General features: G+C 39.1%; 2 pseudogenes; one reads left to right on the top strand and one right to left on the bottom strand.

The window, feature by feature from the left end:
* Window positions 1–44,250: 44,250 nt before the first annotated feature.
* Window positions 44,251–46,822, bottom strand: LOC124974335 (vacuolar protein sorting-associated protein 54-like; annotated as a pseudogene).
* Window positions 46,823–51,829: 5,007 nt separating this feature from the next.
* LOC124974321 (type II inositol 1,4,5-trisphosphate 5-phosphatase-like) lies at window positions 51,830–54,621 on the top strand (annotated as a pseudogene).
* Window positions 54,622–72,089: the final 17,468 nt, after the last annotated feature.

Below are 72,089 nucleotides of genomic sequence, written 5' to 3'. Positions count from 1 at the left end.
CACTGACCATCCAGCAGGAGCTGAGAGTTGAGGACTAGCTGGACCACACACAGGTCCCTGTGCCATTAAGGGAGAGGACTGGAGCAGAATGCAAACTCTCTCCATCTCCAGGAATCTTCTCCCAGAAGTAGCCTGTGGGAGCCTCCCTTGGCATGGCCATTCCCAGAGGCCTGCTCTTGGCAGCTGACTGGAGGCTTGATCAAAGCTCACCTGAACTCCCTAGAGTTCTGTCCCTCCCATGCATGCTCAGCTCCCCATCCCAAGACCTGAGCCACCAGCATTGTCTCCTGCTCCTCAAGTGAGGCTCAATGAGACTCCAAGGCATTGAATCCCTGCAGGAATTTTTGTCCCTGCCTGGCCCCAGCCCACTGTGCTTATGCTATCTTCAGGCTGTTCACAGTGCCTCCTGATGTGTCTGTTACTCTCCATTTCACATTTGGGAGAAACCAAGGCACACAGAACTTCTGATGGTACCCAGTCCCACTGCACACATGAGGCCCCATCTGTCTGACTCCAAAGCTTCTCTGTTTCCCCATGGCCTCTATGAGACCAACATAGTGCCAGGAAACTAGCTGCTGCCCCTGAGCATCCAATTTCTCCTGCCTGGAGGGTCAGGGGACAGAGCTACCAACCCATTGTGCAACTGGCATGGCTTCATGTTTGTTTCTTCATCTGTAGAATGGGTTAATAATAGCAGGGATTCTGTGAGCTGGATTACCTACTGTTGGATGAGTTCTTTGAGATTCCCTGCATGAAAGGTGAGAGGGAATGCCAAGGTCATTAACATACAGGCATCTGCAGGGCCTAATTTAGGATTCCCCTCGTTTCCCACTTGGTGGCCTCAGCAGAGACTGCTGCCTCAGGAAATGGTTACAAGGGCAGGCAACAGAGGGATGGATGAAGAGGAATGCATTCTAGGGGTGGAGTCATGGTGCCTCCTACAAATGGCTCTTTTTTCCTGAGTTTCTTATGATCAGAGGAGGGGAATTATCCCAAATTTGGTTTCTTCCTTACAACTATTTTGTGGCTTTGAGCCAGCCACCTCACCTCCTGGTTTCCTTGCACATAAAGGTATAATACCGATGCCTTCTTGGGAGCTGGTGGGGCAGTGGGTATTGAGAAAATTAATTGCATGGTGGTTAGCAGCCCTGAGATCTCCAGATGAAAGGGGCCACCAGGTGAGCTGCTATTACCCTCTCTACCTGGGGCTTCCTGCACTGCTTCTGCCTTCCTCAAGGCTGCCTCCTTTCAGCCCCACTGGGGTTCCTGGTGCCCCAGAAGTGAGTTTTGCTTGGAGAGGGTGCCTGCCTTTCCTTGCATGGGCTCTTCCCTGGGTCATTTTGCAGTGGGATTTCAGGTGAGAGGGATCACTCCTAGAACCTGGCTGAGCTGCCTCATTTCCTTCCAGGAGGGCTGATTTCGCCAAAGGTCAGTGAGGTCTGCAGTATCCAGCTACCCAGAACCCAACTCCTTCCTCCCATCCTGAAATGACAAAACAAGGAATTCTTCCAGATTGGCTATTTTGGGAGTCTCACCTCTCAGCAAGACCTGGGTTTAGAATTAAAGACCAAGTATCTACCACCTTGTGACAAAAGAGACCCTGGATTCATTCACATCCATGACCAGGCCATAGCCTCCCCCATTTCCTGGAGGTGGCACCCTGGATCAAAGACTGGTGCATATATTCTTCCCTTCATGCATTTCTTTATTTCTTATTTCTTTCTTCCTTTGGTACTGGGGATTGAACCCAGAGATGCTTAACCACTGAGCCACATCCTTAGCCCTTTTCATTTTTTATTTTGAAACAGGGTCTTGCTGAGTGGCTTAGGGTCTCATTAAGTTGCTGTGCTTGGCCTCCAACTTGCAGTCCTGCTTCAGCCTCTTGAGTCACTGGGATTACAGGTATGCACCACTATGCATGGCTAGTTTGTGCATTTCTGAATAAGAAAAAGGATCACCAGCTTTGAAGCTAGAAGATGGCTTGGGTTGATGAGAGTGTGCCCGTGGACAAACGCTCAATCTCTGGGATGTTTGGAGCTGTTGGCAGAATTGCATGGGATGGCAAGTGCTCCAGGGCCCAGAAGCTCTGCTCCCTGCCCTCTGCTGTTCCCTTTCTCTCCTTCCAAGACTGCTCCTGGCATCTCTTGCACCTACAATGAGTCTTGCTTGGTTTCTCATTGTCACATCCCAGCAGACAAATTCCTGGGTCTGGAGACAGGGGTGAAAGTCTGACCTCATCCTTGCTCCCGTAGCCCATCACTGTCCCAGGGCAGACATTCCCCAGGCCCTCTCTGTTCTGCCAGTTTTCATCTTTCTCTCCAGATGGTGGCAAGGGCCTCCCCACCATTCTCACCTTACCCCCTTCAGCCAGTCCTCCCCATGGAAGGCAGAGAGCTTCAGAACATGATGGAACAACCTGGGTCCCTGCTGAGCTGCCCCAATGATGTTCCAAAGCCAGCAGGTCCTGGAAACCCTTTGCTCTCTCCCCATCTCCACTACAATTAAGAAAGGGGAGTGCTGTCTTTCCTGAGCCAGGTCAGGCCTGTGACCTTTCTTTCCTTTTCCTTGTACATACACTTTGATACTGCATTTCATAATTACATTTGTGTAAATGAAACTATCCATGCCTCCCAGGAGCTAAAGCACAGGATTCAAATCATTATCCTTATTGACTACCCCTAGGATTGTCTTTGAGCAGATCGCAACTGGCTCAACCCCAGCACTATTTTTTGAAGCCCATGGTGTATGCATCCAAGTCCTATAGACTATGAGCTGCTCAGGAGGTGCTTCTGTCACCAGCACCTGTCGGGTGGGTCCAGGCTGGGTGCAACACATAGAGTCATAGCTCATCCTAGGCTGGCCCTGGGGTTAACAACAAAAACATGTTGTGCATCAAGAAATCCTTCTCTCCATTATTTTTCTCTGTGACTCTTTGGTTTAAAATGGGGATTGTGCAACTTCAGTCACAGAATCTCAGGCTTTTTGGGAGTTCCTAAAACTCTTCCATTCTTTTCTCTGACCTGATTACTTTTTTATGAGGCATATGAGTTGATAGATTATGAATGTGAAATCCTTTAGGGTTTTGAAAGAGCTAGACATTTGTCCCCTTTGGATTTTGCATTTTGTTAACAGGAAATGTTTAATTTCTTTGTTAGTCATTAATTCCAGTGCAGAAAAAGAAGAAATCTTACTTAGGACATGCCAGTTTGGAGTTGGAGGAGCACTTATTTATGGACATGTGTATGAGCTCTCTGATAGGACTTGTGGGAAAATGCCATGTTAAATCCTCCTGTGATACAGATGTGAATTGCTTATGAGCAGTTGCAGGGAGAGAAGTACTCCATACCAAGTACCTACTATGTGAGGCTTTTCCTACATATACCAGTACTTCCAAGAGGGCAGTATTAAAAATCACCATTTCACATAGAAGAAACTACTTGTAAAAAGAATTGCTTCATTTGTTCATTCAACCCACCCATGCAAGACATTATTCTAGGCAATGGATATGCAAGAATGATAAACATTGACTTGGTAGCTGCTCTGAAGCAGAAATACTCTTCTGATTCTTCAAAAACTGGAATAGATTATATTCTGAACCAAAACCCAAGTTTACAGATTCTAAGTCAGTGCTCATTCCTCTGCATGTAATTGTGTCAAAGCTACTCATTCTGTTATGACATCTCAGGACACTAGCAGGTGCTGGAAAATTCACCCTCTGCATAGTTTGCAAGCTGTAAAGAAATGGCATCATGTTTTTCATTTTGTTTGCACTTCATTCTATAGGACAGGCTCCTAATCTTTATACTGATATTCTCAGTTAGCTATCTTTGTGTATAAAATATCACACAATGAGAGTTACAATCCTTTGATCCCTTTGAGCATGGACTCAGGTAACATCTTATGAGCTACACTTTTACCTCTGCTCTGTAGATGAGGAAAATAACCATTTTATGTGACTCTCAATTTCTTCTAGGTGTTGAGTATTATCATCTGATGACTCCAATATAAAAACTAACAATTAAAAGGCAGATGCTGACAGTTAATTCCCATGTGCTTTACAAACATTTCTTGTAACTCTCAGCCAGCAGATGATGGAGGGATGATTGAAACTGTGGTCCAGCTGATTTCAAGGTTTAACCTCTTTTCACATAATCTCTTTTTCTAGTGGCCATATTCATCTACCAGCAGGATCGAACATTCTGCCATTTCAAGTACTGGCATTTGAAATATGCTGGAGAAAATGGGTAGAGGCTATTATAACCCCTTTGTTTTCTTTCTTTTTTTTTTTTAGATAAAAGGGTACAAGGCTTATAGAGGGAAGGTCTTGTCTGGAGTCACAGAGCTTGTAAGTGTTCAGGAGAGAACCATAGTTCAGCTTCCTGATTCTGAGTCAGTGGCTCCCACTCTGTTCCATTCTTATGAACCTTCATGTCCAAAGCTTGAGAGGACAAAAAACAAATCTCAATACTAACACAAATTCTTCCTAAAGACTTTTCAAACATCTCAAGGCTTTTTTTTCTATTTCCAGAACTTCAACATCCACTATTCTAGGGATGTGTTTTCCTGAAAACAAGAAACTTAATGTGTGATATGTCCATTAGCCCCATATGATACCCCCACTTTCATTGGGCAAGCTAAAGTAATCCAGCTTTTCCACATTAATGCATGGGCTAGTTCCTGAATCCTTTGTCTCAAAAGAATAAATATAAGATAATGTCTTTATATCTGAGTAGTGCAAAATTTGGCATGTAGTGGAGCTTAATCCTTGCACATTAGATGAGCATTTGCAAAACTTTGGTGAATTACATTAAATAAAGAACACATGAGTCTCAGAGATGTATTGCTGTCCTTAACATGAAAATAACAGCACCATCAATAAAGCTGAAACAATATCCTCCTTTCTTCTACTTTAACTGAAATATAAATTTAAAAAATTGAATTCCAATTTATTTATTTTATCTTACTTTTTTGAAGCATAAAAGATACTTTGAACATTCCTTAAAAACATTTTAAATAGCTTATTTTTCAATCAATATCTGGTAAAAATGAAAGACTATACAAAGAGAGCCCAAAACCCAATGAAATCCAGTGAAGGAGAGAACCCACTCTGGGCAGTGGTACACTGGGGTCAGCTCTCCTTGGTAGATTTGCTGACACAGGGGAATGGCCTTTGGTTTCCATGGCCTTGCAGAGTATGGGGAACTTGAAACAAAGCCCAGGTGTTCTTCACTGTGGAATAGTCTGGAAGGAGTGCAGAGAGGGAGTGCAGTAGGAGGAGACTGGTGGGAGACCAGTCCCATGTTCCACAGGACCCAGAAGAGCTGCACTCTCTGTGCAAGGGTGGACTACTAGTCTGTCCTCTGCACTCTCAAGCATAGCTACCCAATGGACATTTTCCCTCTGAGATTTTGTCCACACACATGGATTTCCAGCCCAGATTTGCCTAAGACCTTCAACTGGAGTTTCATAAGGAAGTCCTTCTTAATAGTTCCTTCTAGTTACCTGATAAAAGCAAACCCAAACACCCCGTGAGCATGCCTTCAACCTGAGCCTCAGAGGTTTCCCACTGATTAATTGCTAAGAAATATGAGTTTACAGACAAAATCAAAGCCTTAAGGTAGGGAAACACGGGCGAGAGCTAGGAGAAACTATGCACAACAGAATTGCCACCTAGTGTTTATGTGTCAAGATTATTAAAGCATATAAACCAGTGTGTGTACTATGTTTAAGGGAAAATATGAGGTGATTTAAATAACATTGCATTCAGCTGTTGTGGTAAAGGCACAAAGGAAACATTGGAAAAAGCAGCCCATGTTTGCACATAAATCATGTTCTAAAAAAGCTCACAGATTAGCATCATGGGGACTCACCACTATGTGGTTAGGTTAGTGATAAGTTATAATAAGGTAATGAAAAATATGAAATGATTTTTAAATCTGTAAGTCATGAGTCAAAGGATAAATGGTAAATAGGAATGAAAATATTTAAAATACAAGATAATCTAAAATGGAGAACTGAAATATTTATTGTAGAAAAGAAAAACAGTGAAATTTAATTGCAAATTTGGTTGACTTGATAGATCTATAAAATAACAAAGCAAAATGCCAAGAAAACACAGAAAATGAACTAGTAAAGACAAGAGCAGAAGATGCAAATGTGGAGATAAAATTATAATACCAAAGGCTCATGGAATTATGAGCCTCTTGAAAACTTGATCAGAAATAAAAGGGAAGACACCAACAGACTAAATCAGACTTGTAGGAGAGGAGATAACTACAGGCACATGGGTTAAAAAGATGGGAGACTATTAGTGAATAAAAAAATTTAGAAAAAATAAAACAAAAATTCCTCATGAAGAAATAGTAAAATAATATTTTTGTTTAACCAACAATGTTATTGCATCAATAACTAAACTGTTCCCCCAAGAAAGTCCAAGATGGTTTCATTGATTTAGAAATAGATCATTCCTTGTCATACAATCTCTTGTCCTGAGCAGGAAATTTATGCAGCTATTGCTGAAGCTAGCACAGACCTATGCCATGACCAGCATGTAGAGTAGGAGAAAAGAATATCACAGGTAATTCTCACTAATACTCACTAATAATCCATTGCCTCAATATATTTTAAAAATATGTATTATGACCAAATTCAATTTATCTCAGAAATTCAACTTTTGCTTAACATTAGAAAAGTTCATAAAATAAATACTTACATTAACAGAAAGGAAAGGGAAAATACACACTCATTTCCACAAATGCAGAAAAATATTAAGTAAATTAAAATTTTACTCAATTTTTAAGGTGAAAAAAATTAAAGACTGGTGACACCCAATCATTGAACTGACATTCAAAGCTTAACTACATCTGAAATGAACCTGGGCTTTGTGGAGAATCACTGAGTTTCCTTTCCAGACTAAGAACGAGGATGCCTGCTTTTATTACTTTAATTTAGCATTATTCTGGAGATCCTTCCAAAGAAGTCAGGCAAGGAGAAATGGACAAGAGATGGAGAGGAAGGGATCAAATTAAGTTACTTACAGATGACAATATTATCTACCTAACATATACAACAGTGAGCAAAAAGACCAGTAGACTTGACAAAGCAACATTTAGGGGGCTTGCTGTACATGTTAATTTATATATATATATATACCAACAAAATTTATGACAGTATATATATATATATATATATATACATGCATATATATATATGCACATATATATATGCATTTATGTGTATAAAACACAACAAAAACATGAAAAAAATATTTTGGTATCTTAGCATTCAAGATATCAGTAAAATATATAAAGTGCATGGAAATAAATCTCTTACAAGATCTCTAAGTCCAGTTCCTTGGGAAGGAAATTACAAAATCTCAATGAATTATGTTGAATAAATTCTTTGTCTCTGGAGATATACAACATGTTCATGAACTAGAAGACTTAATATCAAAAAGAATGCATTTCTCTTTAAGTGTATCCATAGGTTTAAAATAATTTCTATCAAAATCTGAGAGAGAGAAAGAGATCAAGACAGAGAGAGGGAACACACAAACACACACTGAGAGAGAGAGAGAGAGAATCTGATAAGATGATCCAATGTTCACATGAAAGAACAAAGTTTCAGAAGCAAATTAATTGATGTACAAGACGGGACATGTAAATTTCTAGGCATCATGAATTATTATAGAATTATACTAATTAGGACTCGAGGAACTGACATGGGGTAGATATCCTAATTATAGCATGGAAAAGCAGGCCTGGAGGAAGACCCACCTGAGTGAGAGAACTTGGCTTATGCAGAACTGGCGTTGCAGATCAGTGGGGGAAGAAGAGAATTTTTAAAATGTGATGCTGAGAAATTTTTTCTGCCCACATGAACAAAAATGATGACCTTTTTGCTTTATATGAACCAAATCAATTAACTCCAGTCTGCTTAAAGACCTCAAAAAGGGTAAATTTTATGATGTCTGGATTTGAATAAGATAGGTGATCTTAATGATATCAGTTTAAGAAAAGTTTCCTTAAACAATGAAGAAAGTAAAAGAATCGAGTTTGATATGTTCCACTGCTTAGAAATTGTAGTCACCAAGAAATTAAAAGATAATGAAAATTTAAGTCACAAACTGGGAAAAGTGTACAGAATAAGTAACTTGTACAAGTCAATATAAAAAGTCAAAAGACCTGACAGAAAAGTGGGAAAAATACTTGAAATGCACTGTGTGTGGAAGAGAAAAACAGTGTCAAATAAACATCTGAAAAGATGCTGAGCCACATCCATAGTGGACAATATGTAAAGTCACCAGTAATTTTGGTAAAAATTAAAACTGCCCAGTACGGTGGGGTGATGAGGTTCTGCAGTGAGGGTGTCACTCACAACCACGTGTGGAAGCATACAGTGGTCTGGTGACTTGAAGACCATGACACTGCCTTACCGAGTTGAAGGCATGCTTACCCTGGACTCCAGAAATCTCCATTCTAGGAACCTATCCTACCTACCATACAGGCACCAGGACACACAAACTAGATTGTTCTTAGAATTTCTGGTGTAAGATTCAGAAATCAACTCAAATGTCTCATTGACTGGACAGAGGAGGGGTCAATACATAAGGAAATATTGAATGGCCATGAACTTGAAGGAAGTGTGGGTCTCCAAATTTGCACGGATTATTGTGAAATGTGAATCAGGGCAGGTAGAAAACAGATTTTCAAACAATGGTAGCTCATGGAGAGAAAGCTCATGCTATGTTCCAGGGAATATTTTACATGGAGTATTTTAAATGTGTTGTATGAATTAGCTCATTCAATCTTCACAAGAGCACTATGAAACACACATATTATTATTCCCATTGTGCGGTTGAGGAGAGAAGCACAGCAGGGGGTTGGCCATCTTGCATGAGATCCTACAGCCACAACTACAGAACCAGTTGTCAGACCTGGCCATCTGGGGACAGAATGTATCCTGTAGTATAAGTGTTTTGGGTGAAATTTAAAAGCAAGCAATTAAATGTTTTTGATGATTCAAATATAAGTAGTAACTAACCCTTGAATGCAGAGTTATTTAAATAAAGTTAGTGAATGACTAACACAAAATTCAGGATACTCTTTTCTGGAATATGAGGAGCTCTGATCAGGGAAGCATCACATAACATCATTATATGAGAGATGATTTTAAAAACAGAATGGTTATTCTGATCTGAACTGTTCTATTGTTTTTGATATCTTATGCATTTTAATAACTATTCATTTATATCTAATCAATATTTAAAGCAATTGGAAAAATTAAAGAAAGAAAAAGAAGCCTGACTGAGAGAGAGATACTTCATGTTTCTTCTTCATACACTTGCATGGTGGTGGGCAAGGCCCTTAGCAGGGACCATAGACACTGAACTGGATGTAGAATTTTCATTAGTCAAAGAATTGTTGTTCAAACAAACAATAATGCCAACACTGGACTCTGACTGCAGTCTCACCAAAATCAAGCCCTGCAGTCCCCAGAACCCATCCCAACACAGGCACTAAAAATTGCCACCCAGACTTGGGCCTCTATCCTCCTGATTTTGCACCCTAACTCCTTATTTTCCCCACTAATAGAGAGAGATGAGAAATTAAATTCCACCACCCATCCCAGGCAGTCAAGAAATTATCTTTCCAATTACTTAGAATCAATTTTTCAGCACAAAAGTCAAATTATCACTCAATTTAATATTTATTTCCACATTCATTTCTGATAGAACTCTCCAGCTGCTGTAACTAAGAAAATCCATCTCCACTGTTTTCTGCATTTGCTGCTTTATAAGATCCCATCATTCCCTGTCTTCATTGCCAGGATGTCCCTTCCAATGCCACACACCATTCCCCAATTCTTGCTCCCAAACAGAACAACCATTCACTCTTGTCCCCTTAGCCTTTGGCACACATGTGGGACAGGAAGGCTTCAGAGCATCCTGCTTGCCCACTCTTTGTTGTTTATTTACTATTACTCTCATTCTGTCTAAATGTACTTCACAGCAAGGTTCAAGGCATGTGAGTCTCTAGATTGTTTCCTAAGTATCTAACAGTGAAGGGCCTTTCAGGAAAAGATAATTGTGATGATATTGGACATAGTAGACACCATCTATTCCAGGCACCCATTGCTGTCTATACAGAAGTCCAAGAGGCTTGAAACAAGGATCTCCTTATCTCTTCTGGTCCTAAGCTGAGAGGACTCCTCCTGGTTTCTTGGGTGCTCTTCCATCCAGAGGTTTACTATCAGGGGTGCTGAAGATGGCTTCTTGACACTCACATGCAGTGCATGGTGCCCTCACCTCTCTGTCTCTCCAGGGACGATTCCCAGGGCCTCTCTGCATGATTTGGCCTCCTCATAGCATGGTGGTCACAGCACAAGAACTGGGTGGAGGCTGACTTCCAGACAGGAAGCAGAGCTACCTGGACAGTTGAAGGACAGTCTCAGATCTGGCACCAGATCTCTTCTCTGTTGGTCACAACTGTTGCAGGCTCATGCAAATTAAAAGAAGGGAAGAAGTAGATTCCTCTAAATGGGGGGTGTCAAGGTCACATGGCAGAACACCACGTGGGGTGGGAAACCTTGCTGTTGCCATCTTGGGGGCACACTATTGGCTCCACCTGTGGAATGCCCACTATGTGACACTAGGGTGCTGAATACAGCATGCACATTAAGTCACTGTGCATTCGCCACAATCCTTTAACAGAGTTATTATTACTGTTTTTAATTAACAAAGAAAATGAGGGCTGAAGAGCCTAATAGATGTCTAATGTGTCACAGTGAGTGAGTGGCAGAGCTGATATTCCATCAGGTTATGCTGGAGTCTGAACTCTTAATCACTGAAGTACTTGGTGTCACTACCATGAGAACTAAGTAAATGTTTGACTTTAAAGTCTGCTTTCATGGATTAACCTCAGTAGAATTCTTTCTAAGCACTTAAAATCTCCAAAAAATTAATTCTAATAATTTTTGAAATAAAACTAATAGAGTAGAATGCAAGGCAAGATTGAATTCTGAAGCTGGAGATGCTCAGTCACGTTTCTCCCTGACCTGATCTCCTTTGATGTAAACATCATCATCTGCTCTCATAAACCATTCATACTTGTCCAAGTAGTGGTCATGCATGTACTTGAGCATCATAAAAGACTTCTTCTGGGGTGGGTAGGAGTCATCCACTCCACGTAGTGGCACTATTGGAACTGAAGAACTCCACTTTCCCAGGAATTGTCTTGGACCATGTTCTGTAGGCAGCCACCGCGCGGGTCTGCAGGTATTTCTGGGCAGTCATGACTCCCACGAAGAGAAAGTTCCTGTCACGCGGACAACCACCCAGGGCCGAGCCATGTGGCCACAGCTGCACCCCTTGCACATCGCCCGCACCCCGCCGGCCTCGGACAATGCCGCCGCAGCTGCAGCCGCCTGCCCGTGCTGGCAGCCTTCAAGGCTAGTGCGGCGCCTCGGACCAGCTCGTTTTAGCTCTGAAGCGCGGGGCAGGACAAAACGCGAGGCCAGCACGAAGCCCAGCACCAGCCCGAGCAGTACGCAGAGCCAGGAGCGATGGCCGCAAGCGGCCATGCCCGCGGCACTCTGTCCGCAGGGTTGCTGCCACTGCCGAGGCTCCCCGCGTCCTCAGACTGCTGCCCGAGCCAGCGGAGGCCAGTCCGCCCTAGCGCCCCCGAGGCCCGGCCCAGACAGCACCGCAGCCACCGCGGGCCCACCGCGCCCATCGCGGCCCTGGAGCGACCTGCAGGCCCCGCGCCAGCGCTTTGTTCCGTATGCCCGCCCCCAACGCCACGGTCTGTGCCTTTAAGAGGGACCATGCCTGGTGCTCGCAGGCGGCGGCTAGGGAGCTAGGTGGCCCACATAATCTATTTTTAATAAGCATTAGAAGTACAGCTGTGAACAAGACAGACATGGTCATTCATTCATGGAGCTTAAAGTTTTTTTTGTTTTTTTGTTTTTTTTTGTTTTCCTTTTGCAATCCTTCCTTGTAGTCTTTCTTTTATTTTTATATTTATTTTTTAAGTTTTTTATGACAATATAGTTTATTTTGAAATATTATACATGTACAGAATAAGTATAAATTGTTCCAAGTAGGATCCCATTATTGTGGTTGTACATGATATGGAGTTACATTGGTCAAATATTCATATATGTGGATAGGAAAGATGTCCAATTCAACCTGTCTTTCCTATTCCTATCCTTTTTCCCTTCCCTTCATTCTCCTTTGTCTAGTCCAATGTACTTCGAACCTTCCCCTCCCTTGTTGTGGGTTAGCATCCACATATCAGAGAGAACGTTCTGCCGTTGGTTTTTGGGGATTAACTTATTTCACTTAGCATGATATTCTCCAGTTCCTTCAATTTACCAGCAAATGCTATAATTTCATTCTTCTGTATGACTGAGTAATATTCCATCGTGTTTATATACCACATTTTCTTTATTCAGTCATTTGTTGAAGGGAACCTTAGTTGGTTCCATAGCTTGGCTATTGTGAATTGAGCTGCTATAAACAGTGATGTGACTGTGCCACTGTAATATGCTGATTTTAGGTCCTTTCAGTATAAACCATGGAGTAGGATAATGGGGTCAAATGGTGGCAACATTTTCCATGTTTTCTAAGGAGCCACCAATTTTCACTATCCAGTAGTGCAAATGTATAAGTGAACCTATTTCCTCACATCCTTGCCAACATATGAAACTTAAATTTTAACAGTGAAATACATTAAAATAACTCTAGAAGAATGTTGCAGTATATGTTGAAGATGTTTTCTAAAAACTACATAATTTGATAAAACTATGATAATAATGACTACATTAAAATCCATATCTTAACAAATATTTGCCCCAAATCTCCCCAAAAAGGCAAGAAAGTACAAAAATCTCATATTGAGCATAATTAGAAGATAGAGACACTGTACATTTCCTTTCATAAAGATTCAAAATTTTTAATAATTTTTAAATCATTTTTATTTCAATGCCTCTTGTTTGAAGTTTTAATATGACAGAACTTCGGCTGTTGTAATTGAGATATGAAATGAAGATCAGATTTGGGGGCTAACTAATAAACAGAATTATCAACAAACAATAATTGCATATCTTTACAAGGTACAATGTGATGTTTTGTTACATTTATCCATTGTGGAATGATTAAACTAGGTTAATTAACATATCTATCACCTCAAATTTTTATCACTTATTTATGGTGAGAACATTTAAAATCCTCTTTTTTAGCTATTTTGAAATATATAATATAGTATTATTTGCTATAGTCACCCATGTATACAAGAGATCACAATAACTTCTTTCTAACTGAAACTTAGTACCCTTTGACCAACATCCCCTCTCTGCCCACCAACTCCTCCCCTCCTTCTTCTGGTAACCACCATTCTACTCTAATTTTTGGGTACAACTTTTTTACATTCTATATATAAATGAGATCGTATGGTGTTTGTCTCTTTGCTTATTTCACTCAGCATAATGTCCTCTAGGTTCACCCATGATTTAGCAAGTAACAAAACATCCTTCTTTCTAAAACTGAATAGTGTTCCATTTTATATATATATATATATATATATATATATATATCACATTTAAAAATATATCTATTAAATATATATATATTTTATATATATATATCACATTTTAAAAATAAATGTGTCTCTTGATGGGTACTTTGGTTATTTCCATTTCTTGACTATTGTGGATACTGTTGTAATGAACATGGAAGTACAGACATCTCTCACATATTGATATCAAGTGCTTTGGATATACACCCAGAAATGAGATGGGTGGATCATATGGTAGTTCTAAGTGTTTACAGAAAACTTCATGTTGTTTTCCAAAGTGGGTCTACTAAATGAGAATACCATCAACAGAATACAAGGTGTTGTAGTTTAGATGTTAGGGAACCCCCAAAAGTTCACTGTGAGACAATGCAAGGGAGTTTAGAGGTGAAATGATCGGATTATGAGAAACAAACCAATCGGTGAATTAATCCCCAGATAGGGATTAACTGAGCGCTAACTGTAGGCAGGTAGGGTGTGGCTGGAGGAAGGAGGTCCCTGGGGTGTTCTTTTGGAGTACATATTTCTCCTTGTCTCGTGGAGCTCTCTTTCTGCTTCCTGGTGCCAACTTCCAAGCTGCTCTCCTCCACCACACTCTTCTCTCATGATGTTCACCTTGACCCTTGAGGAATGAAGTTGAGTTCTCTTTGGATTGAGACTTCTGAAACCATGAGCCACTAAACAAACTTTTCCTCCCTAAAATTATTCTTCTCAGGTTTTTTGTCACAGTAGTGAAAAACCTGGCTAAAACACAAGGGTTCCTTTCTCTCCATGTCTTCAACAACATTTGTTATCTTTTATCTCTTTGATAATAGCCAATCTAACAGGTATGAGGTGATAATACCATTGTGGCTCTAATTCGAAGTTTTCTTCTGATTAGAGCTTTTTAAAATGTATTTATTCACCATTTATGTGTCTCTTTTTTTGAGAAATGTCCATTCAAATCTTTTACCTGCTTTTTTTTTTAAATAGTGTATTTTGTTTCCTTGTTCTGAGTAGTTTGACTTCCTTAGATGTTTAGATGTTTTGGATATTACTTTACCTTATATGATGTACTATTTGCAAATATTTTCTCTAAATTGATTGTCTCTTCATTCTGATGATTGTTTTCCTTACTGTGCAGAAACTTATTAGTATGATGTGATCCATTTGTCTGTTTTTGCCTTCATTGCCTGTGCTTCCGGGATCTTATCCAAGAAATCACTGCCCAGGCTAATGTTGTAAAGCCTTTCACTTAAGTTTCCCTCTAGTTGTTTTACAGCTTTAAGTATTACAATTAAGCCTTAAGAATTGGAGTTGATTCTTTTTTTTTAAGAAAAAAATTTAATGGGCTTAATTCTAATATGCAGAGAAGAATATGAGCTTATCCTGCACAGTAGTATAGAGTTAATTACCATCTCATCCTAAGACAGATCTACTTGTCACAGAAACAGGAGTCATTATTTCATACAAAATAATGACTGCATAAAAAGTAATGACCACAAACTGTAGCAGTCAGTGACACAGCTTCATCTGGCCTAACTGAATGGCAATTAACAAGTGTCACCATACATATGTAAACAGGGACCAAGAGATTTATTAAATATTTACAATTAGAAAGTACAAATGACATTTAGTCTACTTTTCATGAGGCACCTGTTTTCTTCTACCTGTGTGATGACAGAAAAATTTACACACATAAAATTCTTCCATCACTGGAACAGTCACAGGCCCTGGAGAGGGGCATTTGGAGAGGGGCAGTGGCATTTTCTCTAGAAATCCTGTCCAACAACAGAAAACAGGAGCAGAGGGAGAGATTCCCAGTCACATCACTTCATCTCTCTTCTTGGGTTGTCATGGCCACTGGCCCAGAAACTAAAGCCACAGAAAGCACTGACAGTCAGAGATGCTGAATCCTTCCAAGCCCTGGTCTTTGCCACTGTAGACAGGGTGAAAGTGAATGCTGGGGTGCATGATGGGGTGACCTCATCATAGCTGGCTCCTCCAAGGCAGCAGTGATCATAAACCACCCTTCTGTTGAGAGGTAAGAGACTTGGGATACACATCTGGAGACAAACTCCAAGTCAGAAATCTCAGAGCTGCCCTACTGTGCAAGTTGTCCAGTCTGTCCATATCTTCTTAATGAACTCTGGGATGAATTTTTTGTCTGTCAGGTGGTCTAAGGAGGAACAGCAATCTAATTCCAAGATGTAACCTTCATTGTGAAGATAAGTCTTCTGAGATCTGTCAGTCTTCTTGATCAGGATGGCCCTAAAGATGTGCTCGAGGGGCATCTTCTCCTGCTTGTAAGTGGGCTGCACAAAGGTGTGCAGGGTGGCCAGGGAGAACCCCTGCTGGTACAGCTCCAGGAGGTGGGCAGGCAGGTCCCTCCAGGAGGCCAGCCTCACCGCTGAGGACCGTGGGAGCTCTGACAACGCAATAGGAGAGACCAGGTTATCAGTACTGGAGGAACTGCAGGAGGTTCAAGCAGACCTGAAGGGAAACACAATCTCCCTGGAGTTGATTCTTGTATAAGGGATGACATAAGGGTCCATTCCCTTTCTTTCGAATGGATGTCCTGTTCTCCCAGCATCATTTATTGAAGAGATTATCTTTTCTCCTTTGTATGTTCTTGGCAACTTTGTTAAGAGTCGATTGTCCAGAAATGTATAGATTTATTTGTGGGTTTTTTATTCTATCCCTTTGGTCCATGAATCTATTTAATACCAATACCATGCTATTTTGATTACAATAGTTTTGTAATATATTTTGAAATCCAGTAGTGTGATACCTCCAGCTTCAGTTTTTTCTACATTTTAAAAATTTTCCACATTCTTATTGGTGTATTATAGTTGTACATAATGTTTGGATTTGTTGTTAGATATTCATACTTGCACACAATACAATAATATAATTTGGATAATATCATTCCCTAATATTTCCCCTTTCCCTCCCCTCTTCCCTTCATCTGATCCTTTCCTCTATTCTAGTGATCTCCCTTCAATTTACTTGAGAACCCCTCAAACTTTCTTTTCCTTTTTCCTCTCAGGTTTTCACATGTAAGAGAAAATATATGACCCTTGGCCTTCTGAATTTGACTTATTTTATTTAACCGAATATTCTAAAATTCCATTCATTTTCCTGCAAATGACATGATTTCATTTTTATTTATGACTGAATTCACACACTTCATTATGTGTATATACCACATTTTCTTTATCCATTTATTTGTTGAGGGGCACCTAGGCTGGTTCCATAGCTTGGCTATTATGAATGATGCTGCTCTAAATGGGTATGCATGTGTCACTATAATATGATAACTTCAATTCTTTAGGATAAATACTGAGGAGTAGACTTTGTTCTTTTTGATCAAGTTGTTTTGGTTTTGTCTATTAGTGGTTTTTTGTGGTGCTATGTACATTTGGAATAGTTTCTTCTATTTCTATAAAAAATGCCTTTGTTAGTTGGTAGTGGTTACATCAAATATATGGATAACTTTGGGTAGCATGGACATTTTAACAATATTATTCCTTCCAATCCACGAACGCAGAAGTTACCTTTCCATTTATTTGTGTCATTTTCATTTCTTTTATCAATGTAATGTATTTTCAGTGCACATATTTTCTTTTAGATTGTAAACTGAGTTTTATTGTAAGATATCATAGTTATACATGTGTTTTCTCAGAAAGAGAAATCATATTATAGATACAGATATGTAAAATGTGAACTTTGAATTTGAGGTCCTAGTTGAAAAAATTTTCAATGCTGTCAATTTTCTTTTATCTCCTCATTTGGATTTACCTCTCAATATGTTTCATGCTATTATAGTATTTTTTCTTGCTTTTTAAAAAACATAGTTTATTGTTAATATATAGGAATGGCTAATTTTTTAATTTTTGTAAGTTGGTTTTGTATCCTGCAACTTTACTGAAATCCTTTCTAAGTTCTGAGAGTGTTTGGGTTGGGTCTTAGTGTTTTCTATATAGAAGATCATTTGTCAGCAAGCAAAGACAATTTCTCTTCTTTCTTTTCTATTTGGATAGTATTATGTCTAGTAGTATTTGGGCTTCTTTGTCTTATTTCAGATTTTAAAAGCTGTCAGCCTTTCACCACTGAATATGATGTTAGCAGTGGACTTGTCATGTATCTTTATTGTATTGGATATATTCCTTCTGTACCAAATTTGCTGACTTCCAGAAATGGAGGTTGAATTTTGTCAAATACTTTTCTGAATCTATTGAGATGGCTTTTGCTCTTCATTCATGAGTTATATTTATTGACTTTTGTACATTGAATCATACTATATCCCAAGGATGAATACCACTTGATTGTGATGAATGATTATTTTAGGGCACTGTTGAATATGGTTTATTAATACTTTGTTAATGATTTTTGCATCAGTTTTCATCAGGTATATTGGTTTACCTTTTCTTAGTATCTTTAGTTTTGGTATGAAGGTAATACTATCTTAAAAAAGAGTTTGGAAGGATTCCCTCTGCTTACATTTTTTTGAAGAGTTTGAGAAGAATTAGTATTGGTTCTCCCTTAAATGTTTGATAGAATTCAGCAGTGTAGCTTTTGGTACTGGACTTCACTTTAATAGGAAACCTATAATTACTAACTTAATCTCTTTACTCTTTACTCGTTTTCAAATTTTCTATTTCTTCATGGTTTAGTCTTGATACATTATTTGTTTCTAATAATTTATCTATTTCTTCAGTTTGTCCAATTTGTTGGCATATGGTTGTTCATAGTTGTATATTATCATGCTTTGTATTTCTGTGCTAGTAATTATAATATCCCATTTTTCATTTCTTATTTGAGTTTACTCTTGTTTTTTATTTACTTTAACTGTCTTTTCTTTTTACTTTCAAAACAACAAGACTTAATTTTTTGACCTTGTTATGTATTATCTGGACTGTATTCAAGGTAATTATTCCCTGATTTTTGATGTTTCCTCCCCTATGCTAATTTTGGGTTTAGCTGGTTCTTTTTCTAGTTTGTAAAGGTGTAATGTTAAGTTGTTTATTAGGATATCTTTTTGATATAGACATTTATTGCTTAAATCTTTCCTTTTAGAATTGCTTTCACTGCATCCCATAAGTTCCATATATTTTGTTTCCATTTTGCTTATTTCAAGACATGTTTTTGTTTCCCTTTTTATTTCCTTGTTGATGCAATAGTAATTCAAATGTTTATTTTTTAATATTTCCACATATTGGTTATTTTTCCACTATTCCTCCTATTATTGATTTCTAATTTTATACCATTGTTGTCAGAAAATACACTCGCCATGATTTAATCTTCTTAAATTTGTTAATGTGTGTGTGTGTGTGTGTGTGTTTGTGTGTGTGTGTCTTAACATATGATCTATTCCAGAGGATGTGTTGTGTGCATTTGAGAAGAATGTGTATTTTGTTGTGGGATGGGATGTCTATACAAATGGGATGTTTTTTAGGTTCATTTCATCTAAGGTCTAACAACTTCAAGTCTATTGTTTCTTTTTGTTTATTTGTTTATTCATTTCAAGATTTTTTTATTGGTTCTTTTTAGTTATACATGACAGTTGAATATATTTTGATAAAGGTATACATGCATAGATTATATCTTATTCTAATTAGGAACCAATTCTTGTGAAAGTACATGATAATGGGATTCACTTAGGTATTTTCATATATGTGCATAGGAAAATTATGTCAGATTAATTTCACTCTTGGATAAGAGATAGCCTCTTCAACAAATGGCACTGGGGAAACTGGAAATCTATGTGTAATAGAATAAAAGTTAACCCCTATCTCTCATCTTGCATAAAAATCAACTCAAAGTGGATCAAAGACCTAGGAATTCGACCAGAAACACTGCACATACTGGAAGAAAATGTAGGCCCAACACTCCAACATACTGGCTCAAGAACTGACTTCCTTAAAAAGACTCCTTAAAGCACACAAAACAAAATAAAAATTCAATAAATGGGATAGCATCAAACAAAAATCTTCTTCATAGCAAAGGAAACAATCAAGAGCATGAAGAGATGGGGGAGAAGGGAAAAAAATGGCAGAATGAATCAAACAACATTACCCCATGTAAATTTATGATTACACAAATGGTATGCCTTTACGCCATGTACAGGCAGAGAAACAACATGTATCCCATTTGTTTACAATAAAAAAAATGGGAAAAAAAAGAGCATGAAGAGAGAGCCTACGAATTAGAGAAAATCTTTGCCACCTGCACCTCAGTTAGGGCGTTAATTTCCAGTATATATAAAGAACTCAAGAAACTTAATCCCAAAAAAAGCAAAAAAAAAATTTTATTTATTGATTTTCTCTCTGGATGATTTTTCTATTGTTGAAAATAGTTACGAAAATCCACTCTACTTATTTTGTTTTAGTATATCTCTCCCGTTACATATTTTAATATTTTCTTTACATATGTAGGTGCTCCTCTACTGGGTGCATATGTTTGTAATTGTTCTATTTTTTGCCAAATTGACCCTTTTATTTCAATATTATGATCCTAGTTAAATCTTTTTACAATTTTGACCTCAAGTCTGTCTTTTATGAGATAACTAAAGATATTTCAGTTCTCTTTCAGTCTCAATGTGAATGGAATATCTTTTTCCATTCCTTTTAGCTTGTGTTTAATCCTGTCACAAATGAAATGTGTCTCATATACAACATATTGCTGAGTCTTGATTTTTTCCCATTCAGTCACTCTAAGCATTTTGATTAGACAATTTTATTCATTTATATTCAAAATAGCAATTTATAGATAAAAGTTACAAATGCCATTTTGTTGTTTTCTATTCTCTTATAGATCCTTTATTTCTTTCTACTTCTCTTGCTTTCTTCCTCTGTGTTCTCATGGTTTTCTGAAGTGATATGCTTTTAGATCTTTTCTTTTTATTGTTTGTATGTCTATTATAGGCTTTTGCTTTGTGATTACGCTGAGACATATGTAAAATATCTTATGCTTGTAACAAGCTATTTTAAGCTGATAGCTAGTTAAATTTGCATACACAAACTCTACATCTAATTCTACCATGCTTTACGTTTTTTATGTTAAAATGTATCCTTTATATGTGTGTGTGTGTGTGTGTGTGTGTGTGTGTATACATATACTGGGGATTGAACCCAGGGCAGCTCTTCCACAAAGCTAGATCCTCATTTATTTTTATTTTGAAATAGGGTCTCACTAAGTTGCCCAGATTGACCTTGAACTTGGACTCATCCTGCCTCCAGAGTTGCTGGGATTACAGACATGCTTATAAGACCTGGCTTATCTTTTTGCAACTTGCATCTGTTAAAAATCATTGCAGCTTTAGTTGTTTATAATAGTTTGACCTTTGAACCTTTATACTGAAACAATAATTGGCTTGCCCCTGTCATTATAGTGTTTGAATTGGATTTGACAATGTACTCTCTTTTACCAGTAGGTTTTAGACCTTCATTTTACTATCCTCTTTCTTCAGCTTGAATAACTTCTTTTAGAATTTCTTATAAGGCAGGTCTATTGGTAATAAACTCTCAGCTTTTGTTTGTCTGAGAAAGTCTTCACCATCATTTCATTCTTGAGAGACAGGTTTGCTGAGTACAGGGCTCTTGGTTGGCACAGTTTGTTTCAGGGTTTTGAACTTACCATCATACTCTCTTCTGGCCTACAAGGTTTCCACTGAAGAATATGTTGACACTGTCATAGACCTTCCCTTCCCTTGTAAAGAAAAATTTGCTTTTCCCTGGTTCATTTCAAGGTTCCCCTTTTGCCTTTAAGTTTTGACAATTTGATTATGGTATGTCTTATGTTGAGTCTCTCTGAATTCATCTTGTTTTGTGTTCTTCACACTTCCTGAATTTGAATTTCTATTTCCCCATGATTGAGAAGTTTTCTGCCATTATTTCTTTGAATATGTTTTCTATCCTTTCTCTTTCTCTCTCTCATTCTCTCCCTCTCTCTCTCTTTCTCCTTGTGGCACATCATTAATGCTTAATTTATTCCACTTAATGTTATCCCATAAGTTTCTTAGTTTTTTTCACATTTTTGTTAGTTTTTCTTTTGCTCCTCAAATTGATGACTTCCAGTGATCTCTCTTTATGTTCACTGAACCTTTTCTCAGCTTGAGTGAATCTTCTTTTAAACTCTTATATTAGATTTTGATTTTTTTCTGTTCAGTTATAATATTCTTCTGCTCTATGATATCCATTAGGTACTTTTTTATTCTTTTTGATAGCCATTATTTTGAATTCCCTGTTGGGTAAATCACATATCTCTTTAATTCACTTGGATTGTGTTCTGTAGATTTATCTTGTTATTTTCTTTGGAATATATTTTCTTGGTTCTCATTTTCCTTGACTCTCTCTGCTGGTTTCTGCACATTAGATAAGACAACTGCCTCTCCTAATATCACACTGGTCTTAGGTAGGAAATATCGCTCACCAATTGATCTCAAACTGACTTGTACATGTTTAAGTTACCTATCAATTTTTTGTCCAAACCACTATCTTCTGGTTTTAGTGGCATTCTGAAAATTAAGGCATACCACATCTTAGTAGTCCCTCAAGATATTAAGGTAGAAGCCAGACCTTCTAGCTATACCTGGAAAGGTTGGGTGTTGGATGCATTCCACACCTCTTTGTTTTCTCTGATCTAGGACCAATCAAGAATGCATTGACTCTCAGAGCAAGGTCATTAAGGAAACAGTCCTTTGAGAGTTACAGAAGTTGTGGCACTGGTTATTTGGACTAGCTCCTTCTAGAAAAAGTTAGTAGACCTGAATTTATCACTGCAGTGAACCAGAGAGAAGCCTTGCAAGGTGCCAACCATCAGCTCAGGCTGGCATAGGACTCCTGTTTGTCTCTCTGGCTAGCTCCCCACTTCAAGTTCCTTAGAACCAGGCCACCAAGTTGCCACTGGAGTAATGTGCAGAAAACCCTTTCCAGATTAAAAGCAAACAACAAAAAAACATGAGTTACATGTTCTAGTCTCTTCTCCAGTGCTCCCAGCAGGTATATCCCATTTTAAATCACTTTTTCATTTCTGTATTCTAGGGAGAGTCATACCTAGTACCTTCCACTCCCAGAGCTAGGAGGTTTTTAGAATGTAGTCACTCAGGTGAATGCTGTAAAAGTTGGGGCACTCAATATGAGGACAGAATTCTTCCAGAAGACAATGGACTTGAAGTTTTTAACAGGCAAGCCAGGAGAGAAGTCCTGGAAGGTATGGGTCTGCTTCTCAGTCTGCCAATGGGTTAGTATGTCTCTGTTCCTTTAATTTTATGATGCAAGTTAGTTAGAAGTGAGTCCACCATGCAGCCACTGGAAGAGTGGGTCAGAAACCGCCCCCAATGAGAGGCATGAGTCATTTCTTCAGTCCCTTCTCTGAATCGCATTCAGGGGATGGGGCACCTGGAAATAGTTGTACACATATTAAACCATTGCTTTTTTCCTGTGATCTAGAGAGACTTGAATGTGTCAAGAATCCTCCACTTCTATAATTAGTGAATTAAAAGTCAAATCAAAGGGAACTTTACAGTCAGGGTGCTGCATGTGAGCTCAAACCCTCCCTATTTCCCGTGAGGGGAAGCAGGTGTCAGGGATTATTTCCCCATTGCATGCCAAATGCCTGGGGCAGCATCTGTCCTGCAGTGGGTCTCAGCTTCTCTTACTGGTTCATTGCATATGTTTTCATGTGAATGAAATGAATGTCAAGTAATAGGAGTCTCTAAAACAATTTCTGACTTTCACGGGGAATTGATCCATAAATGCATGTGTATTTGTGCATTCATAGGTGGAGGGAGAGTCAGGAACCTCTTCTACCATTTTGCTGCTCTTAGCACCTACGAATTCAATAATTCAAAATATCCCATCACAGGTTTTTCTTATATGAAGGGAGAGCAAAGAAGTGTAGGGTAAAAAAAGACTGCATAAGAGGAGGAAGAAGGGAATGGAGAGCCAAAGGATGAGCTTAGTTCCTTAAAGAGAAAGACTACCGACATATGAAAAGGATGGGGAAGGACTATCATAAGTACTAAAGAGGCAGAATTGAAGGTTGAAATATGTCTATAACACTGTCACTCCATGGAAGAGTTCAAAAGAAATATTCTGCTTTTCTGGGCGGTAAGAGGTAAAAGGAGTAGAGAGAGCTAGGATCCTGAAAGATAAGAATCACAAAATAGGAAGACATATAACCCCTGCTATCACTGAAAAAGAATCTACAGTTTCTGACACTCATTCTTATATAAGTAGTAGCAGTTGTAAAGTTCTGAACTACAGTTTTTTTTCCAGAAAAGCAATAGACAATAGACTACTGTTATAAGCCAATCATAAAAGAAAATCATCAAAAGCAAATGAGAACTAAAACATTTTAAATTATAAAAATTTCCACCCTCAACTTTCTTTAGTCAAACCCGTGAATCAGAACAAATGATAATGTAGAACTGCAAACTGAATGAAATGATCTTCAAGCAAATACTTAGGGATATGAAAAATCCTGAATCAGAAATTCAAATTTTTCTTTTTTAAAAAGGAAGTGTACCAAAAAATAAGGAAGAAAGAAAGGAGGTAAATGACAGAAGGGGGAGAATGAAAACTGAACTCAAGGAAGAAGTGGAAAAAAAAGAACAGTTCCCTCAGAAATAAAATTAAAATTTCCAAGAACTCAAAGAAAAAATAGATCAAATGAAAATTGGTACATTGCAGAAAGCTGTGAAAATAACCAAAGAAAGAAAATAAAATTTATAAAAACAGCAAAACAGGTGATCAACAAATATATGAGAAAGTGCTCATCATTCCTAGTAATTAGAGAAATGAAAATTAAAACCACCATAAGATTTCATCTAACTCCAAGTAGAATGGCTATTATCAGGAACACAAGCAATAATAAGTGTTGGCATGGATGTGGGGAAAAAGGCACACTCAGACATTGCTGGTAGAGCTGCAAATGGTACAGCCACTCTAGAAAACAATATGGAGATTCCTCATAAAACTTGGAATAGACCCACCATTTAACCCAGCTATACCACTCCTCAGTTTATGCCCAAAGTACTTAAAATCAGCATACTACAATAATGCAGCCACGTTAATGTTTATAGTAGATCAGTTCACAATAGCTAGATTGTGAAATCAACCTAGATGCCCTTCAATAGATGAATGAATAAACAAATTGTGGTGTATATACACAATGGAATATTATTTGACCATAAAGAAGAATAAAATTATGACATTTGCAGGTAAATGAATGGACTTGGAGAATATCATGCTAAGTGAGATAAGCCAATCCCAATAAACCAAAACCAAATGCTTTTTTATGATAAGTGGATGATGATATATAACGAGGAAGGTGAAGGGGGGAAGAAGGAACTTTGGATGGTGTAGAGGAAAATGGGGTGGGAGGGAGTCAGGTACGGAAAGATAGTAGAATGAAACAGACAGTATTACCCTACGTATATGTATGATTACATGAATGGTGTGAAATCTACATTGTGTACAACCATAGAAATGAAAAGTTGTATCCTATTTATGTACAATGAATCAAAATGCAGTCTGTAAAAATTTAATATAGAAAAAGAGCAAAACAATATTTTTCAGTTGTTGAAAGGGAAGAAAGTTAAGGACTCTCTAACATGTATAATTGGAATCTCTGAAGAAACACAACAAAGGAATAGAACTTCAATCTAAAGTGAAACAAAGAAAACTTTGTGGAAGCAATAAAAAAAGAAGTCTCAAGGCTACATACTATCAGAGCCAATGAGTAATGAAAAAAATCAACTTGAAATGAGCAAGTCTGAAAATGATCCTGCCAAATTATTACAGACATTCTTGGGCTTTCTAGGCACAACTGAAAAAGCAATTTAAAGGTCAAACATTTAGATTTCCCTCAGATTCCAAGGAAAACATGCAAAGAAGACAACAATCAATACAGTAGTATTTTGAAGACATTCAGATGAAAAATGGTGAACCAAGGATTTAATATCCAGCCAAATTGTCCTACAAGTATCAAAGCTATAGGACCAAAAGAGCATTTAAAATTCAAGAACTCAGGAACTATTTGCACTCATGGGTCCTTCATGAATCCATAAGTGTATGAGCTTCACCTAATCAAGAGATGACTGTGGAAACTCCAACCAAAGGATTGATGCTTACTAGGTGGATGCTTACTAGGTTTAGAGTGGAGACTACAATAAAGATAAGGCATCAGCAGTCATTCACATCAGCCTGGATGTAGGGCTATTTGGTCACTTTTCTGGCATGGATAATATTTGTGTTTTTGTCTGTGCTTGCACGTGGTGATGGAGTGGTCTTGTTTGTGTCTTGGTCCATTATGGTCAGAGTGGGTTTGTCTGATGTTAGTGTTCCGGGAAAGATTTTATGTTCAACAGGACATGCAATGACAGCTGTGACCACGAGGCCAGCTCCTCAACACTGAGCCTGGTTTTCAGGGGCTTTTTTTCTCTTTCTCACCATGTACTCTATTTTGCAGTATAAGGTGTTGTGGAAACCTGGGGTTTATTCTAGTCCTGCATTTTAATAGGTGTTTAACTTGAGAAGACACATATGCCCTCAAAGTTTTGGTCTCCTTACATATAAGCCTTCATTTCCTTACATTTTTTTTTTGTAAATGGGAATAATAAAAACTAACTTGATGGTTTATTGAAAGGATGAAACAAAATGCACTGCACCTTTCAGATAATTAGTCTGATCTGATGAATGATAGATAATTTTTATACTGTTAAAATGTTATGTGATTAAATTTCAAATTTATAAAGGATGTTTGTCATAGCAGTTAGGGCATAAGGTGACCATGTGACACATATGGTTCTCAAGGTGATCTTAATCATAAGAGGGTATCACAGGTTCATACTGTGCACTGTGTCTCACAGGGAAGTTTGGAGTCTACTCTGTAGGAAGGGTGCCCCAAATATGCTCACCTTTCACATTTCTCTTTTTAATTCACTCTTCCCATTTCTACTACTCCAAAGATACATATCTTTGGGTTGTTATTCTTATTATCAAACTGAATGTACATTGGAATCACCTTGAGAATTTTTTAAACTGATAATCTGTATTCCCCTCCAGGGATTCCAACTTATTAATTTGCATTGAGGGTATATAGTCATTGCCATTAAAAAAATTCTCAACTAATTGTTATGGGCAGTAGATTTTGAGAACCATTTATATAGACAGCGTTTCTCCAACTTTAATTAAAGATTATGAATCATTTAGGGAAACTTGTTAAATGTAGTTTCTGATTTCAGAAGTCAAGGGCAGAATCTGGGAGTCTGCATTTCTAGTCAACTCTTAGATGATGTCATTACTGCTGGTCCAAGAACTTTACTTTGAGTAGCAAGGTCGGACACATCTCTTCTCACTTAGCCCTGTGGAATAGTCTATGAGTGTTTCAATGGTGTTTCAGGTGGGATCTTTCAATGGAAAATAAATAGAGAAGGAGAGAGGAATGTAGTCATGCAGACTTACGTTCCTACTGTCAAAAGAACACACTCAAGAGGTGGAATTTTCTGTGTGTGGTAAGGTTTGTTACTCAGGGTGACTGGACTGTATGTCTGTATCTATGAAAACCAAGTTCTTCCATTCCTGGTTGTGATGAGTTTCCTAAAACAAAGAACCTTAATCAGTTTCAATAACAGTAAATCTAGGTGGGGAAGGATCAAGATAAAATTTCAGGTTACATCGTTTCATGGTTCTGCACTATGCAATGTAACCTTGTTGTAAAGAGACAAAGCTTGACTTTCTACTCCCTGCTGATCCCATTTAAAGAGGGTTTATCTATAAAGAGTATGCACTCACTGCTTGGATGGAGAGGCAAAAGTATGTGACTTGCCTCCTAATTTCTTTGCATTGTATTTATGAAAGAAGTATTGGGCAAAGTCTTTGTAAACTTTAGGTTCTGTTTGTAAGAAAAGACTTGTTTATTTTTTTGGAGCATGGAAAGAAATATAGAACTATGGGTGACTATATCCATTTCAGTTTTTACCAGTTTCTTTTCTCACAGAAAAGCTTTATCCATTGATTATGGATAGAGTTTGCTAAGGCTGTATCTCTGAACTTTAGATGAAGATATTTGTTGTGTCCAGATCATCTTTAGTCCCCTCTGCTTGAAGAATTTATTAAATATTGCTTAAACATGCCTAGGAGAAGCATAGGCCTTGGTTTACTAGGTGAAACAGAAGAACCTAAGCACTGTAGATAACTATGGAAGGAGAGTTAAGAAAAAGAACATTAGGGTGTGATAAAAGGTGGATAAAGAAAGGTTATCACTGTAGTGGCTCATTTATGGCTGATGGCTATAGGGGAACCAGATAAATTCAGAGCTGATATGGTAAAGGGAGTTGGATTAGGGTAGTAGATTCTGGAAAGAAAATTAAGTGTCTTAGTCTCTCCTGCTGTCATTCCATTTTAACTCCTTTCCAGAGTAGTGGGACAGAGATGTTGAAGGGGAAGAAACTGTGCTAAAGAGAAGGTATGACTTTCTCAGGTTGGAGAAGGCAGAAACTATGAAAGTGAGGTTAGAACTTGACTGTTTGACCCAAGGACTCTTCTCACTAGCCTGTGCTGTAATATTTCAATAGAGTGTGAGTAATGGGCAATACATGTGACAGACTTATGTTGTACAAGGAATAACATTTGAGAATCTTAGGCTCAAGCTGGGCATGGCTTTTCCTCCTGCTAATTCCCCCTGAGATTGTGCAGATCAGTACACACACATGCACCCCCCCTGCATGGTCACTAGAAGGATATATTTTTCATTGAAAAGGCTTAGTGAATCTTAGCCTAATCTTACTGAAGAGTCAATTAGATGGATGAACTGTTCTGCTGAAGGGTGCTGAGAATGGAACCAGCATTCTCTTAGCAATAGCACAAGACTAGAGAAGGATAGAACCAAACAAATAATGAAACAGTTGAAGATGTATGATGCAAAAATGTTATCAGGTTTAACAGGGAGCATCACCCCATATATTTACAGTAAGGCTGGCCAAAAATCCATGTTTATCATTTTCCAAGATTTCAAAGTGCAGAAGCAATCTACCAGAAATTCATAATATTACATCATCTAATCAGACAGTAACTGCATTTTGTTCATGGTATACACTCACTGGTCCTATTGCACAGACTATATGGACAATTTTAATTACTATGAAAATGAGGATTGAAGCTTCAATCCTTTAAAATGGCTTAAAATATTTTTAGGACCTAAAATAAAGTAAAATTGGGTTAAAATTGAACCACAAGACCTGAATGAAATGAATATTAATCCTAATAGGTTTTATGCATTTGTGGAACATGATTTTCAAAGAAAATTTTATAAGGGAGACTAATAGTTTTAAAATGAAATGATCAAAGCAGCCTTGGTAAAGGCAGGGATGGGACCCTAACTTTTCACCTTTCCTTCTTACCTTCTTTTTTCCCTTTCCCAGTGCACCCTTTCCATTTGAATCTCATATGAACCTGTGCAAAGACTGACAAAGAACTCAGGAAATACCTGTTCTATCTCAGTCCTGTCATATAACAGTTTGAGAAACTGAGAAAAATCCTTGTTTATAATTACAGGACTAGTTAACAATTAAACCAAAACAGAGCTAAGATCTTTGATTCTCCACTCTAGGTTCATATGTCCTGCCATGGGATCTCCTTTGGGATAACAGCATTATTACCAAAGGAAATAGTTCTATTTTTACTTTTTTTATTGGTGCATTATAACTGTACATATGGTAGGATTAGTTGTTACATATTCATAGATGCACACATAAATTGGCCAAGATCATTTTCCATTATTTCCTCTTTTCTTCCTCCCCTGGCCCTTTTTCTAGTCTACTGAACTCCCTTTGATTTTCATGAAATCACCTACACCACCTTTTTTCCCCCATTTTTTTCTCTCTAGCTTCCACGTATGAGAAAACATATGACCACTGACATTTCTGAGTTTGGCTTCTTTTGCTTACTATAATGTCCTCAAGTTCCATCCATGTTCTTGCAAATGACATAATTTCATATTTCTTTTTGCCTTAATGAAACTCCATTGTGTGTGTGTGTGTGTGTGTGTGTGTGTGTATAACACATTATATTTATCCATTCATTCATTAATGCATACTTAGGCTGATTCTGTAGTTTGGCTATTATGAATTGGGCTGCTATCTATGTGGCATGCATTTATCACTATAGTATGATAACTTTAATTCTTTAGGATAAATACTGAGGAGTGGTATAGGTGGGTCATGTGGTGGTTCCTTGACTCATCTTTTGATGAACCTCCATACTGATTTCCACAGTAGTTGTACTAGTTGGCAAACCCACCATCAGTGTTACAGTGTTCCAAAGGAAAGAATTCTTAAAGACCAAATCCTCAAGTTTGCTTCATTTATAGGTCACTATTGATTTTGCCTTTTCAGATGTTCTGCCAACTCTATGACTGGTAGGGTGTGTGCCAGGCTAGCTCAGGCACAGGTAAGAGCCGACAGAGCCATAACCCAGGCCCCGGGAGTTGGGTAAAAGCAGGCTTGTGGCAAGAAATCTGCAAACTCATTTACTGCCAGCAAAACCATACATTTTATAGACTTTTAACCCAATCACAATATGCCATGGGGGATCAGACCACCAGACCCCTATACAGGTTCCCTTGGTAACACTAGGTAAATTTGGGGGCAGTTGTTTACATTCCTAGGTGGTCAGAATGGAATACTCCTCTCTATAAGTTTACACATTTGAGACATTAACTGCTGTGGGCCAAGAACTAGGATTTCTCCCAACATATGACTACTCTTTTTATTTATTTTTTTATAGTTCCATTTGTATCAAGTTCAAAAACAGGTCAATTATTTTACTGCTATAAATAGTAGATAAACTATACCTTTGGTAGGCAAGAGTAATGAGGAGTGGGGTTACAAAGAGTGTTACACCACCTGCAATTCCCCTCAGTGCTTGACAAGGATTCTGCTGAATAATAAAGGTCTTTGCAAAGTCTCATCTCATTGGGAATTCAGTTGGGGGCTTTCCTTCCTTGCTTGCTTAATACGTGTAGGTTTACTATTAATATTTTATGTATTTTCCCTGAAAACAGGGGTCTTAACAGAATAAGGGTTAAAAGATAAAAACCAGACTTCTAATGGAACAGTGATTTCAGATTTAGTCATTTGTAATGAAACTTTGAGTAACCAAGAATGTTATGAGAAAATACAAAAATAGATTTTAGCTGCTGACCCCCTGTTGACTACTCTCAGATGACCTGAAGTATGTATGCAAATAACCCCAACCCCATCAGGAATTATTAGCAGGAACAGAAGAAATAAAGAAAACAGAGTTCCTATAGTTAAAACACCTTATGGTGATGCTTATTTAATTAATGGAAAGTCTCCCAGAGGGATGCCTCTTAAGCCCCTGGATATAGACCCTCCTTTATCTCCCACAGGATATTTAGATGTAAAATCAGGACATTATAATCTGGTTTGAAGGTAAACATACAAGAGTGCAAGATATTCCATTTCTTAAAAATTAGGATTTACTAAATGCTGTAAATATTATTGGTCACCTGTCCCCCAGAGAAAAGTTCCTCAATGTTAAGTTCACACAGTATAAGATGATGTCATATTATTGTTAGCTTAAACTGTCTAGCACTTATTAACCACAGCAGTAGCCACACAACTGATATTTACTCAACCCTGCTGAACTTGCTTTAACCTTTATGATTAGTTAAGCAATATTAATATGTCTTATTGTATAGTTATAGGTTATCATGAGTAAGCAATTACTAAAAATAATTAGAATACTTCATTGCCTAGTCTAGTAATGATTATACAAGATATTTTTATTATTCTTCCTTGTGATCTTCTGGAAAAACATGTGTAACTGTCAACCTTTTAATATATAAAAAGCTGGCTGGGAAAAATAATATTTAGAACTTAGCATCCATTCCTTGAGTCTGGGTTGCTTTGTTCTCCACCGCACCAATGCCTGCTCCATCACCTGAGACCACTACAACCCCTGCTAGGGCTGGACCCTGGCAAAAAAGAGTTTGGGGGAACTAATAATTTGGTTATTGATTACAGATCTGTTCACTTTGTGAACATTCATGAAACTGAACCCTTATAATTTGTGTATATTTATAACTATATGCTCATACCTTAATAAAAATATCACTAAAAGCATATTTAATGACCTATTTATGCATGTGTAAAGAGAGAAGAACTGAGTATTTACTTAGGACATTTCACTTACCTTAACTGGGTAAAATTGTCATGTAAGAAACCAAAAAATTTTAAAAAATTAAGAATAAACAAGAAAAATTTTATAAAAAGGAAAAGAGAGACAGAAGTGGGGTGTCGATAGAAAAATGACCATGATTTCTGTTTATCTTGGGCTCCTGAAATCCAGAAGGAAATATTTAATAATCAGTTGGAAATACAGATTTGGAGATCAATAAATAGAGATCATGAGGTACACATTTCTGAATCAAACAGGTATACAGTACAGATCTACTGATCATCTTATTCATATGACTTCCTGGAAAATGTTGTGCCTTTTATCAGTATTGAATATGTCTTCATATCCTTCATATGGGTCCTGATGGAAAAAAAATGTTGGAGATCTACTGAACTGAAGGTTTTTACCATGACCCATTGGTATTTAGATGGAAAACAAAGTATCCAAAGAAACGTGGATTTGGACAGTTCATTTTCTAAGAGCTATAGAAGTAATGTGAATATATGCACACTGTAAATTGTAGTATTTTATTGACCTCACCTTTAAATCCTTTTCCATATCCAGGCAGACCTAATTTCCTATTTTAGCATTGATATTCTCACAGTCTTTTATATGCCCATTGTCAGTATCCTGGTTCTTAACACAGTATATTTCCTAACTGGTTTTTAGTGTTTAATATTTTGAATCTAATCCATCTTGAAAATTGCTGCTTATCATCATAAATCCAAATTGAATTGCAAGCATGAATAAATGAGAGAATACAATGCAAAGAATGATCTTTTATTAGAGATTCTAAATCATTATGACTTAAGTTCCTAAATAAACCATAGATTTTTATAAAGCTTTTATTTTCTCCATGAATAAATGTAACAAACTGTTATTGAAAATGTTAACCCAAGTGCTTACAAAGAATAAATGATATAGAATGAAGGATCCAATGATGATGTCTTTTTCTAACATTACAAATAATTTGTGACTATTTTGAAGTCATGTTTGATAGGTGAGGGTGTGTTCCATTATAAAGTGATTTATTCTCTTCCCAGTTGGTTCTGTAGGCTGGGTACTATACAGGGAAAGAATTGTTTCACTTCTCTGTTATGAAGTGATGAAGTGATTCAGCAGGATGTGAGCTTTGAACTTCATAAATGCAGTTTCTCTCTCTCTCTCTCTCTCTCTCTCTCTCTCTCTCTCTCTGTGTGTGTGTGTGTATGTGTGTGTGTGTGTGTGTGTAGGGTAGCCCTCAGTTTCTCTTCATTTCTCATTAAGTCACCAATCCTCATCTTTACATCTCTAGTCCCAAGCCTTCAATTCCCCTCATCTTAGTCTCAGAAGTGATGCTATTCCACAATTCTTGATGCTGGACTTTCTCTGGTGCAACAAGATGCTTGCTATTCCCTTTCTTTCCAGGGGATGTGTGAGTCTAAGAGAAGGGCACTTTTTCATATTGCCTTAGAGAAGGGGTAAGAAAAGAACAGGTGAAGAGGTCCCATAGCCTGTTAATAGTGACCCTGCCTTGACATGCCATCCACTGGGTCTAACTCATGAGGATAAATGCGCTGGGTGACTATAACTCACACTGCAAGTTTGAGACTACGGGGGGTGTGGCATGAAACTGGGTTTAGCTACAACTGTGAGCACAAGTGCCTGCAGTAAGCTGGTGGTCCTGTGTCTCTTCCAACCACACCAAGAGACTTGATGTATGATTGGATTTTAGTTGATATGAAAATATAATAATTATTAATTTGAAGAAATTCTCACTATAACCATAGAGTTATGAGTTGTTTCTCAAGAAATAGCTCTTATCTATAGAGCACATCTGTCTTTTTGATTTCTCCATCCTACCAAGTCTAAAACATATATAATAATAAAAAAGTGAATATTGATTATACTTCATTTGAGAGGTTGAAGAGGAAATTAATATCTTATTTGAATTAAAAGTGTTAATTTTAATTCACTTGAATTTCTCATAAGGAACATAAATTAAGGTGAAACTGAAACAACAGTTACTCAACCTCAGAAAAACATTTTTAATAGTAGATGTTATTTCACAAAATATACTCCCAGAAACAAATGGATATTTAAAAATTAATGGCTTGGAGGTTTTTTTTTAATATTTTAAATACTTCAATTTGAGAATCTATTAGCTACCTACCACAAAATATTTTAAAAACTCATATTATTGTTCCTCTATTTCTATTATCCTTTATCCTTTAGATTCTTGTGAATTATATTAATTTTCCAGTCAAGGTTTAGAATATTAATACTTATTCTTTAATTATAATTTCTCATTCAATTTATTTTATTTTTATTTTTCATTTTTTATTGCTATATATCAACTTCCTAGGTTGTGCTGGTAATAATACAGACCCATATGGAAATTTGTAAGGGTAGAAGTTATTCCATGTAAATCACTCATGGCAGTACCTAGCCCTGTTAGCTATTTTCATTTTCTGTGGTACAGATGACCAATATCAAATACAAGATGTAGCCACATGCTATAATGGAATCATTATCAGAAAAGTCTTATTCTTTTTTTTAATTTATTTATTTTATTATAAACAAATGGGATACATGTTGTTTCTCTATTTGTACATGGACTCAAGGCATACCATTTGTGTAATCATAAATTTACATAGGGTAATGTTGTTTGATTCATTCTGTTATTTTTCCCTTCCCCCATCCCTCCCGCCCCTCTTTTCCCTCTATACAGTCCTTCCTTCCTCCATTCTTACCACCCTCCTTATCCCTAACCCTAAACCTAACCCTAACCCTAACACTAACCCCTCCCAACCCCCATTATATGTCCTCATCCGCTTATCAGTGAGTTCATTTGTCCTTTAGTTTTTTGAGATTGGCTTATCTCACTTAGCATGATATTCTCCAATTTCATCCATTTGCCTGCAAATGCCATAATTTTATCATTCTTCATGGTGGAGTAATATTCCATTGTATATATATGCCACAGTTTCTTCATCCATTCATCAACTGAAGGGCATCTAGGTTGGTTCCACAATCTGGCTATGGTGAATTGAGCAGCAATGAACAATGATGTGGCTGCATCTCTATAGTATGCTGATTTTAAGTCCTTTGGGTATAGGCCAAGGAGTGGGATAGCTGGGTCAAATGGTGTTTCCATTCCAAGTTTTCTGAGGAATCTCCATACTGCTTTCCAGAGTGGCTGCACTAATTTGCAACACCACCAGCAATGTATGACTGTACATTTTTCCCCAGATCCTCGCCAACACCTATTGTTGCTTGTGTTCTTGATAATCGCCATTATAATTGGGGTGAGATGAAATCTTAGGGTAGTTTTTGATTTGCATTTCTCTTATTACTAGAGAGAGATGTTGAACATTTTTTCATATATCTGTTGATTGCTTGTACATCTTCTTCTGTGAAGTGTCTGTTCATTTCCTTAGCCCATTGGTTAATTGGATTATTTGTATTCTTGGTGCAGAGTTTTTTGAGTTCTTTATAGATTCTGGAAATTAGTGCTCTATCTGAAGTATGATTGGCAAAGATATTCTCCCACTCTGTAGGCTCTCTCTTCACATTACTGATAGTTTCCTTTGCTGAGAGAAAGCTTTTTAGTTTGAATCTATCCCAGTTGTTGATTCTTGCTTTTATTTCTTGTGCTATGGGAGTCCTGTTAAGGAAGTCTGATCCTAAGCAAACAAGTTGAAGATTTGGACCTACTTTTTCTTCAATAAGATGCAGGGTCTCTGGTCTGATTCCGAGGTCCTTGATACATTTTGAGTTGAGTTTTGTGTAGGGTGAGAGATAGGGGTTTAATTTCATTCTGTTGCATATGGTTTTCCAGTTTTCCCAGCACCATTTGTTGAAGAGGCTATCTATAAAATTCTTATTCTTATATTTTTTTGGACTTGAAAACTCATCTTCTCCAAGTTAGAACTTACCTTTCTCTTTCTTCACAAAGTATGTTTTACTCACAATGGTTCTTCAGAAAATTAACTAAGATTTTAGGCCACTCCTTAGTTTAATTGAGCCAGTGTTGAGGACCTCATCTGGTGAACATATGGTGGTACTCTATACGCTATCATTTGCCATCTATTTCATGTTTTATAATTCTCTTTATCATATCAAAAACCACAGCTGGGGACTTCTTTTTGATAGAGATGAGAAGTTATGATTAATTGATTCTATAAACTCTTATCAAGCATCTACAATAATTCCTTTTTTATCAGCAATTTCACTTTCTACAATCTCAGGTGCCTATGGTCAATTGCAGTCCAAAAATATTAAGTAGAAAATTCCAGAAATGAACTATTCATAACATATAAATTGTGCGTTGTTATGAGTAAATGTGAAGAAATCGTGATCTATCCTGCTCCATCCTGCATGGGTCTGGAATTATCTTGTGGTCCAGCATATCTGTATTTTATAGGCTACTGACCCATTTGTGACTTAGCTGCTTCAGTTATTGGATTAACTGCTGTTGTATATTGCAGTGCTTGTGTTCAAGTGACTCTTACGTAGTAGTCTAATGCTACACGTCAATACTGACAGCATTTTCATCATTTCATTTCATTGCATAGACATTGTATTATCTCACATCACTAAAACAATAAGAAGGGGGAGTATGGGACAATTAGATATTATGAGAGACACATACACATAGAGAGCTAGCTCACATTCACATAACTTTTATTGCAGTATATTGTTGCAATTATCCTGTTTTATTATTAGCTATTGTTCATCTCTTTGTGTCTAACTTATAAATGGAACTTCATCATAGGCATATGTGTATAGAGAAAACATAGTGTACAGGGTTTGGCTCTATTTGCAGTTTCAGAATGTATCCCCATGAATAAGGTTGTACTACTTGTACTATGTGAAAAAAAAAGCTTTTAAAACACTGCAGACTACTATAATGAAGAATAAATTCAGCAAAATGTCTGGAGAATGGGCAATAACTTACTGCCTGTTATATGGTTAAACTTAGTGAAATCTCATATATTTATCAAGTGAGCTGAGCACAATGTAGGCTAAGAATAAGGTTACTGGGTGGAGCTCCAAACAGCAAAGTCTGTGCTCCTGTAAAAGAGATGTAGCAGTACTTCTTTAAGATAATTAACACAGAGAACTGAGATTTGCTTCAGATCTCACTGTCCTGAGCCAAATGGGAACATCCCAAATGCTCCTCAATACAGGGATACTAGAAGATGATGACCTAATTGTAGAGATAAAAATAGAAGACCATTTGTTAAATTTGAAGCAGAAATTTACCTGAAATTTAATTTCAAGAATTTATAGAGGACTGTATATTAAATTTGTACAAAAGCCCTGGAATCTGGATCAGGAATAACCTGTAGCTTGGACCTGATTCAGGTAGGAGGGGAAGTCCTGCCAGAGGGTTGGGGCCTTGGAGGGTCATTATGAGTCTCTTTGCTTATTTCCAGTTCCTTGTATATGAGTTACTGTATTCAGGTTACTGTCTGGCAGGTTGGTTGTACTTTTGGAATAAGTTCTTTTGAACTTTATCTGAATTCTATTTACTCAGGTTCCAAATTGCTCTGGGCGACATCTGCTTGTCACCAGTAAAACCAAAAGGACAGCAAGGTAGATTGCCTTGCACAGGGCAGACTAGTAATTGCAGCTTGAATTTTGTTTTGTTTTTGGAAGGATCCAGGTGTCCAGCATTTTATCTCACAAAAGAACCTTAATAATTGTGGGAATGGTGGCAGACAAGATGGCCTAGTGGGCAGACTTGCTCACCAGATGTGTTATTCCTGTGCTATTGAAATAGTGCTTCCCATGGAAGCATTACACATCAGGAATTCTCTGCTGCTCCAAGAACCCCAGCAACTTCCAATAGGAGCACAACTAGAGACATAGAGACTTCTAAGCATCAAAGAGACACATTTCACCCTGGAAATTCAGATCTCAACAGGGAGTACTCAAGCCATGTGAATGTAAATCATTCCCCAGAAAAGACTTTCTTCTTGTGAAACCAAATTTTCCAGAGCTGGAATTTGTTGGCTGGTTGGTGAATCTCTGGCTTGAAAGGATTGACATTTTTAAAAACTCTGCACATGTAGAATGTAAGCTCGGTTGTGTAGAATCTGACTTTAACTGTCTCCCCTCTCAAAATCAACCTTCCTTGTTGAATATATACTCAAACCAGAGTCAGATGTGGGAAAAACAGGGCTTAAGTAAAAGTGCTAAGGTCTCCTTTACATAGAGACCATAGTTTGTGGGTAGAACTTAGTTCCTGGTGACACTAGGGACAATAAGAGGCAGGAGACAAACCAACCAAGGATTCAGGTAGGGGCTTAGAGAAAGTTCCATCTGTTAAAATTATCAAAGGAGATGGGAAGGGTTTTATCAGAAGGAATAAAGTCCAGTAACCAGAATTGATTGAAATTAGGGATCCAGAGAAAAATAAAAGCATTTTTCCCTCCTTTAGGTTCCAGGTAAATACATTTTCAGGTATAGCATACAGTAGGTACTATTTTTAATAGGCAAAAGTAGAGCATATAGCATATAGCAGGCAAGAAGGAATGACTGAATAAGACTTCTTGGACTTAGAATATTTAAGTACTTAAAGTACTTGTTTTTAACCACAGCTAGATCCAACACTGGACTCTTGCAGAACTGCCTTGATTCTTGAATTCTGACTTGGATCTATTCTCAGGGCATTGGAAACAGATTGACCGTGACCCACTGTCTTGAGATGTTGTAAGGTAATTGGTGGAGGCTCAGAGACACTTGACTTCAGTAAACTTGATTGCTTTAGAAAGCTTTCCCTCTTCCCCTGGTCTGCCACCTTCAAGAATAAGCAAGCAAAATTCCTTTATTAGGGTGGAAATAATTGGTTCTGGGACTAGTCTGGAAGAAACATCTGAACCTATCCCTGGACAAGTCAGGAAACTAGTTGAAAGTAACTACAACTGGCAAAGAAAACATTTCTAGAACATGGGCTTACCCTAGGGGTTTGTAGTGCAACCTCAGTGAGAACAAAATAATAGAAATCCAAGGATGGGGAGGACCAGTTAGGACTCATAAAGGCTCTGAAGAGACAATATTATTGGTTTGGAGCATATAGTCAGACTTTACTGATTCCAGAGAGAATTAGTACAGAATTTCAGTACTTGGGGAGTTTAAGACAAACCTGGAGACAAAGTAAGGCTAGGTGAACATGTTTCTATGCAAGCAGATATCTGAAGGTTTCCTTGATTCTAGAAATGTCTGCCCACTGAGTAACCAGCACACACAAGTACAGATGTTGAATATCTTGCCACGTGGGCACATGTGTTTATGAAATATTTATCTGCTCATATGTAGCCTTCTTTGATAATGAGGATGAGGAACAGGTATAATGATGTACACAACTGAGTTTGGAAGTGGAAACTAGATCACAACTGGGTTCTTTTGTACTCTTCTGGCAAGCTACCAGTATTCTCAGGTATTCCACTCTACTTCATTCAATTCGACTTGATTCCATTCCATTGCATTTCACTCCACCCCATTCCATATCATTTTGTTTCAATTTAGTTTGTCTCATGGCTGGAACCCTGTGGAGTAGTCCAATGATAAAGGGAAAATTGTTGGTTCACCAGAAGTTCCCATAAAAAGTGTTTCATGAAGGTCAAATCTTTTGAGTACTTAAAACAAAAGTTCCACTTGAATCTTGTGTTATCACCTGAAAATGTTCAAAACATTTGTAAGAAATTTCTTTACTTTTATTCAAACTAAGTTTCCCCAAGATACTTGACAACAAAAACATTTTAAAAATTTAGAATATACTTGTCGTGGCTTGTGTAATTATTTTAGTGGAACCTGTAGGATTGTTATATGTGGTGGCTGGTTGGGTGATCTAGAACTGGTTCCCAAATTTAAGTGTCCAGGTAGATTGGCACTTTTAGTACAAACTGGGTACCACTGGCATCTTATAAATATTGAAGACCAGGTGTAGAAATTGATCATGTAAATGGACTCAGATTCTAGTAATTACTCTAGGGATTTAGGTGAGGTATGAAAGGGAAAACTTTGAAGGGAGAAGATGCAATTTTTTTGTATTGCTTGGTTTGAAGTTTCCAGGACAACCAAAATTAGCTACTGAAAATAGTTCTCAGCTTTTTAAAAATCAGAGAACATATATCTGAAGATATTCAAATGAAAACTCATGTCTATAGCTATCTCTGAACTTTTCCAGTGATCCCATCCAGGATTCTGACTCTTACGCTCTGGACAAAATACTTAGTTCTTGAATATTTGAAGACACTAAAACACAGGCCAGGCCTCAATCTTGTGGTGTCTAGACTAGGAACATAAAAGCCAGCAATTCTACAAAGGGTTGCTGATGTACCTTACAGGAATTTGGTTATTTCAGTGCCTTGTGTGTTATCTAAGTCAGACTAAGAGACCTTTCATAAACATGGCTGGCTTCAATATTCCAGATAAACATGCAGCCATAAGAAAGGTAACACAGGGAACCAGGATAGTAGTTGACTTATGGTTGGAGCTGATGGTAGAGAGAAGCCTATGTCAGAGTGAGGACAGAGCATCTATGCTCTTTTTGCAGTTCGTATTAAGATCTAGAAGAAAGCTTGCTCTCATCAGAAAGACCTGGTGTCGGAGCATGAGAAAACAGCTGTGAAGATTGTTTCAAACTGGTTGCAAGTTCTCTGGATGGAGCTGAGACTGCATCCTCGATCCCAGAACCACAATTAAAACAGTGGCTCATTCTTGGAGAACAAGTGAAATTTAAACAATGGACCAAAGCAACTGACTGCCTCTCATCCTCAAATAGTCTATGGCCAGGATTGGGTCTGGGTGTTAGTTGAAGGGCTCAACTTTGATGTTGGTTTTGTGGTTATAGATGAAAAATTTTGAGTATAGTAGGTAGGGGCTCATCAATTTATACTGATCTAATTGCTCACTGCTTACCCTTATAATGGATTAATGTTAGAAATCAATATAAAGACATAATTAGAATTAAATAATGGTGTTTGAAAATATTCCAGATTCCATTGATATTATACCATAAATATGTCAGCATCCCCCAGAACAATTAAACAGAAACACCCACAAATATCCAACAGTATTAGATTCAAAGTGTGATATGATACTGTTTATGGCATTTTCCACATTTCTAATACACTATAGGAGTATATTCATTATTCTATTTCTATTTAATTAAAGTTTTAAAGTTTTTTAAAAATCATTTATTTCCTAGTTATGGAACAATTTTTTTAAAAACTTACTTTTTCATAAAAAAACACATTTTCATTCTTATTCTACCTTTCCTTCCTTCTTTTCTGTTTCCCTTAAATGTTTATTCTTCTGGAACGGGCTTCTCATTAAGTTTTATTTTATACTGTTTGTGGTTTCTGCATCATAGGATCCTTGTGCCTCAGTGATTTCTTTCTTTTTAATTTTTTTCTATTTTTCAACAAGGTTGTGTACGATTTTCTCTCCTTTCCTATAAGGTAAGTAGGGTGAATGGAACTTCCACTTTATAGACAAAGGATCTGAGAGAGAGAGGCAAACAAAGATTTATCAAAAGACTTCTGTGATATGTGGAAAAAATTTCCATGGAGAGTTTTCAAAATCTCAAAAATCACAGGGTTAATCCTGTACTCAGAGATTCTCTGGTGTTGATTGATATTTGGGCAACTGGGATTTTCTCTTGCATGTTTAGTTTTGAGAACCCCCTCCCCAAAATATATTCCATCTGTGTGACCTCATTTATCACAGCCAGGCAACACTGTAATCAAATTCACCTTCTTAATAGCACAGTATCTGCTTGGCCACACAGATAATGATCCAGGAAGATAGAGTTTTAAATTAACCTTGTGGGAAGCAGTTGTTAACCATCACCTGCCAAGCAAACAGGAGGAAACTGGACACTCTTTTGATATGTTTGGAGGTGACAAAAAATGACCCTTTTAGTCTATAACTCTTTTAGGGAGTGTATTTGAATATGAGCACAACTTGAGGCCATCAGATTGAGATTATGAGCACTTACTATCATTTCTTCTATAGTAGTTTAATGAATCTTGTCACATGGCATAATAAATCTACATTACCTGAAATCTAACTGTATATTTATTCCACAATTTGTAGATAAATAAGGTAGGTCAGAGCCCTGGTTAATGCCTGCGATTTCTCCCACATATAATTTTTTGTTGGTTATTTTGTTCATTATATGGGAGAAACAGTATCAAGTTTTCATCCATCACATATGAATGCTTTCCTTGGGTTGGGGGTGTCCATTTTATATCCAAGTCTCAGTACAGCAGGGAAGCAAATAGTCTCACACAGGTTATGATTATCTATTCTTTAGGTGAAAAACATGGTAGAAAACTAATCTCCTCCACACAAAAGATGATGTGATTATCTGGGAGTTTAGAGACCATGCTTTCGGGAAAAAAGAGGTAAGCCATGGGATTTTGATGTGTCCGAGCCTGGGGAGAAGAACCAATTGTTAACATGAAATACTGTAGTGGTTGAACCAGGGTTGATCCGCAGAGGTTTTGTGGCTGTCTCTAATTGGGTTTCCCAAAAGTAGACCTTGAGACAAGATCTTGGGTCCAAATATTCACTTGGGAGGTGATTCCAGGAAGAATGGTGTGGGGAGTAGAGAAGTGAGACAATTAAATTGTGTGTTTATGAGTGGGTCACAACACTGGGCAGTGGGGTCACTCCTGCTGGGCACCCTCTGTGTTTCCAAGAAGCCAGGGAATTTAATTCCAAGCTTTTATTGCACCATAAGGACAAAGAGGTACATATTGCTGTTGCATGTTTGAGAACTGTGGGGGCTTCAGGTGTCCTCTAGGGTGTGTTGAAATCTTCTGCTTTCATTAGGAAGTCCTTATAGCTTAGACTACTCTGGGATGTACTCTGACATGCCTGACAGATCTCTTAGATACTTAGCTCACTACAGAATTGAGGATGGTGAAATGCTCAACTTGTTCAAATATTTGTACACTACTGATAATCTCAACAATTAACAGATGATTTTGGCATTCGTTAATTTGTATATATTTATTTTTTTAAAAAATCTTGAACTTATTTCATCCTTTTACATTTGTTTGTGTGCTTTGGAAAGTAATGAGTATGTATGTGTGTGCATGTGTGTGTGTGTGTGTGTGTGTGTGTGTGTGTGTGCATGCACTTGTGTACTTGACAATATGCTTAAACCTTAGTCACTAAAGGAAAATTGGTTGGATATGTGCATGGGTATGTGATATAAAACACCATGCTCATTGACAGGAACTTAAGATGAAATGGCAAACATCCTCGTTAGAAAATTGCCCTTCTGCTCAATGTGATATGTATAGTATGGAGTATTTTCTTGAAATGGAGTTGAGCTTAATGTAGATGCTGGATGGGAACCATGTGCTTTTCTTGGAACTTTTATTTTCCCTTTAAGTCCTTCTTACTGAGTGGTCTGTGTGTTAAAATTAGGAACAGAAAAGTTGACTGCACCAAGCCTCCCTGTATTGGAATGCCTTTGGTAATGATCATGAACAGTGAGAGCCAGTGTGGGCAACTGTGTTAAAGACAAAGTCTTTTCCCCACATGACCTGGGGGAAGGACAGATGACCTTACACAGCAAAAGCTTGAGAAAGGAAGTGAGCATGCTGCTGAAAGTTAGTTGGGATGAGAATCTCAGAGAGCCATTTGTGTCAAGTCTGGGCCGAGTTTGTAAAAATATGAGAGAAGTGTCAGAATTAATCAGTCATAAACTCTACATTTTCAAATAAACCATAGACAAAAAATTGATTTATCATTTTTTGCTATTTATCATTATAGTATGATTTGGCAGTTTAAGAGCCTAGTGATTTTAGACTGTGCTGATATGAAGGCAATGGATTTTTTTTTTTTTTTTGCCACTTGGACATATTTTCAGTGGACTTGGAGGAGTTTCAGTCTGAAGAAATGCATAGTTCAAATAGCCAGTATGGTCTGAATATATTAAAATGTATATGGTATTGTTGTCACTTTAAGGTATTCTATTTTTCTTTTTTTTCCCCAAGCAATCAAAAGGTGTTTATTTTTTATAGAAAGATCTGTAAAAAATATTTTTTTTCAAACAGCTTTACTTTCATAGAGAAACCGTTCTATAGAGGTTGACCAAGATTTTAATATTTTAAATTGTACCATCATTAAATAAGGTGGGACACCATATGAATTTCATTGCACTGGAAGAAATGCAAAGCATTTTTTAATATAAAGTATACAGAGCATTGTAGTCAACTACAGCTGTGTTACAGCTATGTGTTCTTTTGGATTTGGTCCAAAGGAACCTGAGTCTGTTTCCAGAAAGAATGAAAAATGTTACAGACACTTGATCAGTTACTCCTCACTTAAGAATGCACGAAAAAGGCATTCCTTGTAGATCCCACTGAATCCAGTTTCCCAACACTGATACTTTCCTTTTTCCTTTCCCCCACCTCAGTTCACATTAGGTTCCAGGTTCTTGAAACACAGGCATTCAGATTTTCTTCAGAAACACACGTCCCATGGTCAGATGAACTACCCAGTTTTCCAGTAAGTTGTCACCTCTTCTGTTCCCAGATCTCTGCCATATTTAGGTCCAAATATTTAAGACCTTTTAAAGCTTGAAGATTTCCAGTGTAAAAAGCTACATCAGCTGTGTCCAACCCATTTTGAGGTCCTCCATCATTTATCATATTTAAGTGAGATAACTGCTTTTTCAAGTGAAGTTTATAACTTGTATTAATTCTTAAAAATAACATCTGTATTTGTTCTTCTGGAAGAAGATCAAATATAGCTTCATGCATTTTTGCCATTTGCTTACAAATATTCCTGAAACAGGCAGAAGGAAGGGGATCTTTCACTTCATGCTTTGATAATAGCTTGTCAAATAGGCTATCCATTATCACTACATGTTTAGCTGATATTTCAGCAATGTGGTCATGGTAATCTTTAGTGATATGATCAAAATGCCTAAACATGTTATATTGCTTAGGTGGTAGTTGAGCTTCAAAATGAGACCAGATCACAGTAATGTAGTGCACAATTAATTGCAAACATCATGTAGAAGAGCCAAATTTTTTGTAGTTATTGTTTTTAGTCCAACAACTTGCAACGCACCAGCTTCAAGAACTAACTGGCAACTTCTTGAATTGAAGTACTTCAATAAATCTGACAGATGAGTAAGCATGTCAGTAGTAACAAATGGGATGTTATCCACACACTGGCAATATTCAAGGATAACTCTTATTAATAGCAATACAGTTCCAACAACTGTATATTGTTGTCCCTCGACAATGAGAACTTCAGCTGGTTTTCTTTCTTCCCCTGATTTTTTTTCAGGTAAAGCAATCTTTCCATCTGATACAGAATCAACAATATCCTGAAATTCTGCAGGAATATCAGCTTGTTTCCAGCGCTCATTGTCTAAGACAAGGCTGAGCTTGGTTTTTCTCTCTTCATGAAATCTATTTACAAATTTATTAGCTTGGCTTTGAAGTGCTCCAAGTAATGATGTACGTTTTCTTCCACTGATATGTTCTGTCTCTAAAATGAATGTTTCCATTAATCTAGAAAGTGTAATGAATTCCATGGAATTTAATTTCTCAAGAAAACCATCCTTTGCTCTTGACATGAGAAATTTGATGGCTCGATCATGACATACATCTGAGGCACTATACAGTAACTCTTGGATATTATTTGCCAGCTTCCCCAGTTCTAAGTCAGTTAATTTCATGTCTTCACTAACTATAATATCCACACCTCCTGGAGTAGCAGATGATGATGTCCATTCTTTGCTAGATGAAGAATCAGTAGTACATTCTGGTTCAGATACCGAATCACTGCTGCAGGGCTCCCTATTTGGAGACGCATTTCTTTGTGAGGTAGCATCAACTACTATAGGTGTTAACTCGCCCTCACTGAATGCATCACTTATAAACATGACTTCATGGATTAAATAAGCCAACTCTGTGTCCAATGAATTATCTTTTGTAGCATTATTCTGCTGTGAAATCTCCTCCAATTCTTGAGTCCTTTGGTTTTTGTCAAGAACTGAGAGAACAACATTGTGAATGATATTCAATGTTGCCTTAACTCTCTGTAGGAAAAATTTAAACTTAGGAAAAATATTCTTCAACAGATCAAACCACTGAGGAAAATTCAACATTCTCATCTGATCTTCAAGCTTCATAACATCTGTGTCTATTTCTTCTATTTGTGAAACTTTATTAATCACACACTGCTTAATGATATTCTTTGCTGTAATAATCATTTCTTCACCATAGATTTCTAAAAAATTAAGTTTTCTTTGTTTTAAAGTCCCAATACAAGAGATACTAGTCTTTCCTCTTCAAAAATTTGACAGTCATCTTCCAGTGGTCTATTTAAGTCACTGTGAGAGTAAGTAGAAAATTCTGCAACCATCATTTTATCTATCAGTTTTTCTAATTCACAAAGTTGTGATCCCAAATGCCTTTTCTTGAAGGAACTTTGAGGAAGCTGCATCATGATTTCCTTTTCCACCAGCAGTATTAAAATGAGACCATGGTAAAACTGAATTAAAAGTTAAGGAATCATCCAAGGCAAAATCTGGTTTCATAAAAATCTTAGGTACTTGCTCCAGATCTGTCCTGGATTTATCATGAGTATGTAAAAGAGTCCTGCCAAAGGTATCTTTAGGAGAACTCTCCTAAATATTCTTGCATCTCTCATGCATCTTCTCTCTCTGAAAGATTTCCTGTTGATATACTGTAAAATGTCCCTTGTTGATCTGTGGGAGGTAGAATGAAGGTATGACTTCGGTGTCCACAAAGTCCAATCCCCATGTTTTTGTGAAGAAGTCAGATTCTCTTTTTGCTAATCTAGGATCATTTAGGGGTGCTAGGAGATTTACTTTGGAATTATATACAGTCCATCTATTTTGATCTGTAACTAGAGATGGGATAACACATAAACTATCTGAATCACCTGTGGGTTCCTTGGGACATACATCTGGCAGTGACTGCACAGGTAGAATGTGTTTTGTTGGATCTCTTTTATAAAGAAAACATCACTGCTGCTTCCTTGAGGCACTGGTGAAGAACTGTGGCTTGAAGCCATTGCATAAAATCACCACTCAACTGTGGTCCCAGGCAGCCGCCCCAGAGCAAGGACTAGTGCATCGCCGCCTCCGGCCCTCCACGTTGAACCGAGGCTGCTGCTCCGCCGCCGCAGCCACCCGGAGCCCAGCCGGGCCGAACCCGGCTTTCCGCCTCCGCCTCGCGCCTGCTGGCCTGTCGGCCAAGGGAATCACAGGTCCGCCCTCTCGAGCCCAGCTGCGCTCCGGAGTAAGATGCAGCAGCTACGTCTCCCTCACGTCTCTCCCGGGTGTCCTGTCAGCCAGCAGTTTCCCCCGGGTCCGCAGCACCGCCTCCGCCGCTCCTGCCCCCGCCTCTCCCACATCCCCTGCCTCCAGGGGAGCCGCCGCTGCCGTGCAGCGACCACTGCCCCTGGGGCTTCTGATTCCAGCTGCACTGCTTCTCCTCACCCCGCCGGCCCGGCCCAGCAGGGTCGGGGAGACCCCGTCGGAGGCTGCCGCGAGGCCGCCGCAGCCCCCAGCCCACAATCCATGGCGCGCCTCGGCCGGGGCGGGAGGACCGTGATCCCGACCCCACGGAGCACCTGAGCCTTGGTGAGGGGCCGGCGTGCCCTCCACGGGCGCAGCCGCGTTCCCCCTGGGCAGGAAATACCCCGCGCGGCTCCTCTGCGCCTGCTCTGCGCCTCCTCTAATAGTACTACAGGCAAAGACAAAAATCCAGAGAAAATTTAATACATGAAATATGTTAATCATATATGGAAGATTAAAATTTGTTAGAGAATTAGCAAATATTTCATGCAGCTTCTACCTTGGGCTATGGGAACAAGAGGAGGACCTAGGTTTAGGACAAGATTGGAGGAGGGACTCTGCAAAACTGGATCTAAAGGGATGTGATGAGAATAGTTTTTAGCATGTAGGGCAAGAATAAATGCATAAAACCATAGTATTAAAGGCTGGAATCCAAAATCACTGCTAGGTGAGAAAGCAATGGTAGGTAATGTGGATTGGAATAGAAAACCAACAGAAAAACTTCCTCCAACTTCCCATCATTCAGTCTTCCTCTAGCACCCCTTACTTGTCCATACTAGCAAAGATCAGGTAGCAACACTGAAATGGTCTGCAGAGCTCCAACCCCAGCATCCACACCAGCCTTTTGAAGGTGACCTTAGAGGTGAAACACTACAACCTAATAATCACTGTGCATACATAGTGGATTGAACACTTTGAAATTGCCATTGCACTTTTAAAGTATTTTAATTCTATAAAACTATTTTTTCAATCCACAATTTTTTATGAGGCAAAAATACATGTGAAATCATCTTGTATATAATCAAAATATATTCGTGTGTTCATAAAGTCTTACATCATTGAGTATCTAAATATAAACACATTATCAAACATATTTAAGGTAGAAGAAGACATTTCTACACCTAATTAAGTTAAAGGCAGCTGGTACTCTTCTCTGAGATAGAAATCTACCAGACTTCACCCTATATATAAGTAGCACTCAACCTGGGACCTGATGATACTCACCCTGACATGATTTTGCATGGTGTAATTTTCCTCTGCAAAGTGCCTTCCCATCATGGATATCTCTTTGATTTATCATCTTGCTGCCTTGACTGTGATCCGTTGAGTCTTCAAGGATCCATAGGGGGCCACGTTCCAGTAGCAAGAGGTTAGCTTAAAAACTCCTCCAGTATCTAGATTAGAAGAGGGAACCCAGGTCTTAGGAGGAATTCCTTTAAGGATGTGAAGTCCCTTACAAGGTTGCTGCCATGGGAATACCATGATGTTTTAGTGTACAGCTGGCTATCTCTTGGAGAGGCAGCTGGCTATCTGTTTTGGATACCCATATGCATTTTGGAACTGGGCTCTTCTAGTGTAAAAGAAAAGCATGTTTGCATTTTCTTTATGGAAATGATTCAGAGGCCATTGAGTAAGTCATCAGTAAAGACACACGGTGTGCTCATAACAGGCCATGTGTTCCTTGGGCATTTGTTAAGGGCTACTGTGCTGTTCCCAAAGGCCTTGGTACAAATTCCCATTTTGTTTGTTTGTTTGTTTTTTCCATTACTCGATTTAAGTAGAGTATAAGAGAAGGGAGAGTGAGGCCTGAAAATCTGGAATAGAAGGAATGAATTCAAAAGGAATCTGAATTGTAAGGTAGCAACAATGTGCAACTCATTTCAGGTAATCCCACAGCTTTCCTGTAGCAGGCTTTTCCTCTCCAGCTACCCACTCTTCTTTCCTTCAGTCTTCTTTCTCCATGACAAACCAATGCCACAATTTCAAAGTGATTCAACTGACTCCCAATTCTTCCTCTTTCACAATAGCAGGGAGTAGAGGAAACTAACAAATGGGCTATTTTTGAACCAGAAGCTGACCCAACTGTCAGACTTAATAGCAGCCAAGTGATGTTTGTAGGCTAGGCCATGCATGAAAGATGACTTTATAATTGCCTTCCAGATCCCAAGGATAAGAGCATATATTGAAATCAGCATAACCCTCTTCAGTTTTTCAGACTCCAACCTCTAGAGGTCCAGGAGATGTGTTGGCAGCACTAGCATTTGGCCTTGATGTGAGGATCATCTCCCTCTTCAGTTGAATGTGTTCTGGGCATTTTGTTTACCCCTCATTTCCTGTTTGTGCCCTCTAACATATCAAACGGCACTTATTAATACACTGTGACCTCTTTCCAGAGGGGCTCATTATTGCCTTTACTGCATATAAAATCCTTTTGTGTTTAAGCTTCTTGGCACTTTCCTTTTTTTTTTTTAATCCCATCTGTCAGCGGGCTTTTGCACCCTGTGCATCAGCATATGAACACTTCACTGTTCCTCTGAATGCAGCTCCTGTTTCTGAAGTCCTTTCACTGGGGAAGGCTGCTGGAACAATTTTTACAGGATAAGTAGGAGAAATGGAAGAAAAAACAAAAAAAAATGTCCTTGCGTTCAGCTCAGGACAGTTTGGTTTATAGCCTGGTGGGCTCCTGCTGACCTGGTGCTTTCCCTTGAACCATAGTTTCATGCTCTTATCTTGAGAGCATCCACTTTCTTTGGTCTAAAGCAAAGGTAAATTGTAGGAACCTGTTTTTTTATGGGAAGATGGAATGTCCTAAATAAGATGGTAGTGCTATCTCACACTTTCTGCTTCTGTTAGATATGTGGCTATCTGGGGGTGTTTCTAATTCTGGGGCAAAGGATACTGAAAAAAATGTCCTTAACTTTTCTTGATAAATATCAACCCATTGCACTCTTTTTCAATTAAGTTAATTGCATGTTCTCAATCAGAAAATTTCTAAAGCACAGAGCAGAATAGAGTTGGCATTGATGCCAGTCAGAAGGCAGGATGGGAGGATGTGTGTGACCTTGACCTGATGACAGGTGTGCATGTCACCAGGTAGTGCACTGTGTCATTCCTAAGTTTAGTGTTAGGAACAGTGGAACAAAGACTCAGAGGTCTTATGCCTTTCAGACTACCAGCTTAATTTTTGATCTGTTCCATGACATTGGGACTGAGATCCAGCAGTTCAGCATCAGTGGAATGTGGTAGCAGGTTATAGGAGTCTCATTATGTAATCCATGAGCCTCTGCATCAGAATTGCCCATAATGTTTCAGAGAACTGCAATATCTAAGACCCACCCTAGAAGTGTTGATTCAAAATATTAGGCCTGTGTGTTTTAATATATACTTCCATTTATTTCAATATACACCAAAGTTTGAATATTATTTTTATAGCAGGCCAAATGGTAACTGTAAGTGGGATCAAAAAATAAAGCATTTCCAAGGTTAAAACATTAACATTGATTAGAATATTGTCTTATTTATACCAGGAGGAACATCCTTCCTTACCTATGAAAGTATTTTATGTGGAAGAAAATAATAAGAATGTTTCACCTGGGGAGACTTCTCCAGCTTAGTTTGAATAGACCAATTGGCCATATTCTCAGTTTCATGTTTATTTAATTTCTTCACAGTTCTTCTCATTTAGTACTGTCAATACAACAAATAATAAAAGAAGAGTAAAAATATTCATCTCTTCTTTATCATCCTGAGGGCTGGGTGAATTGGAGATACACTGAATATCAACCATCAAATCTTTGTTTGATTACTACCATTAAGCATTTTTCTAAACGTTAATCTGGAAAGCTCCAGGGATGATCTTATGATGCCTCACGGTAACCTTTTGTAGAACAAATTCTCACTCTAGAATTCACATTGTTGCTGAAGAATATGTCCATGTGACCTTTGGAGAAGATTGATTTTTTTCTTCCCATTTAGATGAAGTACCAGCATGAAAAATGATTCAGTAAAGATTACAGAAGAACAATTGGATAAAGTAACTAGAGAGTTCAATAAATGCAGGCTTTTCTGTATATGGTTCTGAATCCAAAATCAAAGGTCAAAGTCTGGACAAAAGAGACCATAGCTTTTATACCAGGCACATTATTCTGCCACCAAGACTGTCAACCTCAGCAACTTAGAGAGACCTCACTTCAAAATCACAAAAAAATTTTAAAAAAATAAATATTTATGGATATAGTTCTTTGAAACTTGAATTCCAGGGAATTCCATTATTTAAGTTGCCCCTTTCAGAAATTTCCAGTAATTCACAATGGAATTATGTAGGCAGTAATTTGAATGGAGTAAATAGGTAATCTACAAAATTTTATTCACAGTATTTTTTTAAATCACTGTTGATTTGCTGTGCCCAGATCTGCATGGAGGTAAAATATCCAAACTATCACATTTTTATTTTAAAATTCCATGCTTATTACTCACAGAAAAATTAAGTATCAGTTTTGTTAGGGAACTTCCCCCAAATCCATCATTTCCAGGAACATGCACTACTCTGATAAACAGAAGAAACTCTCTGCTGTGGTTTAATGAAAGTTGTTTTTGACCTCAAAATTCTGAGTCTACATTTAAGAGTCAGCATAGTTCCACTGCCCAGGCTTCTAAATAAATTCTGGTCAGTTGCCTGTTTGGATTAACCTATCCTGTGACTGGGTAGAGAGGCTTCTGGCATGGGAGAAGGTAAAGAGGAAGTTGCTGGCTTGTCTCAGGCGCTTACTTGTCTTTGCTCTTCATTGAGCTTCCTACTTTTTCATACTGGTGGCAGCAATCAGGCCATTGGAGTCTATCTGTGGGAGTGGGGGCAATCACACTCCCCACTGCTCTCCCCCTCTTTCTGGATTAGGAAACACTTCTGCACACATATCAGAGAGAACTTCCCTGCTCCAAAGTGAAATCCAGAGTCATCTCTGAAAAGCTCAGATTCACAATGCTCTTCCCCAAATTTCATCAAGCTTTGATGGCCATTTTGTTCTTCAGAAGTCTTTCTTTCTATTCATCAGTCATGTTGACAAAAGATTGTGTACATTTTTAACCACCAAAAAAGTAGAAGCCATAATGACCAAAATGTAAGAGTAATATCAAGTGAATGATGTAGAATGTCAATCCAATGAAATCTGGCCTAAGGACGCCTCTCTATGAATCCATACGTAACGAACTGCACTCTAACTTGGTATGTACCCATGCTGAAACCTAATTTAGGAATTTACTTTCTAGCTGAGTGTCAGTCAGTCATAGCAGACAAGTTTCAGCATCACAGGTGACCAACTGTTGGAACCACATTCAAATAAGACAAATATGACCAACCCATTTGTACCTTATTTCCATTTTCTGTATGTCATTTCTTCTTCACTGGCTATAAATATAACATGCATATGAGATGGGATGAAGCATTAGGAACCATTTTTGGTCCAGACTACTGCAGGATTCTAGGAGAATAAAAGCCAAGAAACATATGTAAGCCAAGTAAGATGAAGAAGTGAGAAGAGATTTCAAGTCACCTACCAGAGGAAGACTTAAGAATCAGTGTGAAATTTACTATTTTCTTTCTTTCCATTAGCCATGGTCACCATCAATAATCCTTCTGAAAAGAGGCTCGTTTTTTTTTTCTTTTTTTAACACAACCTGATTCCCAACATAAGGATAGTGCTAAACTCAACTCCCAGCTGATGCATGATAGAAATGTAGCATGAGCAATAGATTAAACCTTTGATGATTTGGGCCACTGAGTTTTCTGTTTTTGTGACTGCAGCGTAACCTAGCTTGTGCCGAACTTTACAGATGGAGCCCATAATTAGCATCTTAAAGACCTTTTTTTTTTTTTTTAAAATTCAAACATGTCCCAAATAACAGGGCTTCCTAGGAGACAAGTAGAGAAGTGGGACTGGGAAGACACCTGATGAGTCAGAATCCTTGAATCAGAGGGGAAAAATCCTTTGTCCTGCCATTCTTTTCATATCTCTTGAGCACAGATGAATCATGATTCAGCGATCCACTATGTGAGTAGGGTCACAGAGAATGACTAAACCATTGCATTTCATATCAGATATCCAACAGTCTGTCTTCACAAAGGTGAGCGCACATTCCAGCCTACCTATAAATATGACACTGACTACGATGACTGGAACACCAGTGAGAAGTGTCCTGCTCCTACCTGGTGTGACTGGGTCCTCTTGAAAGGGAAGAATATCATTCAGCTGAGTTACCAGAGCCACATGGCCCTGAAAACCAGTGACCACAAGCCTGTCAGCTCCATGTTTGGGGTGAAAAAAAACTCAGGGCTTTGAGGACTTAGTGGCATTTCCTGGTAAACCACAGTCATTTATTCTAACACCATCTAGGTTCTTAGTACTGTCCATAATAAGGACTACAACTAATTTGCAGTAAAGGCAGGTGTTGGGATGAGGATCATAAATGAAGAACTGCACCAGAAGACTCTGGAGGAAATTGTTTGCTCCCTGGATAAGATGGAGAATGCCAACATTCCATCTGTGTCTCTGTCCAAGCGAGAGTTCTGTTTTCAGAATGTGAAGTCCATGCAATTGCAAATAGAATCCTTTAAGATTCATAATGGACAAGTACCCTGTCAGTTTGAATTCATCAACAAACCTGGTGAGGAATCTTTCTGTAAGCAGTGACTGAATGCCAACCCCAGCAGAGGATTCCTCCTTCAGATTCTGATATTGAGATTGAATTGGAGCTCTTTGTAAATAAGACAACAGCTACAAAACTCAACTCTGGTGAAGATAAAATTGAGGACATTCTGGTTTTGCACTTGGACAGGGGAAAAGATTACTTTTTGTCTGTGTCTGGGAACTACCTGCCCAGCTGTTTCGGGTCCCCCATTCATACACTGTGCTACATGAGGGAACCAATCTTGGACTTACCATTTGAAACTGTTAGTGAGTTGACTCTGATGCCATTGCAGACTGAAGATGATGGGAGCCAGTTAGAGAGACCCATGGAAATCCCCAAAGAGCTCTTGATGATGGTGGATTACCTGTACTGAAATTCTATCCAGCAGGAAGGTCTGTTTCAGCAGCCAGGACTGAGATCAGAATTTGAACATATCAGGGAATGTATGGATACTGTAATGATTGATAACCTCTCTGCTAGCAATCATTCCGTAGCTGAAGACTTGCTGCTTTTCCTGGAGAGTTTGCCAGAGCCTGTTGTCTGTTATAGTGCCTACCATAACTGCTTGGACTGTTCTGGCAATTACACAGCAAGCAAACAAGTCATTTCTACTCTTCCCACATTCCACAACAATGTCTTCAACTACTTGATGGCGTTTTTGCAAGAATTACTGAAAAATTCAGCAAAAAATCATTTGGATGAGAATATTCTAGCTAGCATATTTGGCAGCTTACTGCTTCAAAACCCAGCTTATCACCAAAAGCCTGAAATGGAAGAGAAGAAGAAGGTTCAAGAGTTTATTCACCAGTTCCTCTGCAACCCACTCTGAGCCTTTCGTTCTCCTTCCTTGTTTCAATCAGGGCAGCCAATTTACAGGTCCACCTGTTGCAGCTCAGGGGCTCCCTTCAATGCACATGAGGTCATCTGGAAGCAAGAATGGCAGCTCCTGAGCCTAGACCTCCCCTCACCTGTGTCATCATTGATCAGCACACTCAGTGTTGAGTTATGAAGACATGAGAGAAATCCACAATAATAAAACTGACGTTCAATGTTCAATTTAAGTTATTTAACACAGATAGATCTCTATTTTTTTTAACTTAAAAAAATTTTGTACTTGTGCTTACTCAGCTTGCCTCCAGGGCATAGTCAATTCCTTCCCTGTAGCCTAGACTGAGCTCCTCATGATCAGATATTTGAACAAACTTTGAAGTCCAGAAAGGACAATGAAATGGACATTAAGTATGTAGCTGGATGCTTCTGGATAAACAAGCTTTAGCCTCCTGAGATCATTCTATTGCCCAGTCTGAGGACATGTGTATATACATATGCAACTTCTATTCCCTTCCTACTCAGATCTGGCTCAACAATTCAAAGGCTGGCCACTCAGCTTCTGAGGGCAATACAGTGACTTAAAAGTGCAAACACTGAAGAACTGGATGTTCTGGTGAAACAAGTGGAATGTCCTAGGCCAGCAAGCCCTCCAAACTGTATATGATGCATCATTCCTCTCATATTTGTGATATATTTTAATAATAAACATTTTTAACAGTGAAAAAAAAAACTCAGGGCTTTGAGGTCTTAGTGGCATTTCCTGGTAAACCACAGTCATTTATTCTAACACCATCTAGGTTCTTAGTACTGTCCATAATAAGGACTACGACTAATTTGCAGTAAAGGCAGGTGTTTAGTAATAGATATAGATGCTTTCAGATATAATTACAGCCATGGTTTGTCCTTTCTGGGTCTTCTATTCTGATTTGTTATTTTTTACAATCTCAAGTCTACTGAAGTTCAGTGACCAGATAATAGCTACACAGCAAGTAAGTGGCAGAATCTGTCCTGAAATCCTAGAAAGTTTGGGGACTGGGGAGACAAGAGACTATAGAAGGTAAAGCCATGTATTCATAAGTGACTTTTCACTCAGACTTCACTAGCTATAGCCTAAAAGAGTCAGGCTTCAATTTCTAGAATAGACCCACATTCATCATGAAACACAGGCCTGCTGCTCTTATCTCAGTCACTGCTGGTTATCACTTTGGAGAAAAACCATGCCTGAATGGAAAGCAAGAGGAGGCCAGGAAACTCCCAACAGATTAATATGTTATATATGTAATACTATGTAACATATATGTATATGTGTGCACACACATGCACGTATATATATTTATACATGAAGGGGAACCAGGTTTGTCAGGGAGGCAGCCCTTCCCAGTGCAAGTGCTGCCATTTGGGCCTGTGCCACAGCCACTGCCCAAAGGCTGAATATGACTCAGGGCACAGTGGCCCATGGGTGGAGCTCTCTTGGAGCCAGGGGTGCACACCACGGGACAAGTCTATGCCATCCTTTATCCAGTGCTCTTTGTTAGTTTGTCTCTATTGGCCTTGGACATCTAGGCAGCCTGGTCACCAGGAAATCCCCTTTTCTCTTTCCAATTCATCCTTTTTTCCAGGACTTCCTCATGGACAATGATTCCAAATCTTATTCATCCCAAACTTTTGGAGGTCATTTCACCATATTCGTATCACTTGGACATGACCAAAGTTTTCATGAATTCAGTTTTCCACATCTTCTGTGCAGGGGAATACTGGGTATAGACAAGTGTATACATGCAAGTGACTATCAACTTGGTCTTCATGGATAATCCAATTATAAATGCTGGACCTTATTCCCAATTCTTGGTGACACATTTACATAATCAAATACTATGGATTCATTATAAATTGTCATTTTAATTAGGTTTTCCAAACACTGATCTAGCTCATAAGATTCCCAGAGGTGGATTTTTTTTTAATTGTCAGACAGTATAACATGGCTTCTTAATTTTGAGCATGGTTATATTAATAGAGGTTGTCAAATTAGTTCATGAATTGTGTGGTTTTTTAAGCAGTGAAAGAATATAAAATATGGGATGTCTAAATAATGGAAAATTGTGTAGCTGTAAAAATGATTTTAGTAACATTGGAAAACACTTATGATACATTATATTAAAATCAAAATAGAATACATAGTTGTGTAAGGAAACTTAAAAGGAAATACCCATAATGCTGAACATTTTCTGATGGCTTATTAGTGACAGTTTTTCTTTATGTGTATGTTTTTTATTTTCAAATATCCACCATGAAATGAATGACTTGTATGAACATAAAAAATCAAAATATTAAAAGAAATCACAACCTTCTTTGTGATGTTTTTAAAGGCAATAACCATAAAATTGCAGCCTTCTGGACAGTCTTTAGGAGACCAAGTTTGTCATACTAGAAGTTTCCCCAGGGGTGGTAAGCTAGTCAAAGCAGCTAATTCCATCACCAGCTGGCAATTTTGTCATTAAGAATGAGGAAGTTCACCTTAAACCTCTCCAGTTCCCACCATGGACCATCTTCACTGTCTCGGGGTCTGAGACACCTGAAGCTCCTGCAAAGGCATCACAGGCCATGTCTGAAGCCTCTGGCAAGCCCTCTACCTGGACCTTGCTCTGTTCTCTCACAGCTTGCAGTTTTTTAATTACCAGCCAACCACAAAGCTGAGTCCTAGCCGTGCAACTTTTTTTTTTTTTTTTTTTTTTTTGCGGTGCTGGGGATCGAACCCTGGGCCTTGTGCTTGCAAGGCAAGCACTCTACTGACTGAGCTATCTCCACAGCCCAGCAGTGCAACTTTGATGGCATCAGAGAACAGGCCTGGCTGGCCGAGGGTTGGTTCAGAATTACTTCTGGGTGACCAGAAGGGCAGCTGTATTGACACTCTGCTAGGTGTAGGGCTCTGATCTCAGTGCGCCAGAATCATTGCTTCCCATTTTCCCCAGATTCAGTGGTATTTACACTAATTAATTCCTGCAAATAAAAATGAAGTCCCTCCCTGAGGTCCAAAGCAGGGGTTGTTCACAAATCATGAAGGAAAATAATGACCTGGAGTGACACGGAGTTTGATTATATCATTCCTATAAGAGAAGGAAGAACCACCCCCTGGAACTTCTGCATGCTGGACACCGGGCTGAGGCCTTTTGAGAGCAGCTCATAAGCACCCCATCTGGGGACTGAGTGCATTTCACCCTGTAAGGTATTGAAGGAAAATATGCCTCTAATAAGCAGTTGTTTGGTTTGGTGATGGGTCCCTAATGAGAAATACAGAGGGCCCTGATGTTAATCATTGCTGAGCAGTTTGATGTGGTACAAAACCATGGACTTTGGAGTCAGAGGTGTGGCTCTAACTCCTGGCTCTGAATTTGGGAATTTTGTTATCCTAAGGCGGGGCTTCTGCAGCAACATGGGAAGTGTGTTTGAATGTTGAGCAGCCCGAAAACCTGACCCAGAGCCTCATGCAAGATAGCTAGCAAAGTGACTGACCAGTAGGAGGTGGCCCTTGCCCTTTTATTTCCATAACTGGACATTGAATGCAAGTGAGAAAAAATTTCAGGAAAGAATCATCACTGTGCTTAGTGAAATGAATGAGGTCAACCAGGACTAATTAACTCAAAGCTGCCTTTGGTCTTGTCAACACAGAGAGGAGCTCACTGGCTGCTTGCTAACTCACCATCTTAGAAGCCAGCAATCTCTTTATCCTGAGTATTTCAGAAGTCTCAGTTCTGTCTCACAGAACTGTTGCTAAGGGGGTTATAGTGTGTGGATGCTCACATTCCATGTCTCTCAGACGCCTCCAAAATCTCTATCTTACTGTTTTTTTTTATTGTTGTTAGCAATCAAAACTCTTTCCAAATAAGTAAAAACAAAAGATATATTCCCTAATGCAGAGAAAAAACACTATTTTAACAGTGAGTCCTTAGAGCAGGATTGTGCTGCAGATGGCAGCACACACAGTTCTGCTGCTGGGGACATCACACGGCCTCCAGTCATCTTCCTAGAGTTAAGCTGACTCTTGGAGATAAAACTGCTTTGTGGGAATCTACAGGTAGCAACTTAAGCATCCAACATCAATGGCAAGATAAAACATATCACCAAATAAAACACAGGTTCTTGTTCCTTCATCCAAGTTCCTTAGGACCAGGAATTCAGATTACTGTGGATGAAATAATAAGGCACACATTCTATATACTGTGAAATGTCCCCAGCTAGGTTTGGAGCCACCCTAATGATCAAACACACTAGTATTGCAGTAAATCATGTGGAGAGCCTCACTCAGTGGGATGAAGGAAGAATATACAAAGCCACCTCACACAGTTCAGACTTTGCTCCATGTTAGTTACCAAGGTCTTGCAGCATTTCAAAGCTTTTGCCTTTAACATAATGGCAGAGGAATGGACAGCCTTATTTTAGTAGTAACTTTACAACACTGTAATTCTGAAGAAAATTTAATAATGCAGGGCAATGGCTCATAAAATAAGACAGTATTATTTAGTGGGTGACTGAAAACAATATGAAATTTTAAAGTTTCTAAACTTTTAAAACCTTTCATGTTGAGATAGAAAAATGATGTATCTGAAGTCAAGTTGTGGTTGTTTCTGAGTTTTAGGATTATTGGTGATTTTCATTTTCTTCTTTGTGCTTTTGAAAGTTTTCTAAAATTTCCACCGGGATTAGAAATAAATTTAACAACAAACAAAGTTAATTTACTTTATACCTTCTCAGCTGTTTAAAAGTGGGCACTTTGGGGGTACTTGTTTGGGATGTAGAGAAGGGCTGTCTACTCTCCAAAGGATTCTAGTCAGGGTAGAGTGTGGCTCAGTGGAAAGGGCCTGGAAACAAGGTTTTAGTGACCTTGTCTCTAAATCTCAGCATCTCGGGTCTTATCGGTTCTGTCCATACTAAAGAAGACATACTGGAAACCAAACCCCAGTGTGGAGCAGGGCACATGCAGGTCTGTCTCCTCATCTCTTAGAGCACTGAGATATTCCAAGGAACAAGACTTTATGCATTCAATGGATGGTTAGGGAAGCTGTGTGTTTTATTGCCCAGAAAGTCAATGCAAAATAGTCTGCTAATTTCAGAACCAATTTAGAATAATGACATCTAGGCCCCTTCTTAATTCTTGTGGAGTTTCCCCATCATTTTCTACATAAGAACAAAATGATTTGTCAAACATACAGCTCACACTGAGGGCAGAATCTAGATCTTCATTATTTTAAGTGTGGCACATTGCTCAGTGCCTGAGTTGATGTATATGTTATAATAAATGCTGTAGACAGACCTGATGCAATTATACACAAGAATGTGTGCAGATTCTTCTCATTGTATGTATATGTACCTCTGTATGTAAAGTGTGTGTGTATATATGTCTGTGTAAATATATAGGTATGCTCACAGATATGCACACATGTGTGTAGATGTATATAGAATCTGTTTCTGTTTCATGCATTTGTATTCATTAATTCACTATTAAAGAGCCTAACTGGAGATATTGAGATGGTTTAAGTGTGGCTAAACCCTCATCACCAGGGTGATTGTGTTGAGGGAGGCATCCTGGGGAGGTAATGAGGGGCAGAGCCCTCAACAAGAGCTCTTGTGTCCTTATGGAAACCACCCTAGGAGTTCTCTCATACTTCCTCCCACGTAAGGACACAGAAGGTGCCATCTGTGAGCTAGGGAGTGGACCCTTGCCAGACTATCTTCTTGGAATTTCCAAGGTTCCAGAACTACAGAAAATACATTTCTGTTGTCTATGAGTTACCTGGTCTAAGGTATTTTGCTATAGCAACCCAGGCAGACTAAGACAGATAACAAGGAATTAGTCATGGTCACAAAATACCTTCAGGATTCCAGTGATAGAATTGTAGGAAATTCCAGGCACAGAATTGCAGGACATCATTCCTCAAACCTGGCTGGTCACAGACCCAGCTAAATAAGATGATGATGTACAGGTGTTCTGACTTCTTTGACCCGGGAAAGGACACTGAGATGGTTCTCTGTCCAGAGCTTCCCTGGTGATGCTAATGTTCTGCTGGACTTAGAATCTGCAGCCTTGTATCAATAGTGATGATTGTCACTGAGTAAGGAGGTGCTGCCCCAAAGGCACATCCCCTGCCTATGGGATAGGGAGCACACATTTCCAAATGGCACTCACACCACGTCTGACATGTGGCACCTCCTCTCACACCCTGGATACTGCTGCAGATGTTCATCCAGCATGTGGGGAGGGAAATGCTTCTAGGATCCACTGCTCTAGTTCAGCACTGGTCAGGTTTTGTTGCATCTGGGATCCAGCTGGGTGCTGATGAAAACAGAATCTGATTCAGTATCTGGGCTGGACTCTGCATTTCTTTTTCTTATATTATTCTTTTTAAAAATTTTTACAGACTGCATTTTGATCCATTGTCCACAAATGGGGTACAACTTTTCATTTCTATGGTTGTGCATGATGTAGATTCATACCATTCATGTAATCATTCATGTACATAGGTTAATGATGTCTGTCTCATTCTATCATCTTTCATACCCCTGCTGCTTCTCCCTCTCATTTCCCTCTACATAATCCAAAGTTAAAATACAAAGAACTCAATCAACAAATGGGTCAAAAACTGGACAATTTACAGAAGAAGATATACAGGCAATTAATAAATTAATGAAAAAGTGTTCAACATCTCTATTAATTAGAGAAATGCAAATTAAAACAACTCTAAGATTTCATTTTATTCCATTCAATTAGAATTGCTATTATGAAGAACACAAACAATAATAGATGTTGGTGTGAATGTGGGGGAAAAGGTACACTTTTACATTGCTGGTGGAGGTGCAAATTGGTTCAGCCACTCTGGAAAGCAGTGTGGAGATTCCTCAGAAAACTTGGAATGGACCCACCTTTTGACCCAGTCATCCCACTTCTCAGTTTATACCCAAAGGACTTAAAATTAGCATACTACAATAATGCAGTAACATCAATGTTTAAAGCAGCTCAATTCACAATAGCTAGATTGTGGACTCTGCATTTCTTTTTTTTTGGGGGGGGGGCAGTGCTGGGGATTGAACCCAGAGCCTTGGGCTTGCGAGGCAAGCACTCTACCATCTGAACTATCTCCCCAGCCCCTCTGTGTTTCTTAAGAAGCCCTCCAGGTGATGCTGCTTTGACAAAATTCTGCATTGCTAAGCATGCTGGGCAGGAGATCATGGCAGTTGAGGATAACAACTTACTTTTCATTTATGTGGTACTGGTGTGTCTTTCTCTTTAATGTGTGTGTATATTGAATAGCTTTTTCATTTTAATCTTTGTTTCATTTCAGGATGGGTTAGTGTTATGGTTTAGATATAGTACCCCCTAAAACTCACATGTGAGACAAGGTAAGAAGGTTTGGAGGAGAAACGATTGGGTTCTAGCCTTAACCTAATCAGCAGATTGATCTCTGATGGGATTAATTGAATGGTACCTGAAAGCAGGTGGGGTGTGACTGGAGGGGATGGGGCATTAGGGGCATGACTTTGTGTTATATATTTTGCAACTAGAGAGTGGAGTCTCACTCTGCTTCCTGATCACCATGTGAGCTGCTTCTCTTGGTCACTTTTTCCCAGGGTGAATTCAGCCTCACTTCCAGCCCCAAGAAATGGAGCCGGCCTTCTAGAGACTAAGGCCTCTGAAACTGTGAGTTCTCAAATAACCTTTTCCTCCTCTATGATTGTTCTTGTCACATCCTTTTTGACACAGAAGCAAAAATGTTGACTAAAACAGCAAGCTATTCCATTTGGCTTGGTGACCTGAGGGTGCATTAAGAAGAAAGTGAAGATGTGCTTGGGTTTGATGGGGTGGGGGAAAGGGATGCTCTGAGCTTTGGGAAGAATAAGTGTTATTCACTGAGGCAGCTTCTAATGTGGAGGTACATTGAGACAGGGAAATATGTAGGCTGCATGTTGGCTCATCCTAAGAGGAGAAAACTGGAGTACATGATGATAATTCGGCTGGCCCTCTAGTCTATGGATTGGAGTTATCTAAAGTTGACACCATGATGCTACCCTTCAGAAAGCTTGAGAAGCAGCCATGGCCAAGAGGACAAGTGTCTGTCATAGACATGAGGGGGACCTCTCCTCTCTATAAGAAGATCACTGCCTCAGAGTGACTCAACAAAAGACATACAAGGCAAGACCCAAGGGCAGGGAGTCTCAAGTTCAAAGTCAGGTAGAAGCTCACAGCAAACATGGCAGGATTGTCAGGCACCACACACTGCCCTCAAAGAGGGCTCCAGGGCTGAGAATAAAGCCCACTGTAGTGTATGGAATGGTGGCTCTAAACGAGCCCATTTGAGTTCCTGGTGCTTGTGAATATGACCTTATCTGGAGAAAGGGTCTTTGCAGACATAATTAAGGATTTTAATATGAAACCATTCTGGATTATCCAGGAGAATCCAGGTCAATTTTAAACAGCAAGTGTCTTTATAAGAGAGACAGGCAGAGGTGGGTTTAAGACAGGAAAGAATATGACAAATTCATAGAGGAGAAGCTCATGTGTACCTATCCATAAGGCTGGGAGCCTCAGGAGCTGGAGGAAGCAGCAGGGGCTCCCCTAAAGCCTTCAGAGTCAGCCGGCCCTGCTTGATCTTGTTGTTGAACTGGTGCTTCCAGAAAAGTGAGAGAATCAATTTCTGTCACTTTATGCCATGCAGATGGTGGTAACTTGTGACAGCAGCCCTAGGACTCTGGCGCACCTGCCTTACTTCCTCTCCACCATGGCTACCAATCTCCTTTGTGTGTATTACAATGAAGGTGCTCCTAGTCACATTCAGCCCTAACTACCTTTGGGTCAGCCCCTGCTCTGAGTTGCCACGATGGACCAGCCCACTCAGCTGACAGCAGCCTTGTCTCTCTCCTCATGCCTTTTCCAGTTCCTGCAATGGTGGGATCGTGGAAGCAGCGCTGCATTTGGAGCTGGACTTGTGTCCATTACTGAATTCTGTGCCATCCCAGACAAGTCACCAGGACCAGGAAGCTGATGCCCAGGGGACCCAGGGGTGCCTGCCCTCCCCATCCAAGACTGCCTAAGGACCAAAGAGGGGAAGGGTCACTGCACCTGGGCCAGAGGCCACACTTGGTGAGCTTGACTGACTCGGATGTGAGCCCACCTGTGGCCTGTGTGCCAGGGAGCTCCCTCTGCTTTCTTCATGGCAACAGGAGGGACACAGGCTCCAGGTTCCCCATCCTGTGGGCCTGACTATGGGTCAGCCTTGACACTGTGGGCATCTGTGGGCAGTCATGATGCTGGGGCTGCCATAGTACCCACTGTTCCCCCTGTGTCACTCAGGATCCTGGCCCTCTCACCCTGTGCTGTGCCCCAAGCTCCCTCTAGGACCTGGGGTCACTTAGAAACCAGGTTTCTTCCTCCACCAGGCCAGATCCCACTTCCCAAAGGAAAGGACTAAGTGCCTTTCTGAGCATCCCAATGTCAAACTGCTGGGAAGTGATAGGCCAGTGACCTAAGCAGGGTGCTTGTCTCTGGCACTCACATTCTGTCTGGCGCAGACACTTTGCTTTCATCTCACACCAGAGGGGAACAACAGTGCTGCCTAACCCAGTGGCAAATAAACAAAGCAAATGAATAGATAAGTAGGCTAGTTTTAGAGTTAGTATGCCAAATTTTCTCAACTTAAAGTTTTGTGTTTTTTTTTTTTTTGCTTTATAAATATGCCTTAAACCTTGGAGGCCTGCTCTTCTGACTATATTCATAAACATCAAGTATTGATGGCATCTTTCCTGAATCAGGTGTGTATTTATTTATCCAAGCCAGTCACATCATACATTCTGAGCATCTGCGGGAGAAAGCTGGACCCCAGGTTTCCTCCTGTGGAAATGAGGGTCTGAGCTCCTCGTGTTTTCTTATACAACTGGGCGTGGAGTGACCCATGGTATTTCTAAGTGCCCTTCCAGCGACCCAGTGCTGACACCGGACCTTAGCACACCACCCAGGCTGTGGCTTCTGCCCCGCTAGGAGATGGAAGTGCCATACTTACTGACTGCTCATCATTCTTGGCTCATGGCAAAGATGAAGGCTCTTCAACTCAGTCTGTGGAAACAAAAGCAAACTCTACCTGACACATCACATTTGAATTCTGTTGAACATGTACTGTTGCTTCTTGTTAAAGCTGGATGCAGGTGTCCACTTAGAGGTACTAATGCAAAGAGAATCAGCCCAGGTCAGTGAGGGGTTTATTTCAGGAACAGGGTGGAGGAGGGCTTTTCACCATTGCTGAGCTGGCCTCCTGTCAGCGTCCACCCCATCTGCCCTGGGGAACTGAGCAAACATCCACTGAACCTGCTTTTCCCTGGGGTGCTCTGGTGTTCTCCCCTGGGCACCTCAGCACATTAGCCCAGACTCTGCTGGCATTGCTTCAGGAGTCCATGGGCTTAGCAAAGCATGCAGGAGAAGGGATGCTTTTCATTTCCAAGTGTGACTTCTCTGTGAAATATTTACTGGAAGTTACCTTTATGTAACATAGGCAACAGCATTTAATTTGAGTCCTGAATTCACCCACAAAGGAGACATTATTAGCCCCTATGTAAATTAGCAGCAGAGAACTTGGAAACATTCAATTAGGGCTTACAGCTGTTAATCTACTCCAAGTCCCTGGTAGGTATAAAGGAATATTTACCTCTGTGTCGGGGGGGGGTCCAGCAAGAAACAGATGGCACCCTGGAATTGGTTAATTTCAGAACAATTGAATAAAGGTGTGGGCAGGGCAGAGGAGTCCACAGAGGACAAGGAGGTACATGGAGGTTGTAGGAAAGGGCTGTTTTGGGGGCTGGTCCTGAATGGGGCAGGGGAGTGAGCAGTCACTGGAGTCAGTGGCAGGGCTGGGTGGAGAGGAGCTTAGCTCTCAGCTGAGGGAGCACAGGGAGGGAGCTTCGGTGGGTGGAATGAAAATTCCCATCTCATGTTCCTCCTGCCCTGGATCTCCTACTGCTGCCTCCCATTGGCCAAACTCAACAGGAAGCCAAGGACATGGAACTATGGAGCATCCTGGGACTCCTGGCTGAGGAAGAGTGAATTTCACAGAGAATGAAACCTAGGGAGGTTAAATTACGTGCCCAAGATCAGTCATGTGCAATCAGAGCCCAGATCCTAAAACTCTATTTCCTCACCCATCAGCACACCCGTTATCATCCACCATCATCCATCATTTATCCAACCCATGCTTACTGAAAACAGACTTTGTACAAATATTGCGTCAAATGAGACCTAGTCCCTGCCCTCAAGTGCTTCTAAAACTAAGGAGAGTACAGTTTCTGCATCTTTCTATGATCAAAGTGCTTCGTAAAATCGATGCATCCAAAACAAAGCACAACAGATTCTAACTCTGCCTTTAGAAGCAGGAGAATCTTCGTAGAGGAGACAGCACTTTGGGTCTTGCTGAATAAGTCTGGTCTTCCAGGCTCAGAGGTAAGGAAGGTGTTCCAGGTTGGTGGAGCACCATGTGCAGGGCTGTGAAGATGCTAGAACATATTGTGTGCCACAAGAGCTCTGCAGAGTTTGGTGGAACCACAGAAGTCAGCAGCTTGGATATTGGAGGCACGTGGAATGAAGAGGGCCCAGTGCATTATGACTGCCAAGGATTATGCTTGTTGAGGGATGGGATTTGGCTGGAGCTATGTGCTCTTTGGCCAGTAACTGTAGCAAAGTTACTGAAGAGCTGGACTGACCTCCAGGTCTTCTGACACCCTATGTATTACCCCATAGCACATCCCCTTGTCTTGTGCTTCTAGCTCTTGGCCAGCTGTATGTGCAGATCCAGGGAACCAGGAGATGCAGGACAGTTCTTTCTAAGACTTCCTGCCCTAGATCAGTAAGGTAGGAAGGTGGCCATCCCTGACCCTGCCATCCATTGTGTGGCTTTGAACAAATTACTGGCACTCTCTGGGCCTTGGTTTCTTCATCTGACTTGAGCAAGTTGGACCAACAAAACTCTTCTAGTTCAAAGCTTCCACAAAATAGTTCCCTTAAAAAACTACAATCTGTCCACATCTGGTAGCAACACAAACTGGTTTTAAAAGTTAGAAATATATCATTGTTTCTTACATTTTCTTGTCTTCTCCAGTACAACTCCTAGCAAAGCAAAACTGCAGAGGTCTCTGCCAAATTACTACCACATAGGACAGTGGAGAGCAACTGTGGGGAATCCTTCTATTTTGCTTACATGTAAGCCTTTGCAATTTGATTTGTGACACCTATATTTAAAAAAAATTAAAGGAGACCTTCTATTTAGGGCTTTCAAGAGGTTTGAGAAACCTAGAGTATAAGAAGAGTTTTAAATATTTTGAAGAAAACCTGAAATTTACTGGCATTGTAAAAAGCAAAATTTGGGTGTTAGAGACCCATGTCAGAGTCTGTCAGTCACGCAGGTCATCACCAAGACAGGGTGGAGCCCTCTGCACTGCCCCATGTGCAAAGAGCACAACACACTTACCTGACCTCAATCATTTTGTAATTTGAATTAGAAAGAGTTTTGTGTCCACAGGTTTTATGAAGATAATAAAGTACAGAAAATCAAAGGCCCTCCCCTTCCTGACCTGTGTTTTTCCAAAGAGAAGGGATGAGCATGGATCAGCTGCTTAGCCCCTTCAACCTGCACACTGCAGCAACCCCTAAAGATTGGCATTATCATCTGTATTTTATTCAAAAACAAATTGACATTCACATTAAGTAACTGGCTTGCATGGTACATGGAACTAGCTGGCACTTCAGTTCCAGGGGCCCTGCCATATTTGAGTCATACTTTGGGACAACTGCTTGCTTATTTGGAGCCTGTTTGCTTATCTGTAAAAGTCTCTTGTGAGGATCATGTGAGAAAACAAGTGTTCTAAGACATGAGAAAATGGGGGTTAATATTAACTGGGATGGAAGAGTAATTAAATGCCTTACACCAATCCTAGGTTTGCATCTCCAGGATTGACAGGTGTGTACTGAATATTCACAGGTGCTAGTTGAGTCATGTAGAATTCCCTGGAAGAACTAATTCATCGTTATGGGGAGAAGCCCATGTCCAACTATTAAGTGCATCAGCTAGTACAGGCAGGGGCAGGGTGCAGGAAGACAACAGAGCACGCTGATGTTTCTTATTCTCAGGTAAGATATCAAAAAGTCACACATTAATTTGCTTTATGTCTCTAGCCCATGAAAACCAGAAATTCAGGAAATGGCAGTGCTTATAAAGAGTTCTCTTTCCATTTAGAATTATTTCTGAATTGACATTGAGTTTTTAAAAAGTCCACCACATCTAAATATTCATAAACATGGGTGAGAGGGGGAAAGATTTCATTCTTGGTTTATGGAGACACCATATATGTGCCTCTTTTGGGGGCAGATTATGATAACCTGATGCACGTGTATGGTGTGCAGTGTTCAAATCAGTGTCTAATACATGTTCCCTGGCACTCATCATTTCTGTGTGTGGGGAACACTTGTGCTCTTCTGATGGGGAGGTTTCTAATCAGGCAGAGATTTCTCATATCTTACCTATAGGCAAGGAGGAATTGAAGTCCAGGCTCATGAAACTTAAAAGGTAGAGTTTATTCATGCATTCAGCAATTATTTATTGAGGATCTACTATGTGCTTGGCACATTCCAGATACTAGGAATTAGAGGCCATGGAGAGAGTGCCCTGGGCTCACAGCCTGTGCTCTCCTTGGTGCTGTGAATGACCACGTGGAGTGGGATGAGAAGTAACTCTGCACGTAAGAGAGGACCACAGGAAGCTGCTGGAACGCAGAGGAAGGGTTTCATGAGTGATCCACTCAGCTTCCTGCAGAGCCAGCTCCTTCCCAGTTCCCCCTGGAATTCACCCTGTCCCCAGGTCTGTCATGATAGTGGGGATAAAGGAGGCAGGCTTCCAGCTGAGGAGCACCCCTGGCCCCAGGCTGCAGGTCTTTCTCCAGGGACCTCAGGATCTGCTCAGGTTAACACAGCTGTACATGCTCCTGTCTGGACTCATGTCCGGGAAGCCGGGGTGTCCCTGCAGAGTGGAATGTCTCATGGTGTTTTCTACCTTCACCTTCTATGGGGTTAGGGCCTTCCTTCCCTTTCTCTCCCTTGTTAGCCACAGTAATATCACGTGAGTCTGGCTTTCCTTGTAAAAGACAGGTGACACCAAGGTGCCAGCCATCTGTCAGTCCTGCTTGTGGAACCCAGATTCACAGCAGGGCACTTGGCACAAAAGATGTCAGAGTTGGTTTTGCCATGTTGGAGCTGGAAAGAGCTCTTTAGGGTCTCAAGGGTAGACCACACCTCACCTTCAGGGACCCATGGTCAGGGAGGAAGCGAGCAGGAAGAGACAAAATCAGGTAAAGTGTGAAGGTGGGAAGGGGCCCTGTCATTCCAAGAGTCCACTTGGAAGGGCTGTCACTTTTTATGTATTTACCCAAGTTGGGAGAATGTCACTGCATTGAGTGTCAGATGCCAAAGCAAATATAATTACCAATGCCATCCTGACTGCTAAAATTGGTTGACCCAGGCCAAAGAGCCAGAACATGTTCATCATTCATTTTGGAGTAGAAATGGAAGCTTTCATTTCAGTAGCAGAGTTCCCACAGACTTCAGGGACCCTAATCTGGGGCTCCTGGGGAACATTCCTCAAGGTAGGAGAAGGGTCCTGTCAAAGGAGGTGCAGAGCATGACTGATGTTCTGCAAGCAGCCTCCTAACTTCAGTATCCATTTTGGTCAAACCATTTTGGTTTTGCAGGTGATGGTCTCAGTGATTATATTTGATTAGCTCATTAAGTTCGTAGTTTGTGGGTTGAAAAAATTTTGTAAAGATAATTAATTTGATGGATAAAAACCATTAGTGTATTTTTTTTAAAGCAGAAAACTAGAATTGAGGAAAGAAGGATTTATATGGAAGGATGGTAAAGATTTCTAAAGAGCATGTATTAGATCCAGTGTTGAATCCAGGGTGCCTGCTTTTGAGTTTGAAATCTACCTGGATCCTTAATGAATGTGTGAGGAGGCAAAGACAAGTCATATAAATGGATTGGATTTTGGTGTGGATCTTAATCTGAAAATAATTAATACCCTTATGGTATCATAAGCAGTTTAAATAATTGAAAATATGTAACAACAAATTACATTGTCTTCTCTTCCCTGAGAATTCTCGTTATCCACTGGGAATTCACCAATGCTACCAAACTGTGCTTGCAAAGAAACATTTTATCATAAATATTTCTGCTGCATCTTACCTGATCCAAAAATTGATATTTCATGAAGCAAAACAATGCTTTACAGTAAGGATTTTTTTCCTCTCCAATGTTTCTCATTTATTCCTGGAAAACAAAGCTTATAAAAATACTAGCCTCTGCTTATTTGAAACTTTAAGAAACATCATTATAATGATGACAACACACCTGACAAAATAGAGAAAATGACCCAAAACAAACTGCAAGGTGCTGAAGAAAATGTGTGCATCCATTAATCAAGAAGGGAAGAGGTAGCTGCAGACCCCAAAGTGGGTCAAGACTGAGGATAAGGTCTAAATTAAATCTTGATGCTTTTTTTCTCATTAAAACAGGAAAACAAGAACAAACTCAATATAGAATACCTTCAACACACATCTGATTCTCTCAACACATACCCTACATACCCAAAATGGTAGAGTTGAGGGAGAGAGTAACATGTGTACATTTGGGGAAGTGGCCTGGAAGTCTGTGTGTGTGTGTGTGTGTGTGTGTGTGTGTGTGTGTGTGTGTTTCTGTGAATTTGTACACACACATGCAGGAGCTTTCAGTAAGCATGTTGAAACTAAAACTTCTGAGAGGCAGATATTTATTAATTTGGCCACAATTCAAACTGATACATAATTTTCTTCTATTTTTATATTAAAAATTAGAAAGTCACATTTTAGAGAAGCTCATACTTAAGAGAAAAAAATACATTCTGATTGGATTTCTAATTCTAACCCTGGTCAGAGCAATCAGCTAAATTTAATTAAATATAAGATTTAATTTTATTGGATTTCCAATGAGTGGAGGCATTTGAAATCAAACGGATTATCATTATAGATTTTTTTTCAGGGAATAGAGAAGGCTGCTTTCTCAGTTTTTCTTTTATCAACTATGGGAGTATTTTTAAAAAGATTTTTCAACTTCTTGGTAACAAGTAACTTCCCTAAGTGTCTTAAGGCAACATGCATTTCTGTCCATTTGTTACTTGAAATGACTTTGAAAACACCCCTAATGTATTGATGCCATTGGTAATTTTGGGGTTTATTACTCTTGGAGCATTTTGTTTTCAAAAGTCATTTCCTTCTTCCCTTTGCTACCTGATTCTTCAGAAAGGGAGAATTATTTTAGTATTATTATTAATAATAACTATTATTAATACTAATATTAATAATAATTATTAATACTTATTAATAAATAATTATTAATTAATATTTATTAATAAATAATTATTAATATTTATTATTAATATTATTTCAGAATTATTGCAGAAATGAACACAGTGATGTCAATAAATCATGTAGCAATATGTTCATCACAGACTAGGTGCTTAAGGCACTTTAGGTTCTTTTTGCCTAACTTGGTATTTAAAGGGGTCCTTGCCTGGGCCTGTGGTCCTCTTCTGGGTACTTTTCATTCCACACTTTTGTTTTAGATAAATTGATGTTATGTATGTTGAATTACATAATGAACCCCCAGAGTATTTATAATGAATCAAAAGAAGCTTCATTTGTTGGGTAAATAACTCCGGTTTGGTTTTGAAAGGTGGCATTAAACTAAGCTGTCCCTGAACATGAATTGTATCAGGTACTCGTGTGCTAAGCAACATATGAGCATTTTCCTCGTAAACTGAGCAAGTAATCTTACAAGTAACCATGTGATAAAGCATTTTTTTTTTGTGGTGCTGGGGATTGAACACAGGGCCTCGTGTTTGGGAGGCAAGCACTCTACCAACTAAGCTATATCCCCAGCCCTCCGTGATAAAGCATTTTTAATCACATTTTTGGGGGGTGTACTGGAGTTTGAAGTAAGAGTACTCGACCTCTGAGCCACATCCCCAGTCCTATTTTGTATTTTATTTAGAGACAGGTCTCACTGAGTTGCTTATTGCATCACTGTTGCTGAGGCTGGCTTTGAACTCACCATCCTCCTGTCTCAGCCTCCCGAGACTCTGGGATTACAGCACCACTGCATGTGCCACTTCTCCCGGCTTTAATCACATTTTGTAACTGTGAAAATAGAAGCCTAAATAGAGTCAAGTATTTATTCATTTTTACCAATTAGTTTTGCTGCACTTGGGGCTTAATGCAATAGCCATATCATCAGTTCACCAATGTGTGGGGCGCTTGGTCAGTTATTTTGGTCTGGACCCTTATCAATTTGCTGGTGTTCCCATAACACAGTCCTATACCCTAGTGACTGCATAACAGAACTTTTTGGTCACA

This window comes from Sciurus carolinensis, unplaced genomic scaffold (assembly GCF_902686445.1).
Source record: "Sciurus carolinensis unplaced genomic scaffold, mSciCar1.2, whole genome shotgun sequence".
NCBI lineage: Eukaryota > Metazoa > Chordata > Mammalia > Rodentia > Sciuridae > Sciurus > Sciurus carolinensis.
Note: the sequence above shows the minus strand (reverse complement) of the source record. Positions and strands in the feature narration are given on the sequence as shown.